Raw genomic sequence first — 72089 nt, forward strand, 5'->3', positions numbered from 1 at the left:
AAGAGTTAGAAGAATTTTCTTAGTAAAAACATAGTTGTAGACACCCATTTGTGTTTCCCTAAAACCAAACCCAGTGATGAGTACCTTTCACGTCGAATCATAATCGAAAGAAGTGAAAGTGCGGAAAGTTTAGTGATGCGGTTAGTTTTTAATTCTTTTCTTTTTCTTTCTGTTTTTGAAAACCTATTTTATTGAAACAGCCAATCTAGTTTAATTTGGTCCTTGGAAAGGGTCCAATAATTGTGTAGTTAGGTTGGGTTCGAAAAGAGCTTTCCAACGATATATTATAAGCCAATTTCGATGAATAATGAGGAAGTTATGGTCAAAATACTAAACTGGGCCCGGTTTGGTTTTTATATGCGGCCCTATGATCTAAAGGAGGGCCTATTATTGATTTATCATTCCTAATGCGATTAGGATTGATTATAGTCTTCTAATATCTTCAAGATGGTTCTTTTGAATCCTAATTTGATTAGCATTGATAAATTGACTTTTAAGAGGTTTATTTAGAATAAAAGAAGTGTTTTTAAGGAAATTACAGCTTTACCCCCTCGTACGCTTAAATTTTATCAAAATAAGAAAACGTGTGGAAAACCTGATTGCAGCGCCGTATGACACGTCTGTCGCCTGGTGACAGCTTTAGCGTCTGGCAATAGGGCGCGTGTTTGGCGACAACGTCGTGTTTTATTCTTTTCAAAACTCTGATTCGTTTTTTATCATATAAGACTGATTTTCTCTATAAATAGCCTCCTAAAACCTCCATTTTTAATCACCAACTCTCATCAAGAATTTCTTGATTCTCTCCCTCTTTCTAAACCAACCCTTTTACAAACACAGTTTCTCATACATTAGCACTAGACACACCTAGCCAAGTTCGAAGTTGTCTTCGCCCTAGACGTGAAAGGTTTGATTTCTGAGGGTTTGGTCCCAAATCTCTCTTTCAATTATTTTATTTAATTTTTTTGTTTATTATTTTCCTTGAAGTTACTAACATGTGTATTTTGTTATTAGAAAGAGATATAAGGCATCCAAGTAAGTATTTTAATTGCTTTATTGATATTATGATATAGAAATCATGTTTAGATTATTATTTTGACTCCTAGTATCATGTTAGGATGTTTTACTGCTTCCTAGTATCATGTTTAGGGTAACAAATAAAAATTCCTAATATTAAGTATGATTAAAAGAATGCTTCCTATTTTCTTTCCTAATGTTCATGTTAGTATCATGTTAGGGCTAAAGCTTTGATTTTTAATGTTTAGTGACATGCTAGGGTTTGTTATTAATCTTGTTAGTATCATGCCTAGAATCTTGCTATTGTTATGCTTTAACATGATTATAATTATTAATATTATGATTATGATTATTAACATGATTATTATGATTTTTATTGTTATAATTATCATTATTATTGTTATGATTATTATTATTATTATTTTGATGATAATTATGTTGCTTGATTATTATTATTGTTATTGCTTTATCACACCTTTTATGCATGTTTAAAGGGAATTGGTACTTGAAATCACGCTTAATAAGATAATTAATAATCTTGTTTAGGGTTATTTTGATTATGATTCAAATGATCGCCAATAATAGATTTGTTTGAGCATTAATATTCAACCAACATAGTTAAACAGGTTTAGGGTAAATCTATTGATTGCATGTTAGTCAGAAAGCGCATATGAATACGAGCAGAATAAAGTAGAGGCCTGTTATTAAGGTAGGTTCAATCTCTTTTAGGTTGGATTTGTACCTTCATCCCCGAACATCCAGTCATGCTTCCAGACCTATTGGAGTTACCGATCTCCTGGTTTGTTAAGGGGTGTTACCTTCACCCTGTGAACGGTTTACAAGTTCCTAAAACTTGTTGGCGACTCTTTTGCTCTAGCTTCTTTCCCTTTGGACGCCAGCGTACTTAAGTGTATGATCATAGTGGGGTTCAAGTTTGGGGTACTGCTTGAAATATTCCCTACAGTTTTTGGCAACTCTACTGGGGAGGATTTCTATTTTATTTCCTTAAATTTATTTCTGCAATGATTTAGAATGAGTGGATGAGACTCGAAAAGTTCTAAGTATTTCATGTGCGTAATTTTGATTAAAATTATTGTCATATGCATAAAAAGATCTCATTGGAAAGACCATCCGTAATGAGTTAAAACACAGGATTTTTACACGTAGGAAATTTGAGGAATGTCTTTCACAACTAGGATCGAAATAATGCTGCAAAAAACTGGAAATTTTGTCGAACACAGAAAGCTGCTGAGGCATGTAGGAACTAGCGTCTAGAAAACAGAGCATGTCGCCAATGATATGGCTCTGTCGCTAGGCGACAGAGCTATATTGTGGCGACGGACTCTATTGGCTGGCGCTGCGTTCTTCCAATACCGATCCAGAAATATAAGTTCTAATTTTGACTAATTCTAGCACTGTTTGCTCGATTCTACTTCCTGATTGAGTTTTTCTCACTTTTCTGAAACCCTTATATTTTCTACATATGGACATAACCCTCTGGGAATTCATGCTCCATCTACCTAATTGAACGCTCTGTGCAACAAAGGGTACATCCGAGAATATTGAATTCACCAAACCATGGAAGCGAGTTTTTAACTCGCGGGCCCCATCCACTCGCGCCAACCCTTCAAAAGGTAAGGCTTCCGCGCGGTGCACCCGGACTCATAACCATGGACCCTCTTTGACTAACCCATGTCCCGAACTTTAGAGAACTAGAGCCATGGTTAGGTTGCAAACTCATTGCATCATATTGTGCCTAGCTACTTGACTAATTGTGCATTCCTTGTTGTGCATACTCTATATGTTTTTCTTAACCGTATGTTTGACTTGTGTTTCAGCTTTAATCAACTGATTAATGACTAAAAGGACTTTTTCTAATTAATTAATTAATTAATTAATTTGAGTAATTAAAGTCTAATAAGTTAATCAGAATTGACTTAGTACAACTTTAGGCATGTCCCGTAGAGTTAAAACACTAAAAGCAGCCCCTGGTTAATGATCCATTAATGGCGCCACTATTTGGGTTGCAGCTCCACAATCTATTGTGCAACGCCGAGTGACAACTCTATCGTCTGCCGCTGCACTGCAGTGTGCGGCGACAGTCATGTTGCTTTGGCGACAGTTCAGCATTTTGCTCGAGTCATCACGACGAGTTTAATTCCACAGTTTGCTAATTAGTTCGATTATTTTGTTATTAACAGTACCCGTGTTAAGTCCTTATTTGAGTCTAGTCACATAGTCTAGCCACATGGTCTTACACAAGAGTCTTAACATGTCACCTACACTCACTAGTCACACTTTGTGTTTATGTCACCATGACCATGTCTTAGGTTCATGCATGAGTTGGTTTTTTTCCGTCATTTGAGTTGGGGTCCTCTTTATTCCTAAGTTCTTCTATATATCCCCATCTACATGATTCTTTCATATCACAACCTTCATTCTTCCTATCTTCTTCCATCCATGCATGATGAATAGAGTTTGAGTCAAATAATTAACAGTAAATATCCCTAATTTCCCTTTCCACAGTACTTGTTCAAGGAGAGAAGGGTGATTAATCAAGGACAACACCTTTATTCAAGTTCAACTTTTTAATAAACCAAAGAGTCGGAAACGGAAAGCTAAGAAGATAATGGCAAGTCAAAAAGAAGTCAATGAACTTAAGAAGCAAATGGCTGACGTGACTGAGGTGTTGAAGGCTTTAACCCTCCAAATCAATGACCCTGTGAAGCAACAACAAATGGAGATCATGCAAGAGAGCTTGAGCAAGATATCCAATGACTATAAATTTCAGGGCATTAGCTCGCAAGGGGTCTTGGTGGACAAGGGGCTTCTTCCGCAGAAGTTCAATGCCACTGACATCCCTAAGTTCAAGGCAACAGGATTTGAAACTATAATGAACATCAAAGGGATTGATAGGAAAGTATTTCATTCCTTGTTTTCTTTATCTCTTGAAGTCGTTTGTCAACAATGGTTCTTTTCTCTCGATAAAGAGAAAACTTCTACTTGGGATGTTATTGTAAGCGCTTTCATTGATAGATATAAGTGTAATATTCAAGTCAAAACCCGATTATAGACAACTTGAGATGTAAGACAAAAAGAGAATGAAGGCTTAATTACTTCTTTCTTTAATAAGTGGAGGGAAACTTCCGCTAAGATGATCGAGGTGCCCTCCAAAAAAGAATCTATGAGGATGTTTATCAAGAACCTCCAAGAGAAGTATTCGAAGCATTCAAAATATCAACATAATTTGAATACTTTCAAGGCCGTCTATGATATCGATATTGAAATCGAAGATGACCTCGCAAAGCAAAAAGCTACTAACAATAGTAACCACAGTGGCTGGAAAGGAAAGAAGAATGACAATCCTTCTTCTTCCGAAAATGCCCATTCTAGTAACAGTGTTAGTACCTTTGACCATAACGGTGTCTTAACTATGGATAATCAAGGATATAACAAAAACCCAAGAGAGAGTTCACACCCATTGGAATGACCTACAATGTTGCTTTCGATCGTCTCTATGATCGAGGATTAATCAAACCTATTGGCCCTACCGAGGATCTAACGCTAGAAAAGCGATCTTCAAGATGGGATCCCAATTCTTATTGCAAGTACCATCAAGGAAATAGACATAACACATATGAATGCTACAGGTTTCAAAATCTCATTTAAGATCTCATAGAAGCAAACAAGATCTCATTGCCTCTAATTAGCGAAAAGACTGGGTGATGATGAAGTAAACAACACAAGACAAGAGGCGAACTTCAACGACAAGATTTCGTGACCTCTCTATTTTCTTTTTCTTTTATTTATCCCTTCCCCAATAAGTCTAGAAAAGGCACTTTTTTTTATCTTTTCCCCTAGATTTATTTTGTAGGACCATTATTTTTTCCCTTTAATAAAAATGAGCATTTATTTTCTTACATATGATCATTGCATTACATTGCATTAAAATAAAAAAATAAAAAATAAAAAAAAAAACGCCGAATTAAGCACAAGGTATACCAATGATTTAAGGCACCACTTGTAGCCACATCATATCAACTTTAACCCTTCAAATATGCAATCCTTTTTTGGTAAACCACTTTGAGCCTCGTCTAATGATAGACCCTTCATTTTTCAACCCATATCTACCTAACTTTGGGATAGGATGGTGTGCAACTTATGCAATTTTAAATTTGATAAAAAGCTTAAGTGACTCCAAAAGATTAAAATAAGAAAAATAAATAAAAGTGTACAAAAGGGCAACTGTTCCAATGTCTTTGACATGAACATGTCTTTGATATGAAACGTCTCAGATTGCGTCTCTTATCGGGTGCTCGGTACCGTGCGTGAGAAACATGAATGCCAAGTGAGTGATAGACCGCATGATCGGGATTGCCCACACTTATAAAAATAAAAAATGTAAAAGAAAAAAAAGAGAGCAAAAATATAAAAAAAAACAAAGAGCTCAAAAGTGAGAAGCCTCAAGAATAAAAATATAAAGATTCAAAAGCAAGGTTGCACACCTTGGGGGCTTATATAGGGTCTTGAGCTTTTATCCCTTTCTTCTTCCACCTTTATCCTAACCACTTTACAACCCTTAAAAAGACCTTTTTGAGGTATACACACACTTGTGCGAAGTTCGGCTAGAGCTACGTTCAGCCTGATTCCTAACGGATATGTAGGCAACCTCACATCGAGGTGCGGCCGTAATAAAAATGCATTCATATTTACGTTCATAATTGATCATATAAAGGGGATCTCCTATGCTCATCCTTATTCACTTAGAGCTAGACTTGGGGGCTTGATCCTTGCATTATTAGCCTACCTAGCCTAAGAGTCACCACCATTTGACAATTTTCAATATATATTTTTCCACACACTTAGCCCTTGCGGCCTAACCCTAGTGTCACTTTCACACACTGCACGGATACATGACCAAATGATAATTCCCTTAGGAACCTTTTGTCATGAAATCTTAACACAATGCTGAAACATGCCTTGTCATATCAAGATCAATCATCATGATATTACATCACAAAGTATGAAGTACTTAGCCTCCGCGCCTAATTTACCTAAATACTTTCATTATCGAGTCAACTAGGATAGTCTAAGATGTTACAATCCTTGTACTATGAGAGACAACGTTAACGGATTAAACTCATTCAACATGCACCTTCAAAAACTTCGCTTCTTTCTTTTTTCGCGTCTTTCTTTTTCGGGAGAAAGTTGGTACTCTCAACAAAAATAACAGAAAATTTTTGCTTTTTTGCATTTTTCGAGTCACACGATCACATTACAATGCACACACGAGTCATGCACACATTGAGTCATGTCGTGTTATCACATTGAGTCAACACTATGCACACAAGAGTCACACGAAGTGAGTCATCATTAAGTCAAGTTTATACCTTGAGTCGTGTTTAGTCAATGAGTCAAGCAACACTAAGTCTTAGGTCAACCCTAATTACATGAGCAAAGTCCTATAGTCCAAAATGTAAATGCAGGTACACTAAGTCCCAGATGGACGGGTAAGCTTTACAGAAGGTTTGAAGCAAAAGGACGCAAGCAACTTAGCAAATCAACTAAATCCAGCTTGATTACAAAAATATCTGATTGTCAATCATCCTGACGGCGGTCATATTAATTGATTGGGTTCCTTGGTACGCCAGTTAGCCACTATAATCAAATTCTTATGATTAATAGTCGGCTTGATTACAATCGCAGTAAGTGATTGACCCGACGATAATCGTCTCACTTAGCTTAAGCGCCTAAGCATTGGCTCATTACAAGCACCAACGCATCGGTTCAAAAGCAAGCACTTATACAACAATTTTTCCAAGATTGGATTGTCATCCCTAATTGACAATATTTCCAAATATGGATTGTCGCGCATCTTCTTCAACGACAATTTTTCCAAGATTGGATTGTCATCTCTGGCAAAGTTTCCAAGCATGGATTGTCATGCTCCTTTTCTGTTTGGCAATTTTTCCAAGTTCCGATAGTCATATCTGGCAAGTTTTTCGAGATTGGATTGTCATACACAAGTTCCCTATGGAAAAATTTTCCAAAGGATTGTCGTAGGCCTCTACTCATCATAAATTTCGGCAAAGGTTCCTCAACATGGATTGTCATTCATTTCAGTAAGTGGAAAATTTTCTCGAAGTGGATTGTCGGTCGACTTTTTTTTGGCAAATGTTCCAAGACGCGGATTGTCAATTGTTGCAATATTTTCTTAAAAGGATTGTCGCATAGCATTGGCAAATTTTCAAGGTGGATTTCTTTCAAGAGTTATATTCCAAGATGTGGATTGTCAATCGTAGCAAAGTTCTTATGACAAATTGTTACGAAGCATTGTCAACTTTTCCCTAAATTGGATTTTGGCAAATTTTTTGAGATACGGATTGTCGCTTCATCGTGGCAACATTTCCAAGGATGGATTGTTACGAAGCATTGACAACTTTCCCTAAATCGGATTGTCATACATCATGCAAGAATTGTGTTGGCAACTATTCCCAAAGGAAAGAGGATTGTAATCACCCAAAGCATCAATAGAAAAATTCAAGTAGCATTAAGGATCAACAAGCAGTGGTCTTTCAAAGTCAATCACGGCAGAATTTGAGGCAGTTACAGGCGTAGCAGTCTTCAAGCGGTATTCTCTAGCTTGCGGAACATCGTCAAAACAAACAGCTGGATGGTGTTCCCTAGCTTGTGGAAGGTTGTCAACAACAGAAAATGCAACAAATCGGTTACCCTCAGAGACGTGTGCTTGACAGTGCAAGATACACGTTTCTTAACTCTTTTATCTGTTTTAACTAATGCAAGTTTGTAGGTATTGGCATTACAAGAATGATTTAGGATCGCAGAACATTATGAATCATTCTCCGTCCCTATCGATACTTTGACTTTTGTTTTCGAAACTTGCGTTTCTCCAAACTCAGTCAAAGTGGGGACTTCTGTAGACACCTATTCGTGTCTCTCCAAAACCAAACCCAGTGATGAGTACCTTTCACATCGAATCATAATCGAATGAAGTGAAAGTGTGGAAAGTCTAGTGTTGCGGTTAGTTTTTAATTCTTTTCTTTCTTTCTGTTTTTGAAAACCTATTTTATGAAAACAACCAATATAGTTTAGTTTGGTCCATGGCAAGGGTCCAATAATGGTTTAGTTGGGTTGGGTTCAAAAAGAGCTTTCCAAAGATATATTATAAGCCCAATTCCGATGAATAATGAGGAAGTTATGGCCAAATTACTGAACTGGGCCCGGTTTGATTGTTATATGCTGCCCAATGATCTAGAGGAGGGCCTATTATTGATTTATCATTCCTAATGCGATTAGGTTTGATTATAGTCGTCTAGAATCTTCTAGAAGGTTCTTTTGAATCCTAATTTGATTAGCATTGATAAATTGACTTTTAAGAGTTTTATTTAGAATAAATGAAGTGTTTAGGAAATTACAGTTTTACCCCCTCGTACGCTTAAATTTTATCAAAATAAGAAAACGCGTGGAAAAACTGATTGCAACGCCGTACGACACGTTTGTCTCCTGGCAACAACTCTGGCGTCTGGCGACAGGCGCGTGTTTAGCGACAGCGTCGTGTTTTATTCTTTTCGAAACTCTGATTCATTTTTTATCATATACGGCTGATTTTCTCTATAAATAGCCTCCTAAAACCTCCGTTTTCAATGTTTTTTTTTATCATATACGGCTGATTTTCTCTATACAGCTGATTTTCTCTATAAATTGCAAATTCCTAATATCAAGTATGATTAAAAGAATGCTTCCTATTTTCTTTCCAGTTCATGTTAGTATCATGTTAGGGCTAAAGCTTTGATTTTTAATGTTTAATGACATGCTAGGGTTTGTTATTAATCTTGTTAGTATCATGCCTAGGATCTTGCTATTGTTATGCTTTAACATGATTATGATTATTATTATTATGATTATGATTATTAACATGATTATTATGATTGTTATTGTTATAATGTTCATTATTATTGTTATGATTATTATTATTATTATTATTATTATTATTATTATTATTATTATTATTATTATTATTATTATTAATATTTTGATGATTATTATTATTGTTATTGCTTGATCACACCTTTTATGCATATTTAAAGGGAATTGGTACTAGTAATCACGCTTAATAAGATAATTAATAATCTTGTTTAGGGTTAATTTGATTATGATTCAAGTGATCGCCAATAATAGATTTGTTTGTGCATTAATATTCAACCAACATAGTTAAACAGGTTTAGGGTAAATATATTGATTGCATGTTAGTCAGAAAGCGCACATGAATACGAGCAGAATAAAGTAGAGGCCTATTATTAGGGCAGGTTCAATCTCTTTTATGTTGGATTTGTACCCTCATCCCCGAATTTTCTGTCATGGTTCCAAACCTATTGGAGTTAACGATCTCCTGGATCGTTAAGGGGTGTAACTTTCACCCTATGAACGGTTTACAAGTTCCTAAAACTTGTTGGTGACTCTTTTTCTCTAGCTTCTTTCCCTTTGGACGCCAGCGTACTTAAGTGTATGATCACAATGGGGTTCAAGTTTGGGGTAATGCTTGAAATATTCCCTACAATAGTCCATGATGCATGACGCAAAAGTCAACCTTGAGGATAGTTTCAGAGCAGGCCGAATGAGGACATGACCAAGGGACCCCTTAGCCAGTTCACCAGGGGGATCCAGGTGGGAATAACAGGTACCCGGAGCCCCCCTCTAAATTCTAGCTTGACCTTGAAATAGTCAAGCTGATCAACATGGTCCGGGTGAATTGGGGGGCGAGTCGGCCGCTGATCCCCTCGTCCAAGTTGAACGGGAGAGCAGTTGAAATTGTTCATCTTTTTGTTGAACTCCTTGTCTCCCATCTTTATGATGTAAAACCTATACTTCCAATCACGCCACTTGGACGGCTCATGCATGCACACCATGTACTCTGGCCGGGTGCTTAAAATAAACCACCCGTCCGAGTCGGCGTCCATCTTCACCATGTTGTGCATGGCGCAGAAGACTAAAGAGTTAGGGGTGAAGCCCATCCTTAGACAAGTCACCAAGTATCCAAAAATGTTGGCCCGGCTATTCGATGCAAGCTGGACCAAAGCAATCTAATATTCGTCAAGCAGCTCTTGGACCAATGGGTGAAGATGGAAGCAGAGGCCAACCTCAAGGGCCGCCCTATACACATTAAAGCCTCGTCGGATGATCCTAGGATCGTTTGAGGAAGCAAAAAACCAAGAGGTCCAAGGAGGACTTATCTGAAAGCCCTCCCCCAGCATGAGGAACTTCCTCCATTCCTCAAACCGCTCGTTGAGGTACTTACGGCTTCTTCCCCAATCATACAGCCGTAGGGGATGTTGAAATCATTTTCTTCTTCCTCTGTCTCGACGGCAGTATTTTTAGCCTGATGTTCTGCCGGCTGAGGTTCAGGGGCCCTCGCCGAACCAAATTCTTGGGACAAGACCTTGTCCAGCTCATCCACCTCAGCGGAACTCCCTCCAACCGAGCCCTGCCTTAGCTCGACTAGTCCTAAATCCTCGGGCACTAAAGGGGCCTTACCCTTATCCTTTTTCCCATCCCTAGAATTGTGATTTCCAGATGGAGCGGAACGGAGGGAGTCGGTTGGCTAGGCAATTACTATACCGGTCCTAGGTCTTGCCGACCTGAGAGCTTAAGAAAGGGGGGAGCAAGAGTTTGCCCGGCCACCACAGAAGGGCCTGGCTGATTTTTGTATTGTGTGCCAGCGGCCGTGGAGGTCTGTGGCCAACTTTGGAAAAATTGAATACGGTGGTGGTGCAATGATTGCTCGGGTCGATTTTGGTCAGATAGACCTGTGACAATTCAAGGAGGAGAGCGGGGCAAAGAAGTCATTAACTCTTCCGCTCCAAGGATCGAGTTAGCAAATAAAGCGCGGGATACATTTGGACCCCTCCTTGAAGTGGAGGTGCCTATTTAATTCTGGCATTCTTTAAAAGAGGTGGTCACTTCAACCACCGAGCATGCACTACCATCAATAGTAGTGGTGGTGTTTGTGTTTTTGTTTGAGGTGTTGGTCTCCAAGTCCGTGTTGTTCAGATCATAGAAGGCCAAAGGTTGAACAAGAGTGCCATCAGGATTTCTAGCAGCATGAAGGTCTTGCGTTTGCCTCGTACGCGCCATGTTCGGCTACAGGGACACAGAAGAATAGATGGGGGTAAGTTGGTACGCACTAGAAATGGACCCACTCCATAAAGACGTGGACTTGTCCCCGTCCACTCTAGATTCCTCAGTCCCAGGCGAACAAACGGCCTCATGAGGAGAAATGGACGAGGTCGAGTGTTAATCCAGGATGTTTGAAAAAATTAAGCAAAAAATGAAAAGAAAATTAAAGAAGAAAGGATGAGTATTCGGTTACCTTCGTCAAAGTAGAAGGTTGAAAAACTTGAAAGGTGCTTGGTAGATCTTGGATGAAGAAAGGCTAGAAAACTCAAAGTCTTGAACGGAAAACTCGAGCTGGTGGCGGAGCTCTTGAAGATTATGGGAAGAAGTAACTTTCTCTTTCTAGAAGCACTGACTTCTCTCTAGAAAGCAAGAAAATCCAAAGTAAAAAATGAAGGTTAGGCAAAATTTGGAGGGGTAAAATGGTAAAAAGTTGTTCCCGCCTAAAGAATGCCAAAAGTAAAAATTCATAGAATTTAACCTAGAAGTCAAACAGTTAAAAATTTCCTTTTGACGGAATCCGTGTAAATGTCATGCCATTTATGACGGAATTCGAATGGGCATCATAAACACCCGTAACTCTCTGCACTTACCTCGCAAGTAGAACCACCTCCTTGGAAAGTGGAACACGGTTGGATGTCAGGGAAAAGTCCCTTCGGCCGCTATTAACCATCTGGCAACGCTTTTTGAAAACGCCAAGACAAATTAATCAAGGCATTTATACCAATTTAAGGCCATTCGGACCACTTTGTCCTAACAAAATGACTCAGCCAAGCTCCTAAGGAGTGTCAGGCTATTAGGACAAGGCTTTCAGCCTAACAAGGCGGACGGATGATCGTTTCCGGCTCCTACTAACAATTCGAAATGCTTTAACTGCGCCCAAGGTACTCAAACGAGTGAAGATCAGAGAAGGCGGCCCAGTTGGGACGAGCCACCCCCTCTGAGGGGAAAATGTTTAGGGTAAAAAATACCCCAAGTACGTGGTCCAATCCCCTGATGACACGTGGCCTAATAAATGGGCGACATGTGTCATCATATGAAGATGACACGTGCTAAGAGCAAGAGAGCACCTGAAATCAAATATGTCATAAAGGCCTCCTTACATCAGGAGGCCCAAAATACCATAAATGCCGCAAAGTGGCGCCCCCAGAGGACACGTGTCATTCTCTAATTGCACGGCCAATCAAGGGCCCTAAACTCTAGGTCACTTACCCTAAGATGCACAAATCCCCACCCTTATAAATACTCCAATCATTGATGATGGAAGGGGTGGATGGTGATATATCATTCAATAGATAGAGCACAAAAAGCTCCAACTTCTCACTACTTTCTCTCTCTACATTTATTCCGTTTTCGGTCACTAACTTGATCGTCGGAGGCGGATCTCCGATCACCGGAGATTCGTGTTTTGTAGGTGTCCGAGTTCCGTTGCCATTCAGAGCATGACCAATATCCCGAGGGATTCCAAAAAAACCCCAAAACAGTTTCTATAGGGAGTATTGTATTGAGGTTATAGGGTTACTAATGCAGAGTATTATTTTTGGGTTAAGATTTGATTACTTTTGGGAACTAGTTTTATTGCCCTAAGAGTCGAGATATTTATGAATCGAATTGTTATGTTATTTGGGAACATGTGCCAATATTGAGATATTATAAATTAATTTGTAAATGGTTATTTGATTGATGTATGAGATCAAAAGGTTAAGAATTATTGTTTTGTTCTAGGTTTGAGGGTCAGCGTTATATACTTTAGTCCTTGGCATGTGTTAAGAGGATGATAATCATGAGTTAAGAATTAGGTACAATCTTTATTTATATTTATATATGGTCCCCTATAGTGGGAATTGGCCGGTATGTGGTCTGGTTTAAGGTGTTTTCTGGTTATTGAGAGTATTCAAGTTTTTATACTTGTTGGTTTGTTATTTTAATTACCAATGTCTAAGGCTAGGTATAAAACAAAGAGTGTGGCACACTTGGTTAGATGAGTTAATTGAGCAGAGTATCATATTATTATTTTTGAGGTGCGATTTTATCAAGGTTAGTTATGTGGAATGTTGTATTTAGTTTGATATTTTGGTGAATGTAGTTTCGAACTACATAGTTAGTGAGGTAATTATATTATTAACTATTATATTAATTCTTTGTATATTTGATAAGTGGTGATTACTCAGCTTTTTGCTGACGTGTGTGTTGTTTTGTTGTGCTATTTGTGTTTGTGGCCATGTCTTTTTCTTATGGTGGTCCTACGACGATCTATTTTGGAATTTGTCCTTAATGGTGAGCAGTCAAGTTTGTCTAAGAAGGTTGAGCAGGTGATCGTAGCTAAAGGAGCTCAAGTGTTTCGATTAGTTTGTTTATAACGGGTTTGTAAGGGTTTTTTTATAGCTCACCTAGTTTATTGAGTTGTAATTTCAGGGATATTGTAAGTCTTAACACTTGACAGGTTTTTGAGTGTGGCAATAACACCTCTGATTTAGATGTATGCTTCCGCAATTTTAATAAAGGTTGTTTATTTTTTTGTTAATTCTTATTTATTATTAGTTAGTAAATCGGGGGTGTTACATAAAATGAGTGAGTAATTCAGAAAATTCATCGACATGCTTAGGCAACTTTATCTTTCCCTTGCCTTCACCAATGTTATTTCTAACTACGTACACGCCAAAATTTTCAATGAAGTTTGTAGTGGAAAAAGGAGTTTAGATGTTATTAGATGGTGAATCTCACTCAGAATTGTAGTGCCATAATCATGAATAAAATGTCACTCAAGTTGAAAAATCCGGACAATTTTTTCATCCCTTGTGCTATTTATATGATGCAAATTGATAATGATTTGTGTAACCTAGGGGCTGTGTTAGCCTTATGCAATATTCGATTTATCAAAGTCTTGAAACACTACTAAAATTTATGTTTTTTGCGACCGCCTTTACTGGTCGCAAAAAATAGCAAAAACGGTCACAATTCATAATTGCGACCGTCAACGGTCGTAAAGGGGTGGTCGTTATTTCCTTGGTCGCAAAAAAAAATTACTACTACTATTTGACAGTCACAGATTTATTGCGACCGTTTTTGTTATTTTCAACGACCGCAAGGGAAACGGTCGCAAATATTAATAATTGCGACCGGTAAAATAAATGGTCGCAATTTCGGAAATTAGCGACCGCTTTTGGCCGTCTCTAAAAGTTGAAAAAAAAAAACAAAAAAAAAAGAAATTACGCACCACCCCTGCTCTTCACAGCCACGCCCCCCACCACTTCTCACACCCAACTCCACCCACTGCCCCTTCCCAGCCAACCACCTTTACCCACCACACTGCACACCTTAAAACACCACCCAATCACCAGAAAACCCCAGCCAGCCACCACGGAAACCCCAGCCACCATGAAAACCCCAACCACCACGAAAACTAGCAAAAATCAACCCAAAACAAAGATAAAATCAAACCCAAAAAAGCCAAAAAAATCCAAACAAATTCAAACGAAAAAAAAAAGACAAAATTCCAATGAATAAAACATGGAAATTCGAATTAAAACATGGAATTTCCAATTAATAAAAAAACAGAGAAAATTCAAAGTAATTAACCACAAAATTGAAAATAAAACCATTATCAAACCATAATCAACCAAAAAAAATCAAATTCGAAATAAAATTAACAAAAATCAACCTAAAAATCGAAACGAAAATAAAACATACATAGTAACATTAACAAAAATAACAAAAATTAAACCCAAACATTAACCAGAAAATGAATCCCAAAATGAACAAAAATTAACATTCGAATACTGAAATTCGAACAAAAAATCAAAAAAAAATTCGAATAAAAACTCACACAAACAAGTATAAACACGATAACATACCTTAAACCTCGAGTTGACTTCGAATTTCACCTTAAATTTGGTTTAATAAGGCCAAATTTGACCTTAAAAACCATCAACTTGCTTAGCCATAAGATTGTGACGGTGGAGATAGTGGTGGTGGGCTAAAGCTTGACGATGGAGGTCATGGTGGTGAAGGTTGGCGTCGGTTGAATATTTGGACGATTTTCGATCTATTTCCGGCAATAAAAGTCAATTAATAATGAAGGAGGAATGAAGGAGGAGAGGAGGAATGAAGGAGGAGAAGAGGAATGGCGAGAAGGAAAGAAGGAGCGAAGGAGGAGAGAGAAACAACTGTGAGAAGAGAGAGAGGAGAGAGAAAGAGAAAAGAGAGAATGAGCGGCTGCTGAATGAGTGTGAAGTAGTTATGGTTTGTGAATAAGGTATGCTTTTATACCGTAGTTTTTCAATTAAAAAAAAGGGTCTTTCACGACTGTTTTGCCGGTCGCAGATTATGATTATTTACGACCGTCTCTTTGACGGTCGCAGATTATGACATTTACGACCGTCTTTGCCGGTCGCAGATTATGATTCAGATTTTGACATTTACGACCGTCTCTTTGACGGTCGCAGATTTTGACATTTACGACCGTCTTTGACAGTCGCAAACAATTTATTTTAATTTGGAACTATTTTTAATTGTTCAAACAGCCTTGCGACCGTCTAAAAGGCTAAAAACGGTCGCAAATTTGCGACCGTTGTCAAAGCAGTCGTAATAATGCGACCGTTTTTCAGACGATCTTAAAAAAACGGTCGCAATTTAGCCGAATTTTAGTAGTAAAATAGGAGAACGTTCACCTACTAATATTACCCTTCAATTGGCCAATCGATCGATTAAATTTCATAGAGGATGCTTATTACTTTATTAGTATCAATTTTCCAAAAAAAAAAAAAGGGTTTTTGATGTTTTATATATTCCCTCTTTCTTTATACATAGAGATATCCGGTGCATTCTATCTAGCTAAGTACCCTTTTCTTTTGTCAAAAAAAAAAAAAAAAAAAAAAAAAAAAAAAAAAAAAAAACTAAGTACCCTTTCATCATTCAATTTTACTATGAGCTCCATATTTTTATTTTTATTAATTCCTCCGATTCTATTTAGTTGACGCGTTTAATTTAGGCACATATATTAAGGAGAGGAGAGAGAGTGAGAGAGAATGAAAAAGCAAGTGGGGTAGCTTATAAATTGCAAGGTAAAAATGTTACCCAAAAAGAAAACGTGTCAATTAAAAAAAAACTCCCTAAAATAGAATACGTGTCAACTAAAAAGAAACGGTGGTAGTATTTTATTTATTTTTTTTAATATTTGATGTATTATTTGTTTTGGGTTTTTTTTTTTTTAATATTGGTATGAAACTATAAACAAATTTAAGAAATTTTATGTGTTCGAGACTAATCTAGTGCAACAACCAAGGTATTTCTTGGGCCAGTGGGCCACACACTAATTTACTTATTATATTATTGTTTACGACACGCAAATCTATACTAATATATTAAAAGACGTTCATAAAAACGTCTATTTGCCACATAGATTCCTCATTGCGTCACGTCATATATACTCAATTCTTCAATGCACCATGTCACCAACTCGATTCCTCAAAACGCCATGTCACCCATGCAACCAACAATAACACTATATGATGGCTCAACAAAATTAAAAAAAAAATATGTGGATGTAAAGGTTCGAACAGTCAACCTTTAAGAAGAAAAATCATTGTTTAACCATCTAAATAAATGTCAAGTTATGTTATAACATTGCACACAAAATTATGTTATACTACAAAAGTATTAAAAACACATTCAACCTATTAAATGTCTTTTTGAAAAAATTAATTAATAGTTGTATAACTAAAATTAGTAGCAACCCGGGACATCGCCCAAGCTATACACTAGTTTTCTTTTAAAACAAGTAGTGTGAATATTGGATCTCTTAGAAAAACCCTGCATAATTCACTATTTAATACTATCACAATTTCCACCACATTACGGATGTTAAGAACATCAACTCCACTGATACATCATTGAACTGAAAGATACTTACTTCACATTTACTGACAATGAAAATCAAACTTTAAGAAGGCATAACATACCAACTTATTTGAGATCTATCAATTAACAAGCAATGGGAGCAAAGAGCTCAAATTATATAAGTAAGGCCTGTCGCAAATACGCAGTTTCAGGTACCTTCATTTAGATAGGAATTCTTATTACAAGATGCCTGATTATACCAGACTAACCATTCATAAATATCCGCAAAAGCATATGATCAGCGATATTGGGATGCTAATTCACCCTCCTTGACGATGTAGTTTTGAGGAGGGAAATCTTCTCCTTTAAAGTAGTTGTCCAGCATATCCTTTACACCAGCAGCATAGCGCAACTGCAGCATTTCAATTCAAGTGATAAGTTCATACTCATTGAGCCATAACGAAATCCTACGAACAAAAGTGTGTAGACTTGAGCAAAAATTTACACAGATTACCTGAGCATCAATAGTTGTGCCAGAAATATGAGGGGTCATGGCATGATTCGGCATGTATCTCCAAGGATGATCCTTTGGAGCTGGTTGTGGATACCAAACGTCTCCACTATACCCTGTGAAGTAATGTTACAACTTGTTTTAAGCTCCAATCCGAGAATCCTAATTTGAGTGCTTTATGTTTTAAAAATATAAATCCAACTCAATGTAAGAAATTGAGAATGGTAACGGTACACTAGTAACTTAGTAAGAGGTAAGAATTAGCATGATATGTATACAACAATCTAGAAACTATATATGTATATATGCTATAATACCCTTAATAAAATTCTGTCACTATAACAAGAATTTTAATCTCTAACAGTTTGTTTGGATTGATGGAAATGGAGGGAAGGGAAGGGAAATTGAGGGATAGATTATCTTTCATTTGGATAACAAATGTGGAAGGAAGGGAATTGGAGAGGAGAGAAATGAAAGGATTAAATTGTAAGAATTTGATCTCTCCAACAATGGAGAGATTTGGAAGGAAAACTCATATTTCTTCCCTCCCCTCCCTTTCTCTTCCCTCCCCTGCACCTCTCTCCCCTTCTTTTCTTTCCCATTTCTTTATCCAAACACACCCTAACTCTTCCTAACCTCCATTTAACATGCATGAAATAATTCAATCAACAAAAGTGGCATAGAGAACATCTTAGTTTTTTATTTAATTTTTTTTTATTCCGAAATATGATACATGAGTATATTAGGAACGTCTTCTCGCGAGACTAAAAGATCTTAGTTAGGGGGCAGGAATAAAGAAGATTTTAGTTAGGGATAATATGACTAGTTTACTTTGCACCTTAATTTTATAATGCAATATGTGAAACTTATAAGATTTCTCCATTTCGAAGAAAAAGTTCATTTTATACAACACATTGTATAAGTATCTTTTTTAAAAAAAAATAAATAAATAAATAAAAACCCAACTATATCGCAGAATATAATACGAAATTGGACTGAATGACATATATCTTGGGTGCATAGGACTGCACAACCTGAGTGGGTGCACTCAAACACCGGGAACAACATTGTTGGGTGTAAGGCATGAAATAAACAGCACTATTGGCTGCAAGGCGTGAATTTTTTTTCTAACATAATAGGTCAGGTCATGAACCAAGGGTGAAAAATGTCATGCCTTGAACCCAACAGCATAGCTTATGGTGTGGAGTGCACCCATCTAAGATTGGGTTGTCATCTGAGGTTATAGTTGGTGTCATTGAAGCTGATTAAGCTGTCAAAACTGCAATATAAGTTTAAACTTTAAAGGAACCTAAAATTGGAAGTTCATTGAATACAATAAATCAAAGAACAGAGAATTTTTACCAGCAACATGACCACTTGAGCAAGCATCAACAATAGCTTGGGTATCCATGAGTGCTCCACGAGCATTATTAACAATTAGCACTCCTTTCTTCATTTTTGAAATCATCTCCTTGTTAATCATTCCTCTGCACCATAGATAATTAATTTGCTAAACACATACTTAAAAATTACAAATTCAAGGAATAGGTGAAAGCCTAGTGCTAACTTTAAAAATATATAAATAAAAAAATCAATTTTGCCTACTTTCCCAATGACCTAGATCACAAATGAGCACATGATAATATGATATATTATAAGGTGAGATGTGCAGTTCAGATAAGAAACCACATACTTGGTCTTCTCGGTAAGAGGAGTATTCATGACAACCACATCGCATTTGCCAAGCATCTTTACAAGATCCTCCTCATACTTTGCTCCTGTCTGACTCTCCATTTCTGGGTCCATCCTGATACGATCATGATACAGAAGATTACAATTAAATGGCTTCAGTCTCTGAAGCAAAAGCTTTCCGATCCGTCCTGCACCAACAGTTCCAATAGTCTTGCCCTCAAGGTCATAAGCTCTGTAAGCAATACCCGCAACATTCCACTCCCCTTGGATAGCCTGATGATATCCTGGCAAGAAGTTCCTGACGAGAATGAGGATCCTCATTAACTCATCTTCAGCGACAGAGACAACATTGCTTCCAGTTACCTCTGCAACTGTAAGACCAGCAGCAGCTGTAGCCTCCAGGTCAATGTGATCAGACCCGATTCCAGCGGTGAGTAATAATTCCAAGTTCTTTGCTTTTTTGATCCTCTCAGCAGTAACATAGGCAGGGTGAAAAGGTGTTGTTATGAGAACATTGAGATCAGACATATGCTTTTCTAGTTCTGCAATCAAATGAAGGGTTACTATAATTTAATATAAAAAGTCTGGTGCCCATAATGGTATTGTGGTAAATGAAATAGTTGATATTCCTTATTGTAATACAGGGGATATCCAAACGATTGATACGCAAGTAATGTGCTAATCAGTAATCACTAGAGATGGAAAGAGTATTATATTACACAGCACATAAATATCAAAACATTCAATTAAATTGTAGTTTAAATTTCTAATTTAATCATATCAGATTAGGATAAGCTTTTCCACGTTAATTCGGCAGAAACATGATAATGTTGAGAAAGCGATGACCCATAAGCAACAGGCCTAAATAATCCAGGACCTACAAACAAATGCTAAATATAATATTGTGAATAGACGCAATAATGCAGAAAGAAGTTCAATACATCACTCTGTAGATATATGCATCAAGTCCATTACAAGTACATTTCCCTCTCTTTTTGTTAATTTCAGCCACCCTACTCCAATTTTTTTTACTTGCACTTTTGCACATGTAAATGGTCATAAAAATCTCAGTATATTTGCGCACATAATAACATCGAAGACCAAAGCTATGCTTTTCAGTCATAAGCAACTACAGAAAGCATATCACTCCTCTATTCCACTACTTGCTTCAAATGCCCAATTACCAACTAACAGTCCTCGAACTTCTTTATCTAGCAATTACTATATCAATTATCAAGCATTTTAGCTCTCCACTACAAAGAGCAACTTTTTGTCATATGAATAGAGCTTACCAGCTAATAGTCCTCAAAATTCTTTAATTTGCAATTAAGATTTCAATCATCAAGCATTTTAGGTCTCCACTACATACAACAACATACATTCATCTCCCTGTATGAATGAATAGAGCTTAAAATCGTTCCATGTTCCAAGGAAATAAACTGGTTTTCCATTCTCAGTTTGTACACCCTTCACTTCTAAAGCAAGACCAGAATGGGGAAAAAAGGATGAAAAAGTAGCTTTGCTTATGTCTAAAAGAAATTTAGTCTTCTAGAAAACCTACCAGAATTGGGTCCATCTTTGTCATCCGTAACAATGTACTCATGGCCCTGCGACTCCAGCCAGTCTCGTATCCCCAGGGAACCTTCCACACAACCCACAAAGTTGGGATTCATTGATGCATATTCATTTGCTTTGTAAAAGACACCTACAATTTTCTTGCTACTACCCGAAGAACCCTGTTTAACAAGTACGTGAGGAGTTAAAGATGTCAAACACAGTAAAATTTATAAGAGTAAGAGTAGTCGATAAGAAAATTTAATTTCAAATTACCAACTTACATCAATACTCAACTTATTATATACAATTTTTGCTACACAGTCTCATGTTCCAATTTAATACGAAATATCTAGTTCCCTTCATTTTATGTAACATAAATGCACTTGAAATTCCAAAACTCCAAGTGTTCACACCAATCGATGACAAACAAGGATCTAAATTCTAAACCCAGATAGCTAGCACTAGTGGCTGATTATAAACAAATTTTACCCAATACATTCCTGCCTAGCAAATTAAAAAAATACTTCGTAAACAATAAAAAAAAATTCATAGATTTCTTACAAAATATATTTTAAAACTTTTTATTTAGACTATGTAACAACATTGATAATTTCTTCATCATAGTACTCCATTTGTCCCATTTCAATTTACTCACAAGGAATGTTATAAAACTTAAAAATTTGACAACAAATTCAAGAAGTACACAATATTCCTGTTGTTTTCCTTAAGTAAAATGTTATTACATTACACTATTTATCTAATCAACTTTAACTAATGTTTGTGATTAATGTCTGTCTTGTGGTACTTGATAATTAAAGATACTATTGGTCTGCATCGGAACATGTGCAAGGAGAAAGGTTTCACTTGAAAAAAAAAATTAATTAAAAAAAAAAAATTTAAAAAAAACGGAGGGGTATACAATACTAGATTACTAGTGTTACTAGCCTCTGGTAATTAAAAATACAACCATTTTACCCAATTACCTATTTTTACACAACTTTTTTATACGTTTATATTTAAGGCAATAATTTCATAATATCTGATAAATCAATTGATATATCTTAGGGGTCAAGCCCCCTATTAGCCTTAAAGAAGATTCTCTCATGTGGTTAACGCCTTGGGTTTTTGCTTGAATGTGATGATCAGTTCTTTTTCATTTTAGATATTTAATAATTTATTAGTTTTGAAAACATGCTTGCTTGCAATTTGTCATACCTTAGTGTGAAGTATACTCGTTTAGTATACTTGCCACATCATCTAAGGTTGTTGGGAATTAGTTATTATCCTTGCCAGCTGTATTAAATGTTTTTCTCTTGTAATAAGCAGTGAGTAGTATAAATACACCACTGTACTCTATTTTTTACTCACTTTAGATTCATTTCTCCTCCTGTTGTAAACAAGAAGCTTCCCTCCATTAATGGATTTTACTTCTGGTGTTTAAGCTCCATGAATATCTTCCTTTATTTCTGTCTGTTTCTTATGTTAGCTTCCGATGTAATCTGATAAGAGCGAGAGTGCGTTCTCTGGGTTTCTGGAGCTTCGTTAATGGCGGATTTCTAGGTTGTCGCCATTGTTGCAGCAAGTTCATAATTCTGGTATTATTCCTATTCTGATTTTTTGGGCGTTTTCTGATTTCTTTAATTTCTGGGTTGTGCGTGAATTGTGCAATTGATTACTTGATTGATTGGTTCTGATTTGTTGAGCAATTGTGGTTGATTGATTGTACTTTTGTGCTGAATTTTGGAGTTTCTTTGTGCATTTTCTTGAATTCTTGATTGTTTCTTGAATAATTCTTCTGGGTTCAATAGTTCTAAAAATGGCTCAACAAGAAAGAGATGTAAGTCAAGATCCTGCTAGTCCGTATTACTTACATCCATCTGATTTCACTGGGTTAAAGCTTGTTTCGAGTGTGTTTGATGGGTCTAGTTATGGAAATTGGAAGAGGACACTGATCATTGGTTTGCCTGCTAAAAACAAAATGGGTTTTGTTGATGGTTCTTTACCCAAACCTAGTGCTGAATCTGCTACTTTTAAGGCATGGAATAGATGTAATAGCATGGTCATTGGTTGGATTATTGCTGTGTTGGACCCTCAAATTGCAGGCAGTATTCTGTTTGTTGATACTGCAAGGGAGATTTGGTTGGATTTAGAGGAGAGATTTGGTCATGCATCTTCAGCATAATTGTACTCATTACAGCAGGATATTTCAAACACTGAGCAAGAGGATTTATCTATCTAAGTTGAAGAAACATTGGGATGAACTGGATAACTTGTCTCCTTTGCCTACATGTGTATGTAGTTCTTGTACTTGTGCATTAACTCAGAAATACATCAAAGTCCAGCAAGATCAAAGGCTAATGGTTTTCTTGATGAAGTGGCCAACAACTATGCCAATGTTAGGTCAAATATCTTAATGATGCCCAGTTTACAAACTTTAGCTCAAGCTTACAGGTTGATTTTGCAAGAAGAAAGGCATAGAGCTCTGAGTGTTGGGAGTCAAAAACAATAAGAACCAGTTGCATTTGCTGCTAACTGAAGGAGGTTTGATGATAGGAATCAGTCTTACAACAAGGGTTCTTATGGCAGAGGATACCAGAACAATAGTCAGCACAATAAGAATGCTGGAGCTAAAAGAACAATTAATTACTACTGTGATGACAGGACACAATATGGAAAGGTGCTTTAAGTTGAATGGTTATCCACCTGGGTATAAAGCAAGTCAGCAGCAACCTCAGGGTTTCAAAAGATTTGCTCATTTTGCTGATTCTGTGAGTGAAGAGTCTAGCTTCATTTTTAGTCTGATCCAAGTGCAAGTTTAACAAAGGAGGAAATCAGTCAGTTTTTTTGAACAGACAGAAGATGGATTCCATGAATGCTACAGGAGATGGGAATGCTTTGTTTGCAGGTAATTATTGTCTCTTGTCTGCTTCTTATAGTAATGGCTGGATTGTTGATAGTGGGACCACTGATCATATGTGTCACAAATTGGATTATTTGCTGATTATAGAATTGTTCAGGATTTGAACAATCACATTACAATACCAGATGGGACAAAAGTAAAAGTGACACATATGGGAACTGTCAATTTGCCTAATGGTATTGTTTTGAGGAATGTGATGTATGTGCCATGTTTTGAGGTCAATCTTATATATGTGCATAAATTGTGTACGTTCTGTATGTGCCATGTTTTAAGTTCAATCTTATATATGTGCCATGTTTTGAGTTCAATCTTAAATATGTGCCATGTTTTGAGTTCAATCTTATATATGGTATTCACTAATGATAAGTGCATTATTCAGGGACAACACAATTTGACTCCTTCACTTGTTCTTGGTAGAGTGGGAAATGGTGACTCCTCCACTTGTTCTTGGTAGAGTGGGAAATGGTTTGTATTTTGCTGGTTAGACATCTGACAAGACTGCTGCTTCTCAGTTTCTAGATTGTCACAAAGTGCTTTAGATCAAGCCAAGTTGTTACACTTAAGGCTAGGGCATATACCTTTTAATAAGCTGAACCTTGTACAAGATAAAATAGATTGTAATAAGACGACATATGAGATCATTTGTAGTATCTAGCATAGGAAATCTTTTCCTCATAGTTTTTTTCATTCTGTCACCCCTTTTGAGTTACTTCATGTTGATGTTTAGGGACCCTATAGGTCTTTGACTCATGATAGATGTAATATGTTCTTGACAATAGTGGATGACTTTTCTAGATCTGTTTGGGTACATTTGATGAAGTGTAAAACAGATTCTGTTGCAATTTTGACAAATTTTGTGTTGTATATTGAGAATCAGTTTAAAAAGTGATTATAACTAATAATGCTAAAGAACTGGATGAGGGTGCTATACTTCAGTTGTATAAATCAAAAGGTATTCTGCATCAAACCAGTTGTAGTGATACACCTCAACTTGTTGAGAGGAAACACAAGTATCTTCTTAAAGTTGGGAGAGCTCTCTATTTTCAGTCTAGGCTTCCTGTGTCCTATTGGTGAGAGTGCATATAGTGTGCAACCTACTTGATAAGCAGGATGCCTTCTCGACCCTTGGGAAATAGCACACCTTATGAAAGGGTTTATGGAAAGAAACCTGAAACAGAACATCTTAGAGCTTCTGGGCGTTTATGTTTTGTTTCTACACCAAAACAACACAGAGCAAAATTGGATTTTAGAGCTGACGGTTGTGTGTTTATAGGGTATTCACCTACACAAAATGGTTATAAAGTCTTACACCTGGAAACCAGGAAGGTTTTTGGTTTTTGTATCTAGAGACATTGTATTTCATGAAAGACACTTCCCATTTCATATTTCACCTTCTCCTCAAACCACTCCAACTCCATTTTTCCTTCCTGCTCATACTCCTTGTCCAAACTCTTTCACCTTTGATACACTTCAGCTCCACAAAATATCCCAAACACTTCACCTCCATAAAATATCCCAAACATTTCACCTCCACAAATATCCCAAACACTTCCCCTTTAGACACCAATTTGACTGATTTGTCTACTCAGTCAAGTACATCTGTGTTGAGGCAGTCCACAAGACCTACTAAGTTACCTGCTTGGATGATAAACTATGTTTGTGGAAGTGCTATTACAGAAAAAAGCACTCATTGGTGCAATTTAGTGTCATACAGCAGTTTACCTACTGATCACAAGGCTTATAAAGCAGAAGTAGCTTCTCTGAAGGCACAAGTTTCTTAAAAAGAGGCGGTATAAAAGCTTTACAAGACAACAAGACTTAGGAAATAGTTGATCTACCCAAAGGAAAAAAGGCTATTGGCAGCAAATGGGTTTATAAAATCAAGCTGAAGAAAGATGGAACAACAGAAAGGTTTAAGGCAAGACTAGTAGCTAAGGGGTTCACCCAAAAGTATGGAATAGATTTCTAAGAGACTTTTTCACCAATAGTAAAGATGGCATCTGTGAGAAGTATAATTGCCTTAGCTTCTCACCATGGTTGGACTATTTTTCTGCTGGATGTTGCGAATGCCTTCCTACATGGCAATTTACATGAAGTTTATATAAGAATGCTTGAGGGAGTTCCTAATCTAGATAATAAAGAAAATCCTTGTATGGGTTAAAACAAGGCAGCAGTGGTTTGAGAAATTGGTTGCTGAATTAAAGTTCTTGGGCTATCAGCGGTTCGGTTTAAAAATGATTACTCTTTGTTCCCGAAGATTTCTCATGGTCATCTTACTATTCTTGCTGTCTATGTAGATGACATTGTTGTGGAACTGACATGAAGCAAGTTCAAGCATTGAAGTCTCATCTGCACTCAACCTTCAGTATCAAGGATCTTGGTGTTCTTACCTATTTCTTCGGTATGAAAATTGGTTATACAGGTGGGACTACCTTGTCACAGGCAAAATTTACTAGAGAAATATTTGGAAGATAGTGGTATTGTTGTTTTCAAGACAGTTGCTACACCTTTGCACTTAATCTTAAACTGCAGTGTGATGATGGTGAACTACTGCAAGACCCATCTTATTACAAGTGTATGGTAGGGAAGTTGAACTTCTTAACCCATACTAGACCTGATTTGGCTCAACATGGGTTAAGAAGTATCTAAGCCAATTCATGCAAGCTCCTAGGCTGCCTCACTTACATGCTCAGGGAATTATATTCAGAGGTGGTCTTCATCTGATTATGATAGGGCTGCCTGTATTGTATTGTATTGATACCAGAAGATCAGGGATTAAGCTGGAAGTCTAAAAAGCACCCTACAATGTCTAAAACTTCATAGTACAGGGCCATGGCCTCTGCTGCCTCAGAAGTGACTTGGTTGGTCAGAGTTCTAGGATTGGAATCAGAAATTTGCAGCCTGCTCTCCACATAGCCAAAAACCCAGTCTTTCATGAAAGGACTAAGCACATAGCCATTGATTGTCATTTTACAAGAGAGAAGGCCCTTGAGGGTCTCATTCAGCTAACATACTTGCCTACTCAGTGTTAGTTGGCTGGCATCATGACTAAAATTCTACCTTCTCCTCAGTTCAATATGATCAAGTCCAAGCCTGGTGTGTTCACACCAAGCTTGAGGGGGGATGTGAAGTATAGGAAATGAAATATACTTGCCACGTGTAGACACCTAAAAATGTCTCCCCGAAACCAAAGCTGATAATGAACAACCTTTCCCCGCCATTATTGGTCGGGTTGAGTATTTAATCTTGGAGTGCTTAAATCCATATTTCCATTTCATAAACCAACCCAATTCCTAGCTGATTCCCCCAAACCATAACTTATTTTCCTCTTTTCGTACCTTTAAACCCAAAATAATTCATTTGGTGTCCTTTAAAATCATTCATTTCATGTTCTTTTTATAAAAGCGTTTAGTCCAGTTTATTTTGGTCCATAATATGGGTCCAACGATTTAATAGTTTGATAGGGTTGAAAAGAGCTTTCCAACGATATATTATAAGCCCAACACCGAGTTATAACGAATAAGTTATGACCAAAATATTAAACTGAGCCTAAACCGAACCTAAGTCCACCTTACCTACGACCCAATGATCATGTGGAGGGTCCAAATGATTTAATCTCATTCCTAAACCAATTAGGATTAATTGGAAGCTTCTGTAAGTTTCTAAAATATCTTAATTATCCTTTTTTAAAAAATAAGATTAAAGAGTTTGAAATTAAATAAAACTCGTTTTTTTTTTTTAAGTCCTAATTCTATTCGAATTGAAAGACGTTCAAAGATAGATAGATATTATTTTCGTGCCTCATAGTTTTTATCCAAATCTTATATGATTGGATAGCTCTTGAATTTATCTTTCCAATGATATATTATAATATCAATTCTCAGCTATAACGAAAAAGATATAAATAAAATATCAAACTCTATCCAAAACTGACACCGTCCCACTATTTTGTCCATATCTTTTATTCTACAAAATATTTTAATCTGATTCTAATTGGGTTAGAAAGTAGACTTCAAGAGCTTTCCAACGATATGTTATTTATCTTATTCCGATTTCTGGATCAAAAGATATGATAAAAACAAAAACCGCAAAAACTGCAGTCTATCGAGTTTTATTCCGATTTAATTCGGATCTTATCTTAATTCTTCAATCTTTGTTTTTTCATTATAAATAGAGGCCATATCACCCCTTTTTTTCAATCATCAACAAGGTTGATCACAAAATAATTTTCTTCTCCCTCTTTAGCCTAAATACTAGTCACCCTATTCTCTCACAATACTTCCCTTAAGCACTCCAAGGAGTCCATACAACACCCGAGGTTTCGTCCTTAAACCAAGGCGTGAAAGGTATAATTGACTGTGGGTTTGGACCAAATCGAATCTTCATTTATTTAATTTAATTTTCATTTGATTTATATTTTTTATTGATTTTACGAACAATTTATTCATGATGTAGCAATTTTAAGGAACGTACGGAATGTGAGTAATTAATTAATTTAATTACTCTTATTTTATTTTAATATTGCTAGTCATGATTAGGGTTATTATTATTATTTTATTTGACTAACGTTATTATTGTTGAATTGCTTCCTATATTAATGTTGACTTTTATATTTTATTGATCACCATATTACATGTTTAAAGGGAATAAGTAATTGAAAATCATGCCTAATAAGATAATTTGGACAACCGGTTTAGGTTCCTTTTTAATCTTGTTATTAATTCAAGTGATCACAATATTTTAGAATTATGTGTTGCATTAATATTCAACCAATTTAGTGTAATAATAGATTGGAGCAAATTGAATATTTTGTTAGTATGCCTTTGAGATCGCAAGAATCACTTTTCACCATAAGAATAGAGTGGAAGTCAATACGGACGAATGTGACTCCATGACTCACTTCTTACCATCATCCCCGATCCTCCATTCGTGGTTCCGAACCATATGGAGTTAGTAATCTCATGGATTATGAATGGGGTGTAACATTCATGGGTCAATCGTTGTTGCCTTCGTTATCCCTTATTCGTGGTTGGTTGCCTTAAATGATTAGTGAACGGTTTACAAGTTCCTTAAAAACTTGTTGGCGGCTCCCTACTTTCTTTGTCCCTAATCGTTGTCCCTAATCGTAATGTCAATTCCCACTTCCTATGAGTGTCAAACATATTCACACATGCTTTAACGTAGACGCACTTCGAACGACGCCTACAACACGTTTGCTCAAGTGCAAGCTAAGGTTGTTAGGAATTAGTTATTACCTTTGCCAGCTATATTAAAAGTTTTTCAGTATTCTTGTTTTTCTCTTATAATAAACAGTGAGTAGTATAAATACACCACTGTACTCTATTTTTTACTCACTTCTTCTAGATTCATTTCTCCTCCTACTATAAACAAGAAGCTTCCCTCCATTAATGGAACTTACTTCTGGTGTTTAAGCTCCATTAATATCTTCCTTTATTTCTTTCTGATTCTTATTTTACCTTCCGATTTAATTTGATAACACTTAGTATTTAACTTGAGGTCACCGGTTCAAATCAATCACTGTTTCATTAGATTTATTTTAATAAATTGTCAAATAACAAACAATTATATTGTAATTGGGATAGAGTGATTAATCATTAGTAGCATACTAGTTTTAATGTCAGATTTATGTTTGACTCACGTTTAATAAGTAACATTGATATATTGTACTGGATAATCTGTACAATTTAATAGTGTGTTTGGATAAATAAAGGGGAAGGAAAAGAAGGGGATAGAGGAGAAGAGGAGGAGAGGGAAAGGGAGGGGAAGGAAGAATGGTGAGTTTTCCTTCCAAATCTCTCCCTTGTTGGAGGGATAAATTTCTTGCAATTTAATCCCTCCATTTCTCTCCCCTCTAATTCCTTTCCTTTCCTTCCTCATTTGTTATCCAAATGAAGGATATTTCATCTCTCCATTTTCCTTTCTTTTCTTTCCCTCCATTTCCTTCCATCCAAACACACCGTAAATGTCTTTCTCATACTCTGCAATTAAAGATATCACTTGACCTTTGAATTAGAAAAAAAAAAAAAAAAAAAAAAAAAAAAAAAAAAACATTGATTTGACACATAAAACATCACATGTTTATATTTAATTACCAAAATATATATGACAAGCTAATTGTCATGCCACATAAGCTTCCAAGCTAATTATGTTTGTACCTAGTTTGATCCCCAATGGCTACCTATTAGCTTACTATTTAAATTATCAATTTATTATATTTATCTTAATTACTAATTGACTTTTCTTTTTGGCAAGTTTTTTTCTTTGCCTAGCTAATTTGCTTGACTAAACTAATTATATATTTTTGCTCCAATAGTCAAGCTAGTAGCTAGAGACTATTTAAAATTGCAAATAGGTCCCTACCTTTAACTATTGGAGTTGCTCTTATCATCACATAAAAAGGTGCTTATTTATTCCACCTTACAAATGAAAAATTAAAAAAACAATAATAAAAATAAAATCCATTTCTATGCAGTAAATCTGCTCATTAACATAATCCATCTAAGAATAATTTATTTATTTAAAAAGAAATTATAAATTTCAGCTTGGCAGATTCCTTGTCGCAATTACAGACAAAAATAACCACTTCGTAAATCAATTTAAAAAAAATCATGGTTTATCCAAAATATCAAAGGTTAAGAATAAAGTAATAAAAGAAATAATTTGAAAAGGAAATTGTGAATGAATATAAAAGGGCGATGCTTGCTTACTTGAAGATTTCTGGAGAAAGATGAAGATGATCTTGCAGAATTAGCCGTGACAGATTTGACAGCAGATGTAATTGCACGCCTCATCGCCGTAATTATTACTTGATTGATTACTCCTGTTTTTTGTCTTTCAATTCAGTCTGAACGATAGTTTAAATAATAAATGATGATCAAAAATCGAATTGCCAATTCTTGTTGAAATCGCCACCTACGTCGGCTACGTGTCTGGTTTTGCTATTACTACCTCCTTTTTCTCCAACGTAATTGCTTATTTGACATTACTCTTATCCCTTTTTTTTTTGGATAATGTACTCCGTATTATCGAGTTTTACACTCTTCAATCAATCAATTTATCTTTATCATGTATTTTAATCATTTTTTTAACTAGGTTAGATCTCATGTCATGCATAATTTTTTAATTTTTATCACATAGTATCAATTTTATTTTTTTTTAAATCTCTAATCAAGCTACTTAATTTTTTTTTTTATCTTTTTTGAATACATATTATATTGCTTCCTTCTATTTTGAACCTTGATGGCAATTTATTTATATTTCAAATATGATAATTTTTCATTCACCAAGTTGAAAAATGTATATTCATGATTTTTTTTACTATAAATAATCATTATACATTAAAAAGTAATTACTAATATAGGAATTTATTTAAACAAAGATATGGTTAGATATTTATGTTTATAAATATATTATTCTACGATTTTTTCCCTAAATTTTGGAAGTTAACATTTTGCGTATATAATCTGCCAATTTTTAAAAGTTTTATTTTTTAAATTTAAAAAATATGCTAAGGACACACCAGAAGATGACACGTGTCATTGCTGGTGTGTCTTTTAGTATATTGTTATTGATTGAAAATGTCTTTTTCCCATTCACTTTTATTACTTTATTAATTCGAAATTTTATTTTCCTATATACTTTCATTACTTCACATTTCTCCACAAACAAAAGAAGACGGAAGGAGGATATATTAATGTATGTCCATTATGACATTGTAAACTTTTAGCATTATTACTTCTCTTTGTAATTCCCTTAGGCTGATTACATCCTTTTATAACTCTTCTCATAATGGTGACTTCTTATGTCGAGAATATCGACGCTTTTTTGTGTCCTAACTAATATACGAAGCGTCGAAAATAATGTATTTCGCACATTATCCCAAATGTGTGTAGTTTTTTTAGCGACGCTTTTACTTGTCCACAAACTCAAATTTATCGACGCTTTTTGTTGTCTTGCGTTTATTCGTGTCAGCCTATGGTATGGCGGGAAAATCTTTGAAATTTGAAAATGTGCGAATATGTAGACATTAAAAAGCGTCTAGAATTTTTTTTAAGCTTTTTTTTTCCTTTTATTAAATTATTACCATCATACATACATTATAGTTATTTAAATTTATCATAAATTAAAAATCAATAAAATAAAAATAAAAATAAACAAATATTCTATATAACTAGATTTAAAAAAAACAATAATTAATCAACACTAATAAGAGTACATAGTTAATTAACAAATTTATAAAAGAAAACATCAACACAATTATTAAAAAAAAAAAACGTCGCATATTATAGTAGCTTGTCCTTAAATAAATACATCACTAATATAAGGCTAAAAACCAAAATAGATAGATGATGGCCTTATAGAAGATATAGTCGCTTGTTGATGCTCAAGTGTCCCGACATATTCTCTTGTTGCACCTACATTGCCTTTTCCAATCTTCAAAAAAAAAAAAAAAAAAAAAGTATAAATTAGTACATTAGTCATTACCCAATATAGGCTCAAGATTCAACATGTTGTATATTATTTAAACATAGAATTGTAAGTTAAACATAGAAATATAAATTAACAAAAAAGCCAACAGGTCTTTCATCATGAGTTCTTGACTAAATCAGTATTGGGGACAAATCCAAAGCCTAACTGAACGAAGCATGGATCAAGTAATACAAAAGCTGGCATGGAATTCTGTTGGTATGTGTCTGTTGGGGTTGGGGATGGGTGCGTTGGGGTTCTGATCAGGCAAGCATGAATCTTTATGTATGTATGAACAAGATCCAACTGACATGAGAAGCATGGGGAATTTTCTGAGTGCTGCATCGGTAATCTGATGTCTGAGGACAGAATTATCTAGTCTTGAGTAGTTATGATTTATGTCTCATAATCTGCAGTTGATTGTGAGCTATGTTACTCAGAGTCTCAGACTCTTCATTTCACCATAAGTAGTACCCATGTCGGATCCACAACACAAGGATGTCAGTATTGGCACTTCACACTTCATTTTAAGCTATAATTTCTGATTTGTTCCTGTGAGCCTAATTCTTATTTGTGCCCTTTATAAGTGAAACTTGCATGTATTAGAGACTGCAAATTAGAATCTAATACTGATAAGGACAAAAACACGATACAAAGCAAACCCTAGAAGGCTAAAGGATCTGTCTCAGTAGTGAAAGGCTTGGAGAAACAAAGCAAATCCAGTACTAATGCTTCAAAAGATTTACTAGACCAATTGAATTCCCCTTTCCTTAAAAATCTGAGTACTAGGTTTAATAATCCCAACATAAAATTTGATTAATTTTCTATAATAGCCTGTAACATTGGCTATTTACTGTAACTTTTCCTGAACATCAATATATGGTTTGTGAGATCCAATGGCAACATGGAATACAATAACACATAATTTAAGAAAATTCTCAAAGATATAGGTTGTGAGATCAAATAACATTACCAAAAATTCATAATGTCCATTTTGGTTTATTTTTCAAGTAAAGAAAGTGCTACTCTTGCTAAAACAATTCATACGAATTGATCAATTATAACTCAAAACTACTCTGGAAATTCTTGATTCTTTATACACTAGCCAAGTGAGAAAAATGGACAAGTACTCGTGTTTGACACAATTACCCTGAGTCCCCGATTATGAATATCGTAGGTTGCAGGATGTGAGTCATGATTCTACTAGTATTGCTGCTAAAATAAAAGAACTCAAATTGCTTTTAAGATTGAACCATTTTTAAAGAACTTTCATCTTTCATTTAGCATTATTAAGGTCAAAAGGTTGTAACTTTATTCTACTTAAAAGGTTGCATCCGAAGTCCCAGCAGGGCAGACAAACAGCTTAGGCAGGGGAGCAGGACAGCAAGCAAGCAGCAGGGGAGCAGGGCAGACAAGCAGTATAAACGGGAGTATTCTAGAGTAGAGAACCTTAGGCAGATTATTATTACACACACACACACACACACACACACACACACACACACACACAAGCTTAGAAACTACCTATTCTACTTTAATTTATAGCAAGCAAGCAGCAGGGAAGCAAGGCAGACAAACAAGAGGTTGTTCAGATTAGGTATGTTATTCTACTTTAATTTATACAAAACCTCAACAACTAGCTTAGAAACTACCTATTCCTATAAACAAATCTGTAATTTAAAAGTTAAAATTTTTACAATCATACATTTTAAATTATTGTACCAAAATGGATGTTTTAGACAAATATTAATGTTCGTATATATACATATTAATAGTTCAATTCTCTTGCTCAACTAATTTTCTATAACCTTGATACAAAGCTAGCAACCTGACAATTCACTTCCTGCTAAGAATATAAGCCTCATAACTCATCAAAAAGTCATAAAAGTAATTCAGAAGGATATCATGAAATTGAAAGGTTTGCTTCTAAGGAAGGCCAAAAAGGTGGGGTCGTCAGGAAAATGCTACCATTTAAACTCTTAGGATTCAGGTTCAGAATTTCACACACACACACACAAGCTCTGACTTTCACACACACACACACACTCACAAGCTTTGACTTTCACACACAGAAACACACAAGCTCTGAATTTCACACACACACAAGCATTTTGAATACAGTTTTGATTTCAAATCTGATTTTCAGTTCTGAACTTCAGATCTGAATTCAGTTCTGGATTTCAGCTCTGATTTCAGCTCTGATTTCAGTTATAAAGAGATTACCTGATGCTTTTCCTTTCCTAAGAACTCAGATGCTTTGTTTAAAAGATACGGAGATGCATTCCCTTGACAAACTGCACCTACAATCTGAGAAAATTGTCCAACAAGCACTTTAAGAAGAAGATTGTTGTGTCCGACCCGGTCTTTCAGCTTTTCATTTTCTTGGGATAGTGTATCATTTTTTTTATGCAAAGCATTCACTTCTTCTTTAACACTATCCATCACAATATTCTCTTTTGAACTTTTCCATACCCTTCCTTCCTTAACACACCACGTACTCCAAAAATGTCCCCCTTTTTAACCCCTAATCTGTAACCCACAGGACGATCGGGAATCTCATTGCCATACATAGTTTGTTGAAATGCTTCATCTTCGAGCTCTTGTTCAGACATCTTAGGGTGCATCATCCTCAGCTCTTCAACCTTAGCTTTAACATCATCCTATACCAAATTATACCACAAAATTTGCACAAAATTATACCACAAAATTTGCACAAAATCATACCAGAAATCTGTCACAAAACCATACCACAAAATCTTCAGTTGTGCTAGGAAGAAAGCTTCCATCTTTACTCGTATGGGTTTTAATCCACAGCTCTAACAAGCTCATTTTCTGTCCATGTTCATCTTCCTATAAATAATAAAGCAACAAGAGCTTTAATATGAAAAGTCAACAATATCAACCGCATATAAAAAGACATGCTCTAAATACAATCCTAGGTAATTATAAAATGACATATATATTCCATACATAATCAGCTTGTAGGTTTGCAAAACTTTCAGATCCAGATGTATGAAACTGATTTTGGGAGGCTCGTGCTTTTTTTTCCGCATTCTGACATATCCTGCACTCACATTCAAAGAGTATGTATCTATTATATAATAATGAATAAGATATTAAATATTGCTTCATGCACAGTAAGCTAAGTATTGAACATACCTTCCCTTTATCCGAATCCCAATATTTCACCAACTTTACCCAATTACTACTAGTAATTCCATGTGGCACGTTATTGCAAATCTGATCTAATGTCTTCTGTTCTGGCTTGTAATATTGCTGTTTCAGAGAGTATTTGTATTGCATCCAACATTTATTGGCACGCTTGAGAGCCTGGTTGTCATATTCCGCACCAGGAGGAATCACAAAGTGTTCCTTCAGTAAATAAAATTAGTTATAAACATAAATCAATAAGTAATCTATAAATAATAAGAGACCGGCTAATTATGTATGTTTTGACAATAAAAAGGGATGGCTTAGGGACAAATATACTTACTCTTATATCTGTAATTATCTTCCCTTTGAAATGCTTGTCGATTGCATGCCAATCTTTTTCCCCAACTGGGCAACGGCTTTCCATCTTTGCAATCATACTAATGAATTTAACCAAAATATGTCCACCTTTCCTAATTGGCTGGCATATATCATTGAATTCAACATAGTATTGGACGCCATTATTACTCCAAACGTCAATTGGCAGAATTATACCACTTACTAATGTAGTATTACCATTGGCATCTGATTTAAATACAAAAAGTAAGGTAAAAGAAATAATCAGTTTAAAAAATTAAAGTACTAATTTAAATGGGAAATATTTACCTATGGTTAGAACCTCCTCCTTGTCGTCAAAATCTATGTCTAGAGGCCAATCCGGAAGTGCTCTTGGTCGTAAAGACTTAGATTGTTTCGGGATCTTTTCTGATTCTTTTCCACTTTTTTGTCATTCTTGATTAGTCTGTGGAGTTGTTGCTGAAGTTTTAACAGCACCAGTCTCAAGGTTCTGAATTCCTCGTCTCACAGGTTGCTCGAGAGGTTTATGAGAAGTAGAAAGGGAGTTCAATGATGAGTCTGGTCTACTTGATTGTGGAATATTAGGTGGGATATTAGGTGAGACTTTTGCTGGATATTTTTTCTGATAACCTGATGTAGCAGCTTTTTTGACTGAATTCGATGTTGAACCATGAGGGTTTTTCCAAATGGATCCTACACTATTAGGTGGTTGCTGGTCAGATTTTGTAGTGGTAATGGGTGGAGAAAGAGGTCCCCATTTTTCATCCTTAAGTACCTCAGTATGTGGTGACTTAGTAGATTGTTTTTTGGTGGGTTGTGAAACAACTTCAGTAGTAGATGAAGTATGTGCATTAGTTGTAATTGGTGACTGTGCTGACAGTGGATCATGTGACTTAGCTGTGGTAGAAAGTATTTCGCTTTCTCTCTTGCTTCGATAAGTCATCTTTTACCTGATGAAACCATAAGATAAGCTACATTAGTATGTCAACACTGATATAAAGACAAGACATAAACTGAAATACAAAATAAACTGATATAAAGATCTAAACTATATATCTAAACTGTACAGTTCTGAACTATAATCACAATATCACATTTAATTCAGAGCTGAAATACAGAATTTAATTCAGATCTGAATACCAGAACTGAATTCAGAGTCGAAATCAGAACTGAAAATGTAGTGAATATTTGATAATCAGAACTGAAAATGTAGTCAAAATCAGCCTTCCCACATGCAACTGATTAATATTTGATAATTATGTTAAATGAGGACTGCCCTTGATACCTGTCACATGTGAGGCTACTTTCACCTCAACCTCAGACCTTGCTACTAGCAGGGTCCTTGTTGGTGTTTAAATAAGGAAAGATGATTCATCCAAAAAGTAACTATTCCCCAACAGAGCAAACAAAAGTAGCGGCAAATTTGTTTATATTCATATGATGGATTTTTGTCAAAGTCCAATAACTAACTAATAAATTTGTTTTTGTGAAGCATCACACTGCATGTCTCTTTGGTATTGGAAAATTCTGACTGTATTTATTAAAAGTTAAATTGTAACATAGGGTGATGGGAAGTCTAATGGTGATTATTTTGAAGACTCTGAAAATGGAAACAAAGCAACGGCAAGCATGGCAACTACAACAGCAGAATATACAGACAAGCTTCCTCATATTGAAGTGCTAGGTATGAGCTTTTACTCATTATTATTTCTAGAATTGGTAAAAAAAATATAAAGTAGTTTTTACTATTTGAAGACAAATAGATAAACTTTTCTGTTTTTGGTTCTCTGGAGACTGCAGCACATTTTTACTATTAGCAATTTCTTGTATGTTAGAGAGAATCAATCAATCAAAGTCTTTATATTAGAAAGAATAATGACCATTATTGCTTTTCCTGCAGCTGCAGAAGAAGTATCTTCTGCTAGTCATGATACTGATCCTTGGCAATCTTCTGAATTTAAACTCCCAAAAAATCAGGTCTAAATTTAGTTATGGATTCAGTTCTGAATTCAAACAGCAAAAGCACTTAGTTCAATTACAGTTCTGAACTTCAGATCTGCAACTCAACTCAGAATTAATTTTGGGTTCATTACAAATAGCAACAACACTTAATGTGAAATAGAAGAGTCTTAAGATCGGTCAAGATGCAAAAGCCTTAACCTTGACCGGTAAAAGAGCAGAAAGGCAGTTATAATCACAATATCAGTGAAAAGTAAAGACAATATATAAAGACAAAACTGATATAAAGACAAGACTATATATGCACAGCTAAAATAAACATCTAAACTGAAATACAAAATAAGAACAACAAAAATCAATGCATTAGAGTTGAAATAACAAGAAATAAATTTGACCAAAAAGACAAAATCTGATGTTCAGAGCTGCAATTCAGAACTGAATTCAATTCTAGATTCAGTTTGGAATTCAGTTCTAGAGTTTAGTTCTGAATTCAGTTCTGAAATTCAGATCTGAATTCAGTTCTGGATTTCAGTTCTGATTTTGACTCTGAATTTAGTTCTGGTATTCAGATCTGAATTAACTTCTGTATTTCAACTCTGATTTCAGTTTTTATTCGACCAATAAGAAACCAAGACAATAATACTACTTAGTACCATAAAAACAGAAATTAATTTAACAAAATGCAAACTTTGATGAATTAGAATAACTAAATGAAATATAATAAATACATACCCATCCAAATTTATGAACTCAAATCTGTAATAAATTATAAAAGTTGTAAACAAATTATTCAGGTATATCAAACAAGTCCCTAGGCTTAGTTTTCACAACATGACACCACCCTTTTTGTATCTCATCCTCAATATAAAAAACTTGTTTTGCTTGAGATGAGAAAACAAATGGATCATCACGCAAAAATCGACCAGTGTGCATCAACTTTGAGAAATTGATACGAACACTTCCATTCGGATTTGTTTTGATACCCCTACGGATATCGACCCAATCACAACGAAACAATACAACCTTATAAGAACCATAATAATCTAATTCCAAAATTTCTTTGAGTTTTCCATAATATTCGTGACCCTCTGCTTCCGTCATGATTCCTGAATTCTGAGTTACTCGAAATCACTCACGATCCACAATATCAAATTTGTAACCATTGATAATAACACTTTTCATCCTTTTCCCGCGGTTACTCAAGCCACCGGCTAAGGCTTTTCTTAACTTTCCATCTACCGTGCTATCATCTAAATTATGGACCTATAATTCGAGAGTAATAAAGTTAGAATTAGAAAGTTGTATAATATGAAAATAAAAAGACCCTAAATGTAAAAGCATATGACCTGGCTTTGCAACCAATCTACAAATTCATCAATTATCCTCTGATTTTCAATAGATTCATCAGCTTGACTTCCTCCAATGTCATTCTCTTGCCTCTTTAGTTTTAGGAACTCACTATCGAGATTGTAAATTTTATGTTAGTAACAAATATATATTGGACGCTTTAACTAAACACATAATGCTACTTACTTGAGCACCGGGGTTAGTTCATCATAATGAAGTAAAACATAGCGATGAGCTTGCTTTAAACTTCTATCATCCAAACGGACATTTTCTTTCTTTCCAACAACACGACCACCAGAGTTATACAAATAGTTGTCAATGTTTGATACACCATCCTCATTCCTTCTAGGTCTATTGAACATAGTATCTACACTTTCTAAATATCTCGAAAAAAATGCAATTGTCTCCCACAAAAGGTAACCTTCCGCTATAGATCCTTCCGGTTGTGCTTTATTGCTTACATGAGATTTCAAAAAGGCCAAGTACCTTGAATAATAGTAACGATTTTGTATGTGAATGTGAAAGAATAGGAAAAATTATTATATAAAAATTAAATAATACAAATAAAAAGAATATTAATAAATAATAATAATAATAATAATAATAATAACAATAATAATAATAATAATAATAATAATAATAAGTACCTTTCAACAGGATACATCCATCTATAATGAACCGGTCCGCCTAGTCTGACCTCTTCCACTAAATAAATTAGTAGATGAACCATGATTGTAAAAAATGATGGTAAAAATTCTTTTTCAAACTTGCAAAGAGTCAACACGAGCTTTGATTGAATCGTATCTAATTCTCTTGTATCTATAGCAGTTGAACATATCTTTTTAAAAAAGTCAGACAACTCCTCAAGCAAGTCAATAACTCTTGTGGCATTCGACGCCCTTAAAGCAACTGGGAGGATATCTTGCATGAGAATATGATGGTCATGACTTTTCATATTAATAAGTTTCCGTTGCTTTAGATTCACTAGGTAGCGGGCTGCTACGGATAGGCGCTAGTGGTAAGTCGGGTTCCTTCTCTTCCCATCTTTCCTCACATATTTGCAAATTAGATCCATATCCATCAAGAATTTTAATCTTTTTCAAGACTTTCAAAAATCGTTCTTTCTCCTCGTTAGACATGATGTATGCAGCTGGCGAGATGTAACCTTGAGGGTTGATCCATAGATGAGGGTTTATATTCAAATTCTTTAGGGCTTCTCTGCCACTCTCATCATCCCTACTATTATCCATATCTAAAAGAGTTCCTAATAAAATATCGGACACATTCTTTTCAATGTGCATAACATCTAAATTATGTCTAAGAGGATTATGCTCCCAATAATCTAATTCAAAAAATGTACTTTTCTTTTTCCAAAGAACATAATCACCATCGGAATCGCAATCATCATCAAGTTCATTGGCAGCTTTTTTCCCTCTTTTTTTAGGAACTTTTTTTTTGTCTTCCCATATACATACTTTACCCCTTCTTGTTGCTTCAAAACTACGGTCCCGCTGGTACGAATCGGAGCAATACCATATTCTTCTTTCCCATCAAACAAATTAGCTTGTGAACGATATGGGTGATCAATAGGCAACCATTTTCGATACCCAGGGTAGATAATTTTGCCACCAAATCTATATGAATAAGTAGAATGAGTGCAAGAAGGACAAGCTTTGTAGCCTTTTGTACTCCAACCTGATATCATAGCATAAGCCGGAAAGTCATTAATAGTAGAGTGTAGGGCTGCTCGCAGTTTGAAGTTGCTTCCACTATAAGAATCAAAAGCATCAACACCTTCCCACAATAATTTCAATTCATGGATTAGTGGTTGCAAGTACACATCAATATCCATACCGGGACCAAATTTACCAGGAATAATTATAGAAAGAATAAAGGATGATGGTTTCATGCAAAGCCATGGTGGTAAATTGTAAGGAATGAAGACCACCGGCCATGTACTATAATTTGTGTTCATAAGACGATATGGATTAAAACCATCACTCGATAGGCCTAATCTAATACTGCGAGGATCAGCGGCAAACTCTGTATATTTTTCATCAAATTTTTTCCAGGCCTCGCCATCAGCAGGGTGTCTTAGAATCTTATCATCCTTACGATTAAAGTGCCATCTCATGTCCTCCGCAGTTTTAGATGACATGTAAAGCCTCTTTAATCTAGGGATAAGGGGAAAGTACCGCATTACTTTAGTTGCCTCGCCTTTCTTACATGCTTCTTTTCCTTTTTCATTTACATCACCCTCCTTTCCTTTCCCATTTTTCCACCTTGATGTATGGCATATATGACACTCACTTTTATTTGCGAATTCGCCCCAATATAACATGCAATCATTTGGACATGCATGGATTTTCTCATATCCTAACCCTAAATCATTTATTATCTTCATGCCTTCATAATAGGACGATGGAAACTCCTTAATAATGGGAAATGCCGTCAATTAGAAGTTCAAGTAATTTATTAAATGACTCTGCAGACTAATGGAACATACACTTTAGGTGAAACAAATGCAATAGAAATGAAAGTTTTGAAAAAGTAGTACACCCCTCGTACAGGCGATTTTCATAAGCTTCCATGAGGTTTTTATACTTTGTCTGTTCTTCATTTGAGAAAGTTGATTGATACTCATCATCTACCTCGCGATAAATGGTAAACCCTTCATCCATGTCATATGAATTGTCATCTTCAATACTTTGTTCATTAAATGATGGATCTTGAGTTTTGTCGGTTTGTCGTGTATTAACTCTAAAAGCTGCTCTTAGTAACCCGTCCATATCATCTCGACCTACTGCATTTACTTGATCATCACTTAGATCATAGGTCTTACTCCCTTCATCTTTACAATGAAATATCCAATTTCTATAGTTTTTATAAAAACCATAAAATAAAATATGGCCTCCAACTTCTTCTATAGAATTCGTTTTATTTAACTTGCACTTATTACATGGGCATTTAGTTTCCCATGTATTTGGTAAAAGAGTCTCTTTATTAGCAAGTTTCAAGAAGTTCATGCAACCTTTAGAATAACTAGGATCACCTCTTGGTAACTCAATCCAACTAGTATCCATTTCTACAAAGAAGTATATAATTAATTGCTAAGTAAAAACAATGACATTAAAAAAAAATCATGTTACAAGGATCATTAAACCAACATATAATAGGGACATCACTTTCACTAAGTAAATAGACATCCATCAAACTTATAATATCAAGAAGTTTATCCACTTAAAAATAATGTAAGTAATTCAAGCCTACAAACTTGTTGAGGGGTGAAAGAAGAAAATTAGAAAGAAACATGCAACAACAAATAAAAAGTTATATAAGTTTTTCAAGCAATTAGAAGATAGTATACATGAAACATCCAATTAGGGAAATCTAATCAAGCCTACACAATTGAAATAAGATATGACATACACTAATCAAGCCAACAATCTTCAAAACAAGAAAGGCATATCAAAACATATTCGAAAAATCCCAAACTAAAACCCTAGAAAACGCCATCAAATTCATCACAAAAACCCATAAAAAACTTTTAAAAAAATACAACAACAAGGAAATCTGAAATTTCAAAAAAATACCTCTTTTGAGTAGCCTGAAAGTCCTACAAGCTGAGAGTCACGCACTTTTTAGTACAGCTCCGTAGGAACTATTGGTTTCTAGGCAAATGAAATTGCTGGATTAGAATGTTAGATCATACATACAGGCTCCTTATGGCAATCCACCACCACATATAAAGACTCAAACTTCTTGGTCCAAAATAAGAGCTAAAATATGGGTAATGAAAGAGAACAAGGCTAGGGGAGGCAGTACCGCAGTAGTGCGTGAGCGATTTATAACAGTGTCACAAGTTTCATGCATTATCATTTATCAAGCTCTAAATTATACTATGTAAATGTATTTCAACTTAAATTGATCTTCACACCTGCTAATTATCACAACCTTCATTATGAACTCAACCCAAATCTTCAGCAATATACATATCATCTTAACCAACAAACAAACTTATACATTCTTAACAATAAGACTTGATTCATCATATCTTGTTTTACATTTGTTTTTCAGATTTCTCTGCACATTGCGTTGTGTTTCTAAACCTGGGTACGTTATTGCTTACACTGGCTTCCACATTCAGTGAGTCTTTGATATTTTACTATAGCAGTGCTATGGCTGTTGGGATCATCTTTGTGGTACTACTTGTTCTTTTCCATGTAATTATTGATTTTCTTGTATTTAACCTGTAGTTTGTAAAACTTCTTTCTGATTTCCGGTGTGTGTTTTACTGAAAGTTCTTGTGGCATATAAAAAAAAAATAGATATTTGTTCCAATAAATTCAATACAAGACTATAATAAAAGTAAATAAAGTTTAAAAGACATAAAATGGGATTTTAAGGAACTAGAACACCATAGCAAGCTTAAAAGGCATACATAAAGCACATAATCTCATATTCGGTCTAAGATTCTAAGGCAAAGAAAATATTACCACTGATGATCACTTGTGTGAAACAAATAAAAACAACCACAAATAAAGATATGATGCAAATCCAAATTTCTTACAAGCTGTACTCTTCAAAATAAATCTGAGTATTGGGGTTGTTGTCTAATGATTTGTATGGGAATGAGTATTTATATGGGAATGAGTATTGCTTCTAAGAGCAAAGCATGTGAAGACAAAATGCAATCATCAGCCACCAAATCATCATAGAAAATTCATATCAAAAACCCATAAAATTCAAAAAAAAAGAAAATTCATATAAAAAAACCCATAAAATTCAAAGCCTATAAAATTCATATCAAAAACCCATAAAATTCATATCAAAACCCCATAAAATTCATATCAAAAACCGGAAAATTCAAAGCCTGTAAAATTCATATCATAAACCCATAAAATTCCAAACTAAAACCCTAAAAAAACGCCATAAAAATCATAACAAAAACCAAAAAACTACTTTAAAATATAAAAAAAAAAAAAAAAAACATGGAAACCTTGGATTTGAAAACAGAATTCACGAAAAAAAAACAATATAAAAAGAAATTAAAATATCTAATTAAGGGCAAAAAATTACCTCGCAATAAGAGATCGATTCTTGTTCTACACTAACTCAAAATCGAAGACATGCAAAGAATAATTCCCAATTTTAACGAAATTTAGAGAATTGTGAGATATTAGGTACCAAAAACGATAGATATATACCGAGAAACAATATTGTATAGCAAATTGTAAGTTGATACCTGAAATTTATGAAATTGACGATCCAAAAACCCCTAAATTCCTTGAAGTTTAGCAAGCAAAACCCAAAAACTAACCAAAAAGGAATGATTTTTTTTGTCGGTGATGATGGAGTCCAGGTTTGGAGGAGAGCAGAATAGTGGATGGGTAGTTTAATAGGGAATTTAAGGGAATTTGGGAGCCTGATTCGAGTGAGGGTGAAAATACAACCCGCTAAGTTTTTCATTAGTTAAAATTTTCAAAATTACGGGCATCCATACTCACGTGCATAGCACGTGATTTTCCCGACGCTTTTAAGTGTCGAGTCAATCTTCAACCAGAAAAAGCGTCGAGAAAAGACGGTACCAAAATCCACACCAACAGCGTCGAACCAAATATATATATATATATGTGTGTGTGACGAGGGATGGAACTAGGTCATTGAAATTAATCCTCCCTCGATCAAGCAAAATTTATAAACACTTAACAAACCTATATACTAGTATAGAGGCAAGTCAAGGATCGAACCTAAAGGAACGGTAACGTTCAAGCGCTCTCAATTATGCCCCTTAGTTAGGTCGAAGACAAAGATAAAGAGAAAACACTAACAACTAACAAACAAAGAAACCAAACAAATAAAGCACTAGGAACGGGATCAACAAGCAATCATGACAATTGTAGCAACTCGGAAAATAATATGCAAATCAATGATTGTGGAGACTAATGGAAAGCTCAATAAAAAGAATCAACAAGCTATCTCCTAGAGGTCAAACTAGCGCCAACTACGAGAGACTCTAACTAGGAGCATCACTAATCAAGCTCAATCGACAATTGTAATTCCTAAATCAATGGTCCGTATCATTAGAAACTACAATGCAATCTAGCATAATTCTCAAGGCCTAATCGAATTACACACATGCAAACTTCCAATAATCGATTTAATCTCAACAATTAATTAACATAACTCCCAAATTAAGCACAATCAATCAATCATACAAGTTTCACTCAATTCCTAGCAAACAACTACTCTAACATCATCATCTAATCAACAAACAACTAAAGAAATAAAGAATCAACAATATATGAAGAACAATTACACTAATCAACAATCAAACATCAAAATCAAATCAAACAAACTTGAATATTAAACAAAACAATAAAATGAGATAGAGTTAAGAATGATCATTGATAATAGAGAAGATCTTCAACACAATTGTCACCCTTGAATCTTCAATCTCTCAATCACCATTGAAATTCCTCACTTTCTCTCTAAAAAATCTACTCCTAAACTAACACTAAAACTAGAGAGAGAAGCTCTCAACTAAGCTAAAAAATGATCAGAAATGTGAAATGAAGCTTATTCTAAACTTGCCCCAAAAATCGGGTTTCAAAGGTATTTATATAGGCACGAAAACAAAAACTGAGCAAACAAATACCTAGGAAGGCGTGCCCGCGCTGCAGGGGTGGCGCGCCCGCTCCTATGCCTTGCGCGCCCGCGCATCTCTGGGTTTCTTTGATCTTCTCGCTGCTTCGTGCGTTCGCTAAGGTTTTCGAATGAACGCACAATCATGATGATGATGAACACTAAGTGAGGCAGTCCCAAAAGCAAATGATTGTGGGTTCAACACCCCATATTCTTGAGAGCACGGCTTGAGGGCGAAAGAGCTAGAACTTGGAGAATCCACTTCCTTGCATCTTGAGCTTTCCTATTGCCATGAGCTTGCTCCAAAGGCTTCCTCCCCTTAGTAATTCACCAATATTAAGACCTAAACCTCGTACAATACCTACAACCACAAAAATAGAGCAAATAAAGGAGAAAAAACTAGAAAAACCATAGAAATGCACAAAAGCTACAAAATAAGAGAGGAAAGGTAAGACTAAGATCAAAAGCATAAAACTAAGCATTTATTAAGAATGAAAGCCATGAAAAGAAGGTAAAAACAACCTAAATGCTCATCAAATGGGTGCCATTCATGTCACCCATCAATATGTGTATATATATATATATACATATATATATATATATATATATATATATATATATATATATATATATATAGGAAATGAAATATACAATCAATATTCTCGTTACATGTTTATCTTTTATTCTTTCTTTTCCTTTATTTTATAACACGTTATCAGCAGCAACATTAGCCGATTGAACAAGTCCATATCCCATCAATTTGTATGAATTTTTACAAACTACTGGGTGCGTCCAACAATTTGTGCGGCTGCACTAATATTCCTCCTTTCTCCATTATTTCACTTTTCTTCTCTTTTAATAGTGCAGAAGTTGAAAGGCAACAACGATTGACTCATATAGGTTACACCCCATTCCTAATCCATGAAATTACTAACTCCATATGGTTTGAAACCACGAAATGAGGATCGGAGATGATGGTACGAAGTGAGTCATGCAGTCACATTTTCCCGTATTAGGCTCTACTCGATTCTTGTAGTGAAAGGTATTTCCTACGATCTCAAAAAACTACATACAAAGATTCAATTTGCTACAAACTATAATTACACTAAATTGGTTGAATATTAGTGCACATATAATTCTAAATATTTGTGATCAATTAATTAAACAATAAGATTTAAAAGGAACCTAAACCTGTTATCCAAATTATCTTATTAGTTGTGATACTTAATTACATATTCTCTTTAAACATGCAGCATGGTGATCAACAATAAACAATAAAATAACAAGAAATCAATTTAATCATAAAAGCGTTAGTAAAATCAAATCATAATAAACCTAATCAAGATACTAGCAATAAAGAATAAAAATAACAATAAGAGTAATTAAGTGAATTAATTACTCACGTTCCGCGTTTCCTTGAATTGCTACATCATGAATAAATTATTGGTAACTTCAATTAAAATTTAAATCAAATTTAAATTAAATTAAATAAAAAGTAGAGTTGATTTGATCCAAACCCTCAGTTAATTCTATCTTTCACACCTTGAGTTAAGTATAGAACTTTGGGTCAAGTATAAACTACTTAGAGTGCTTTAGAGAACGTATTATGAGAGGAGAAGGAAGCTAGTATTTATAACAACCCTAGATCCGAGTTGACCTGAGTATTTGAGACCCATACTTGAACATGAACCGACCTGGAGATGAACCGACCCAAACATAACCCATAAATTATTAACCTGAACTGAACTCGACCTGAACCGAAATTGACCCAAACCCGTTTTAACCCGTCAAAACTCGAATTTAACCCGACCTGTTCTTAATCCGACTGGTTACTAATTTGACTCGAAATTCAACTCGACCTATTGCAAACTTGACTTGAATAAACCTGACTTGGTATTGACCCTGTCCGAATTTTACCTGACCCAAAATTCAACCCCATCTGTTACTAACCCGACCCGAAATCAACAGAACTTGTTATTGAACCATCCTACATTTAACCCAAATTATTCCTGACCTAGTTTCAAATCACCTTGATTCAATTTAGACCACCTTATTATTATTGATCAAAACATTTTGTCCAGGGAGACCAAGTCGGTCCAGACCCGACTTGATTATTATAACCCGCGAATAATTTTGGGAATGACAAGACTTGAAAAGGATTGACCTTATTATAACCCAAATATTATTGACTTGAACCAAACCCTGACATGAACCGACTTGGAAATGACCCAACTTGATTATAACCCTTAAGTTATTGACTTGCTGATTAGAACGAACCCGAGAATGATCTGACTTGGAAATGACCCGACCTAATAATAACCGTAAATTATTGACTTGAATTGAACCCAACTTGAACCCGAGAATACCCGACTTGGAAATGACCGGACCAAATTATAACCCGCAAATTATTGACTTGAACCGAACTTGACTCAAACCTGAGAATGACCCGACCTGTTCTAACCCATAAATTATTGACTTGAACCGAATCCGACTCGAACTCGAGAATGACCCTAACCCGTTTACCCGTGAAAACCCGAATTATACCCGACTTAATATTCACCCGACCCAAATGTAACCCGACCTATTATTAACTCGACCTAAACACGAACCAAACCCAATAAGATGTAAAACCCGACGTGACTCGACTCAAGCATGACCTAACCTGAACTCGACCCGCATAGGTTACGACATTAACCCGAATTTACCTGACCCGAGTTAAACCGACCCTCTCTTATCCGAACCAAACCTAACCCATTTACTCGGACTGACATCTCTTCATGTCTACTTTCCAACCCCATTAGAATCAGGTTAAAGTATTATATAGATTTTACGATATGGCCGTTTTAGTGAAAGGGTGTTGGTTTTGGGCCGAGTTTAGTGTTTTACTTATATCTTCATTTTAAATCAGAATTGGGCTTATGATATATCTTTGAAAATATTATTTTAAGGCCTATCCAATTAAATAATATTGGATAAAACATATAGGGCCACCAGTTTAGCTCGGTTTTGTGATGTGGACACGAAAAGTGGAAAGTAAGTTATGGTTTAGGCAAGTGGGCTAAGAATTAGGTTGGTTTATGAAATGTATTGGATTAAATATGGATTTAAGCACTCAAAAAATTAAATACTCAACCCGAACAATAGTGGCGGTGAAAGGTTGTTCATCATTGGGTTTGGTTTGGGAGACATTTTTAGGTGTCTGTAGAAGCCCACACTTTAATTGAGTTTGTAGAATAACAGTTTTGAAATTGATAGTCAAAGTAGTCGATTGGGACGGAGAATGATTTAAGACGTTCTGCGATCCTAAATCACTCTATATACGTCGATACCTTCAGAAAAGCATTAGTTCCAAAGATAAAAGAGTGAAGAGATAAAGTGCGTATTGTTGGGGTTTGGTGAGTCCGACTCACCGCGGAAACAAACAAAAAAACTAGACCGCACTAGCAATAAATAAAACCATAAACATAATTAACTTAATGACAAGATTAAGATAATAAATATACCTTTGACGCGTGCTTCACCCGACCTCGAGGGGCTCTTACTTCGAAATCTAGCCTCGAAAATACGACGACCTCCAACGCAAGTCCACCCAAAACTCGAACACCGATTAGGTCCAATGCCTCGGAGTTATCAAGGCCCGACCAAAACCCGAGTAATTGAGTTCAAAGGTTTTCACAATGGTGTTGTCTTTTTCAACTCTTAAGTTCAAAGGTTTTCACAAATAGTGATGCCTTTTCCAACTCTTGCTCAAGTGCTTTTCCCAATACCCCAAGTTGGGTATTTATAGGGAAATGCATGAGTGTGAAAAGCTCTCCCATCAATGTGGGAGAATTTGATTTTCCCATTTTATTTTAAAGCTAAAATAAAATTAATAATCAAACTAGTAATAAATCAACAAGTGGTAAGCATACAAGGAGTAGTAGGTGAGGACCATTTGAAACTTGCCCCCCACTCTAGCTCCCATAACCGGCCACCTCTCACTCTTTCCCTCTAATTGGTTTCGGCCACATGGCAGCTTACTTGGGCACCCATGGCACCCTTGTGGGCTGCTATGGTGCGGTTGTGAGGCTTCGACCCATCTCTCCTTGCGCCCAAAACGTGGGCTGCTGGCTGCCATGGCCTATCAAGCCACGCACCAAGTGTGCGGGCTGCAAGCTACCATATGCTAGCACAGCCACGCACACTTGGTGCAGGCTGCTAGCTTTTGTCGCGCCCCTAGCATTCGGTTTTTTCGATGCTAAAGGTATTTTGGTCATTGTTGATTTATTCTTATTTTCACGTCTTGTCTTTTTACTATTTTCAACTCGACTTCCGATGCTCGGTTTTGACACTCCAAGCTCGAATTTCCGACGTCTAAATATTAATTACTCGGTCTACTTATTAATTAATTCCTAATTAATTCATCGCTTTGGCTCGTTAGTTGCTTGGGTGTGACCCGAAGGGTTCAATCAAGATTAAGCTATAATATTAATAATGCGTTAATATTATTGATCGGAAGCGGGCTCCACCCAGGCATTTTGATCACTTGACCTCACTGAAAAATTAGCTTTCTAATAATTCCGAATCCCCTATTTGAATAATACACTTGTTCGAAGGACATCATTCCTTTCACGTATTTGACACCATTGTTTCGGTGGAAAATATGTTTGGTAGCTTTCCTTGCCTTGAGAAATCAACCAGATGAAGACTGTTATGATATTTTTCCCCGCCTCGGGAATGTTGTTAGATGATGATTCCACGCGTTTAAAATGTTGTTAGATGATGATTTTTCCCGCCTTGAGAATGCTGTTAGATAATGATTTTTTCCCCGCCTTGGGAATGTTGTTAGATGATATAATTGCTGACTTCTTCGCCTTGAGAGGTGGAAACGACCGACAATTTTCTACACCTTGTGAAAAACTTGTCTACTTGAAGATAGCTTTCTCACTTCAGGAAAAAGCTATCGTGAGCTACTCTGCTTTGAGCAGCCTATTGAATGATGATCATTGAGTATTTGAAGAATATTGATGGTTCTCTTTTCCCCGAATGCGGGCCGTTGATGGTTTGCTTGTCCCCGAACGTGGGATGTAGATGGTTTGCTTATCCCCGAACGTGGACTGTAAATGGTTTGCTTATCCCCGAACATGACATGTACCTAAGACCTGCAAATGGGATTTTCCAAAAGACTCGCATAAATTATGATTGACTTGACCAATTGAATTGACCAAACTTGACTTGACATGACATGTGTATAACATGTGACTGTGTGTGTATATGTATAGTTTGAGTGTGCACAGACACAAACAACTGAAAATGCAAAAAATTTCATCATTTTTTGTCATGAGTGGAGGGTACCGACTTTCTCCCGAAAAAAGAAAGGCGTGAAAAATGAAGTAAGAGTTTACGAACTTCCCTTGATAAAAATTTTGAAAAAAGTTTTGAACTTCCCCAAAAGAAAATAGATGAAAAATAGAAGAAATTTTGTACTTTCACGCTAAGAAAAATTTGAAAAAGTTTTTTTTGAACTTTCACAAAAGAAAAGACATGAAAAAGGGAAAAAGTTTCGAGCTTCCTCACTGGGCAAAGTGAGATGAATCGCCTGGATTTTCTTCTTGTCAAATTTGATTGCTCGTCTTGAAAATATTGTATGCGTGATGAATATTCGTAGGCTAGGAGGCTAAGGACAATTACATCATGTGACACGATCAATGAATGCACTTAGGTCGTGGAGCTAAGCGTAGTAATGTATGTTGCTTAGGTCATGAAGTAAGCATCACATAGTGTATGAAGAACAGTCTTGATGAACGTTGCTTAGGTCTAGAAGCTAAGAACATATGAAGTGGTTGCTGAGTATTGCATAATGAGCGTTGTTTAGGTCAAGGCGATAAGCAAGTGTACCAACAAATCTTTGATGAATGTACCTAGGTCAGGAAGCTAAGTACATTTGCGATGCATGGAACAATGAAAATTGCTCAGGTCAGGAAGCTAACCACGTATACAATGTTTCTTTTGATGAATGTTGTCTTGAAAGATGATAAAGCATGCACGGTAAAGGAACAACATTTCACGATAAAGGGTTCCTAAGGGAAGGACGATATGGCTATGTATGTGTGAATGGAGTGTGTGAATGTGATACAAAGGCTAGATACAAAGGTTATGGTGATGGAAAGAAATGTGAGAAGAGTCGAGATGGTGAATCTTTAAGCTAGGTAGGTTAAATGATGTGGGTTCAAGCTCCCAAGTCTAGCTCTAGATGGATATGGATAAACATTGAATATTCTTTGACTCGATCATGCATGAATATGAATATGAATGCAGCCGCACCTCGATGTGAGGTTACCTATGAATCCGTTAGAAATCAGGCTGAACGTAGCTGTAGCTGAACTTTGCACAAGTGTATGTACACCTTAAAGAGATCTTTTGAGGATTGTAACGTGGTTAAGGCTGATGGTTTAAAGAAGAAAAAGGGTAAAAGGCTCAAAATCCGAGATAAGCCCCTAAGATGTGTAATTGTGTATTTGAATATTTTTGAATTTACAAGTTTATTTTCAACTTTTTTTTGCTTTGATTTTTTTTTTCTTTCTATTTCATTCTTTTGAATCAATGTGAGGAATCTCGGATCATGCCGTCCATCACTCACTTAGCATTCATGTTTCCCAGGCACGGTACCAAGCACTCGATGAGAGACGCAATTCGAGACATGTTTGATGAGTGACATTTATGTCACTCTTAGGGAGTAGTTTTAGAGTCATTTTCGGGCTTGGTTTCTCTTATTTTCCTTTTATTCTTTTATTTTCTCTTTAATAAAGTTTTTTTTTTTATTTTGGTATTTTGGAGAGTTTTAGTTTAATTTCTCATTTTAATTAGTTACAGTTTATTTCGTATTTTATTTGCTTTGGATTTGTTTTATTTCCTTCTTTATTTTCTTTAAAAGTATTCTAATTTACTTTTGTTTATTTTAATTAGTTTTGAGGCTTTTTTCGTATTTTAGTTGTTTGTGTTTTATTTAATTTTGTTAGTTTTAGTTTTATTTATCTCATGTTCTATTTTAGTTTATTTAGTTCTATCTTTTTATTTATTTTATTTTATTTGTCTCGGTTTCATCCTCAGGTTTGTCTGTGTGTAGGTTCAAGTTCAAAGTTCAAGTCAAGCTATCCAATTAGAACCGAATCTGGCAAACTCCCCCACTCCCTCACACAATTACTGGTACAACCCACAACCAAATCAGCCCACCAAAATAGAGCAGCCTCACGCAACTCTAGCCACCCAAACACACCACCTGCACCACAGTCAACCTCCAACCGCAACAAAAACCATCCCAGCAGCAGCGAGTCGAACTCAACTTGCAGCTCACAGCCCACCAATAACACACCTACCACTGAAATCACCATCAATCTCCACCACCACAAACCGCAGCAACCACCTTCGCACCTCTTCCTTGCAATTTCTAGCCAACCCAAATTAACAACATCCACAACCGTGTTCACGCAACCACCATTTTGGAACCCCCTGCTGCCACCATCACCGCACAACCATCCCACAGTCAGCCACATCAAAACACCATGCCTCTCGCAAGTAGTAGCGGATCCAGGATTTCCAATTAGGGGTAGCGCACTAGTGCGTAGTTGTTTAAGAAAATTAAAGGGATTCATATTGAAAAATTCCCACCAAAATGAATAGCAAATCAATAAAACGAGTGATTTTGTTGATGCAATGCAATGTTTTAGTACATTGTTGTGCTCCTTATTAATTGACAATGTGATTTTGGACTAGCATACATTTGACTGAGAATTTATTAAAAAAAATTGCTAAGATATATTATACTTATAAAAAATAACTACGATTAAAAAAAATTGCATAACGCTATGAAGTATACTAAGGAGTAGTAATTTTGTACTCGTACTTTTTTTTTGTTTAGACAATTTGTACCTAACTTATCATTATAGTTTATAAATTACTCCATACGTCATATATAATTTGGAAAATTGAAGTAAAATCTTTATATATAAGAGTAATAATGGGGAATTCTAAATTACTTTTAACCATATAAATGCTTCTAAAAAAAAACATATAAATGCTTTGCTTATACCTATACATAGTATAAGAAATAAAGTTAAAGGGGGAATCAATTTGGAACAAAGAATAAGGAGGATAGGTAAAGTCCTTAGAAAGGAAAAAAAAAACATAGGGAAGAGGGGTTCAAACCATGACCTTGCTGCACCAAAACCTTATCTGTCTCTCCTCTTACCATTGAAACAAGGAATGTCAACTAGTATAAGTTTCACTTTTAAAAATTTTATATCGAAATTCTGGGGGTAGCACATGCTACCCCTTGTTACTACGTGGATCCGCCACTGCTCACAAGTACCCGACATTAATTACTGTAGCAGCTTCGCACAAACAACACCCATAAAATCAGAGCAAATTGCAAATTCTCTAGGTTTGGGGAAACTGTTAAGAGTTCGATCGAAGTGCTAAAAAAGTCAAAAACATTCGAACTTTTCTAATTTGAAGAGGTGTGGTCGAACACACCCATGGTTCGACCGAAACAACCCATAGTTCGGCCACACCAACCCGAGGTTCGATCAAACCATTTCATGAGCTTTTCACGTGGTTGTTAATGAAGATCGAATGGTAGTGATTTGTTGATGCTGATTTTTGACGATGATATGCGGTGGTGATTCTTTGATGACGGTCTTTGATGAGAAGCAATGAAGGGGATCATTCCCCACTTTTAGAGCAGCCAATATCGAAGAGGGGAAGGGGTATGATATTTTGGTTTTTGGTGGGATTTGTTTTCTTTTTATTATTAATTTTTGTTTTCCTTTTTATTTATTTATTTTTTTCCTTTCATTTTCTTTCTTTCTTTCTTTTATTTTCCTTTCTTTTTTTTATTTTTTCTTAAGTTAATATAAATACCCATTTTCGGGGTATTTAGGAATAATCATCAATTATTCTATTTTCTTTTAATTAGTTTTAGGAGAGATTCTCTCTCTAGGTTTAGCCTAGGATTAGAGTAGTTTAGAGAGAGAAAGTGAGGGTTTCACCATTGTTAAGCTTGGATTTTGAAGAAGAAGATTGATCATCTTGTTTGTAGACTTTCATCTTCAATCAATGAGGATCTCTAACTCTCTCTCCTCTATTTTATTTGCTTTCTTTTGATTATTATTTTAGTTGTTAGTGTTTCTTGTTAATCATATTGATTCTTAATTATTTGTTAATTAATCTTGTTATTATCATGATTAGTCAGTAATTTCCCCATTAAGGGAATGGTTGTGGTGTAGTTGGATCTTGAGCATGTTCTAGGGTTTGGAATTGATTTATTTATGATTAAAGTCTTTATATGCTTGATATTCTTCAATTTACTTGCAAAATTCATGTTGTCAGTTGATTGGGAGTGAATTATTGTTAGAAGATGCGATAGCGGACATAGCAATATTCATTTGTATTGATTGTTATATGATAGCACCTCCTAGTATACGGTTCTATTGTGGAAGCATAGAGCCTATGTTAGGAGAAGCCAATGAACCCCGACAGGTGGCTAGATTGGACCTCTTATATCGATATTTGAGCATGTTTAGTTCATAATTAATTCAACTTCTATGCCTTTGTTTATGCTTGAGTGATTGCTATTCCTAGACCATTTCCCTTAGTGTTTTACTTCTAGTTTTAGTGCGTTTAGACTTAGTTTATGTCCCTTATTCCGGACTAACATAATTGTTGATTGCATTTGGTAGTGCTTATCTGTTCCCTATGGTTTGACCCTATGCTTGCCTTATACTCGTATTAGGTTTTTTAGGTTGTATAAATTGTATTTGATCTAGGGATAGACATTTGACGATGCATTTATTCCTTTGTCAGTTTTCATATCAAAGACATTAGAACACTTGCCCTTAGACATTGTTTTATTTTTTTTTTCTCTTTTGAACTTGCTTTTGAATATTACACAAATCATACACCTTCCCATCTTAAGGTTAAGTGAATGTGGGTTGAATAAATGAGACCAAATGTTAGACGAGGCTCAAAGTGGTTAATAATGAAGAAATGGAATATTGATGAGCATCATTTATGGCGCTCAATAGAGTAGCTTTTAATTTCTTTTTCTATATTTTCTTGCTTTATTTTAATATAATCTTTCTAGTTTTCTTTTATTTTCTTTCTTTATAACTCATTTTGGTTTTTCGTTCACTTTTATCTATTTTAGTTTAGTTTCTATTCATTTTGCTTTCTCTCTTACTTTTACTTGAATTTTTGTTAGTGAAGTTTCAAAGCTTTATTTGCTACGCTCTCACGGTTGCGCCCTCATTGATTCTAGGTCATTAACGTGCAAATATTTGAAGATCAAGGGCTACCCTCTTGCGGGCAACATCACAAAAGCCCTGACGATAGGGATGCACAAGAGCGCTAGGAGCAAAACTTCGCACAAGGATCTACAAGAGAGCAAGAGGAGTCATGCACGCCGCAACACCACGGTAAGGGTGTGTTCGCGCCGGCCCCTCTGTGCGTGCGCGCAGACCCTTTCGTGCGCACACACGGTCCTGTGGTGCGTGTGCACGACCCTGCTTCGAGCCTCTACAATCGTTTTACTATATATACCCCATGACTTTTCCTTTTTTAGGGGGATGACGATTTCATATGTACTTGAGACTTATTTCCAGATTTAGTAGAGAGAGAAAGTAGAGAGAGAAACTTAATATTACTTGTTTTGTACTTCAAATTACATCTTTGAGCTTGGATTTCATCTTCAATCAATGAAAATTTGTGATAATTTCCTTCTTTGAATTTACTTTTGCTTGTTCTTTCCTTTAATTCTTGAATTTTTTATTTGATTATTGATGTTTAGTTTGAGAATTTGTTGAATTAGATTTTCTCTTTGATTTAGCTTGAAATGATGATGTTTGTGATTCAAATTGCTTTGTTTTTCTATTCCATTATGATTTGTGAGTAGATTAATAGTTAGGGAGAAGGGGAAGCATGCTTGATTGATGATTTTAGCTAGTTGATGATTCTTGGTTGATTGGATTGTTGCAATTAAATTGGTTGACATATTTGTGCATGTGATTATTTTGATTAGGAATGATCAACCTAGATGATTAATCTAGATTGCATAGCAAATTTCAATGACATGAACCCTTGATTTGAGAATTGCTTTAATTGGTTGAATTTGATTGCTATTTTCCTTGATAGTCAACCCTGGCTTGACTTATAGGAGATAGCTTTTGAATTCTATTAATTGCAACTATTGTTTGTCCTTTGCATTGCTTGAATCAATTGAGTTATTCATCGATTAGCGTGACCATTGAGCTTGCATATGGAACCTTAATCCTTAGTGTTTAGCATATATATTTTCTTAGACTTGATTAGTTAATTGAAACCTTAGTTACAATTCAACTCACCTTTCATACTTCGAAGTAACTTGACCATAGGCTATAACATTCTCCCACTCATTCCTTTATGTTCAACCCTTGACTTACCTCTATACTCGTATTAGGTTTGTTTAGTTATTATAAATTTGTTTGGCTCTAGGGAAGATTAGACAACAACATACATTTTCCCTACGTCAAAATGGTGCCATTGTTGGGGAATGATATTGGTTCTTTGTTATAGTTGTTGAGTCTACTTCATTTTTAATTGAAAAATACAAAAAACATTTTTCTCTTTTTGGCTACATTTGTATCCGTTCTAATAATTTTTTTTTTTTTAGATTGTATGCGTAGAGCACGTGGTCGTTCACTAGTTCCACTTGATCCGAAAATTGAGAGGACAATTTCAAGGTAAGAGTTGCAAGACATTCTTTGAGTTCTAGCCCTTCAAGTGAAGAGGAACCACAACAAGAAGAACAAGCAAGGATGGGAGAAAATCCAAGGGTGGCATTGAAGGAATTGGGGATTCCGGGTGCATATAGGTTTTAAAGTGGGATTGCTCCACCTACAACAGCAGCAAATGACTTTGAAATAAGGCCGACAATGATCACTTTCATAGAGAGGCGACAATTTAGTGGGGCTAAACATGAAAGGCCGCTAAACCATCTCAAAGAGTTCAACAAGAATTGCAACACTATAAAAGTGAATAGAATTTCCCAAGAATTCATCCGCCTCGAGATTTTTTCCTTTTCTCTCATAGAGTGTGCCTTGGAATGGCTAGATAAGGAGGTCAACCCAATTCTCTAAGGACATGGGACGAAGTGACCAAGGAATTTCTATCCTGTTTCTACCCATAAAAGAAAACGGCGGAGGATAGAGCTTTAATTCAAGGTTTCAAGCAAAAGTCTAGTGAAAGCCTCTATAAAGCATGGGAGAGATACAAGGAGTATCAAAGAGAGTGTCATCATCGCGGAATTCCTACTTACCAAATTATTCAAATCTTCTATGGTGGCCTAAGTCCTCAAGGAAAGTCGTGCCTTGATGGAGGAGCCGAAGGTCCCATTATGAATAAAATGGAGGAGGAAGTGGTAGACATAACTGAAGACGTAATGAGGTACTATAGAGATTGGCAAGATGGTGAAAGGGAGTCAACTAGCAAGAGTAGTTCTTCGGTATTCTCAGTTGATCATCTTAATGCCATAAAAAACTTGTCCTCACAAATGACAAACTTGGGGAAGGAAATGTCCGATATAAAGGCAAAATTGGAGAGTGCTACCTCTAGAGTTTTGAATCTTCCCTCCCAATCTAAGGGGAGAGTGTAGGGAATAATTTCAAGCCTTTAAAAATCCCACTAGCTTGAACCCCACTGTGATCATACACTAAAGTACGGTGGCGTCCAAAAGGGAAGAAGATAGAGCAAAAGAGTCGCCAACAAGTTTTTAAGGAACTTGTAAACCGTTCACGAGGTGAAAGTTACACCCCTTAACGATCCAAGAGATCGCCAACTCCATAAGGTCATGAACCAAATAAGGGTTCGGGGATGAAGGTACAAATCCAACCTAAAAGAGATTGAACCAGCCCTAACAATAGGCCTCTACTTTATTCTGCTCGTATTCATGTGCGCTTTCTGACTAACATACAATCAATAGGATTAACCCTAAACCTGTTTATCTATGTTGGTTGAATATTAATGCACAAACAAACTATTATTGGATATCATTTGAATTATAATCACAATTAACCTAACAAGATTATTAATTATCTTATTAAGCGTGATTGCAAATACCAATTCCCTTTAACCTGCAATAAAGGTGATCAAGCAATAACAATATAAAATAATATGCATATCAAGCAACATAATAAATAATCATAATAATAATAAATAATCATAAACATTAGAAAGAACATAGGAAGCATCATACTTTAAATCATACTTGATATTAAAGATACCCTAGACATGATACTAGGAATCCAAATAACGACCTAAGCATGATATCTACATCATAAAATCAATTAAACCATTAAAGGTACTTACTTGGATGCCTCGTACCTCTTTCTAATTACAAAATACACACGTTAGTAACTTCAAGGAAAATAAATAATCAAAACAATTAAATTAAATAATTGAAATAGAGATTTGGGACCAAACCCTCAGAAATTAAAACCTTTCACGTCTAGGGCGAAGGCAACTTCGAATATGGCTAGGTGTTTCAAGATCTTGTGAATGCGGAATTTTGTATTAAAGAGCAAAGTTTAGGAAGAAAGCTAAAAGATTAATGATATCGAAAATTAGTGAATGAATGATGAAGATGAATGAAGATGATTGAAGATTAATAATTCATAAAGTAATTGTTGACGATTGATGATTGTAGATGATGAATGAAAACGGAGTTTATTAGAACTTAAGAATAAAAAGAATTGGTGAATGATAGATGTAGATGATTATTGAAAACGGAGTTTTTGATACAATATTTATAGAGAAAAACATCCAAAAAAGATAATTTATCAAAATAGAGTCTGAAGATCGACAAACTAACTTGGCGCCAGCCCTGGCTCATTGGCGCCAGGACCAGTGGCTAGCGCCAGGCGCCAATGGCTGGCGTCTGGCGCCAATCCTGGTTCCAGGCGCCAAGGCCTGGGGTTGGACGCCAAACCGGATTTTAACGCGTTTTCGAAAATCTGATAATTTTATTGTACTGGAAGATAAAATAATATAATTTCAGTCGAAAATGCTATTTGATCTAATTAAAACTCTGAAGAATCCTAACTGAATTAAGAATGATAAGACCTTCTAGAATGTTCTAGAAGACCAAAACCATTCCTAATTACAATGATAAATCATATTAGGCCCTCCCCCAGTTTAGTAAATTGGCCATAAATTCCTCAATATTCATCGGAATTGGGCTTATAATATATCGTTGGAAAGGTCTTTGCAAACCCCATCCAACTACACCACTATTGGACTCATATCATGGACCAACCAAACTGGATTGGCTGTTTTCTTAAAATAAAGTTTTTAAAATCGGAGAAGAGAAAAGAAATAAAACTTTCCGCAACACTAGACCTTTCCACACTTTCGTTTCATTCGATTATGATTCGACGTGAAAGGCACACATCACCGGGTTTTGTTTTGGGGAGACATAAATGGGTTTCTACAGAAGCCCCCACTTTGACTGAGTTTGGAGAAACGCAAGTTTCGAAAACGAAAGTCAAAGTATCGATAGGGACGGAGAATGATTCAGAACGTTCTGCGATCCTAAATCAATCTTATAACGCCGAAACCTGCAAAACTAGCATTAGTTAAACAGATAAAAGAGTTAAGAAACGCGTATCTTGTACCGTCGAGCACACGTCTCTGAAAGTAACCGATTGTTGCTGCTTTACTGTTGTTTTGATGACCTCCTGCAAGCCATAGAATGCCATCCCGCTTGAAAACCGCTACGCCTTGTAACTGCTTCCAAATTAGAAGGTTGCTTCGCCTGAAACTACCTTCTCCGCAATGATAATATTCCACGTCCAAGGGAATATCATCGAAAATTATTTCTCTTGAAATAATTCTCATCCGCATTATGATCATCTTCCATGCCTCAGGAACTATGATCGAAGACAATTTCGCCCGAAATTACCTTCAGTTGTTTGTGACAACTTTCCGCAAGTTAGGGAATGATGTCGAAGACATCTTCTCTTGAAGTCATCCTCATTTGATGCGATAATTTCCAAAAGAAAATACCAAAGATCCACGCCCGTCGATCTCTAAAAGTTCGCCTGAACTTGCCTTTTGCTATGCTTGTACGTCGGCGCTCTTTGCTCTTTAACCTATATGTCGATGCCTTTTGCTAATGAACCTGTATGTCGGTGCTTTTTGCTAATGAGCCAATGCTTAGGCGCTTTAAGCTTATTGAGACGATCTTTTCATCAGGTCGATCACTTCATGTAATCAAGCCGATTACCTAATCATGTCAAATTGCTTAGAGGGGCTAACTGGCGTACCAAGGAACCCAAAATATATTGCAGAAGGCTAGCACAACCCCAAAAGGTGGCTGGCTGCTTTGGCGTCGCTGAAAATCAATCAGCGCCAGACTTATGGCATTAGCGCCATGTGCTGAAATTGGCGTCCGGCGCCAAGCACAGAATGTGACGCCAATGCCTAGGGACTGGCGCCAGCACGGGAATCACTTTAAATTCCCGTTTTCAGTTCATTTCGTGCTCTGGTTTGTTGCGAACGCTGCTCGAAAGAAGTCGAAACTTCAATTGATCGTTGCTCATTCGTTTCTCAACCAAATTCGCTCAAATTTGTTGCAAATCAAAGCTCTTTTCATCCATATTCCCGATCTATGTAAGTTTTCCTCCAACTCACACCGGTTTTTATGAATTATTGGCATGTTCATTCACGAATTTCATGAAAATTCGAAACTTATGATGCTCAATTTGCTTTGTTTATCAAGTTTTATGCCATGAAATTGCTTGTTTATGTTTGTATATTGCCTTGGGAGTAATTTGAGACTTGTTTGACTCAATTTGGCGAAGAAATGAGCAATCCACCATTGTTGGACCTCTTAAGGTCGTGAAGAACAATGTGACTCGATCTTGATGTTTTTGCTAGCAATTCTTGTTCAATTTGTCACAATAATCACTATGGTGTTGCAAAAAATTGTTTGATTGCTTGAAAAAATGTTGTCATGCTCAATTTGAATTTGTGCTCTGTTTTAGTACTACGTGTTCTGTTTTTGCGAACATAGTATCATGCGTCTAGGCAAACCTTTAGATACTATAGAACCTTGATTTATGATTATTCTGCACAATGTAGCATGGCTAAACAACGAGGCTCAGGTTCACGGTCCCGAAACAGTAGACGGGAGCATGAGCCCGTGGAGGACGACACCACACCGTCCACTTCGCTTGGTCAGTTCCCAGAGTGGGATGAGCAGACCTTGTTCTTTGCCCCTGTCCACCACATTTCTGAGAGGGTGAGACGGGGAACCGAGCCTGGGAGGACACGACATCACGGCTCTGGCTGCGATGGCCTAGGCGATTTGTATAGGTTGCATATCGCTAGAGATCGAGAGACGAGACTCCTATGGGAGTCTTGCGGATTGGTTGCCCTATTTGAGACCTCCGAGGCTATGGTTGCCTCCAGCAGGGGTCACCACGTAGTACGCGCTCTGGTGGAGTTCTTCTGGGACACCACCAACACTTTTCATTTTCCATGGGGTGAGATGATGGTCACTCCTACAGACTTCAGTCTCATCACAGGACTGGAGTTCTCTTCTGTGTCGCTGCCATTTGACGGCGGTATCGACGTCTTTTCTCCAGAGGTCGAGGAACTGCTGGGGCCGATTGCTGTTCGGGCCCGAGCTGAGGTCGAGACGACTCAGTTCAGTGCTAGAGGGATCCGCCGCTCGACGCTGGCAGCGGCTCTTGATGATGATGCGACCACCCGAGAGCAGCGGGTGCGCATTTTTGTGCTAATGTTGTTGTCAGGGAAATTCTCCCCTGACAGGGGTAGTAGGTCATTGCTTTACTACCTCCCTGTTGTTCGCGATCTCCGGCGGATCGGGACTTATGACTGGGCCAGCTTGGCCTATACTGACTTCGTTCGCGCACTAGGACTCGTGTCGCCACCGGTCTTTTAGGACGAATGTTGCTTTGTCTGCTTTTTGGAAAGTCGTAGAGGTAAACATTATTCCCTATAAAGTTTATCCCTATATGTTTATTTAGCATTTACTCATGCTTTAGCTTTTTTGTAGATCTAGTTCTATGAATACTTTCCTTCCATTGCGCCGGCGAGACCATCGCCGAGGGGGTATCCGGTGAGCGCCTCTTGGGGCGGCCACCATGTGGACCTGTCTACTGTACGTGTCCGGAGTCGGATCAACTCGGTACGATTTTTGGTGCTTATCTTGCTCTTCTGCGACGTTTTAGACATGTTCTTACCCGATTGGTATTTCTATAGGGACCTGAGGTAGTATACCGGCCCTGGGGCGGTTGGACAGTCCCTGGATTAGCTGCACAATACTCTGCTGAGCGCCGTTACTTTCTGGGGACCTACGGAGCGGTTGCGTACTTAGGAGAGAGAGTTGCTAGACAGCACTCTTCCGATGCCTTTGTCGTTCCTGCTCCTCCACCACGCCACATGTTCGACGAGAGAGAGTTGTCGAGCATGGCTGAGAAGCCTGTTTCTCTTTGGCGGTCCCATGTGATCTTTTGGCGGAGTTATGTTGAGGAGCTGCTTCCTTTGTTAGCTCCAGCCCCCGTGCCGGCCGAGGATGTGAGGGTAAGATTCTTAACTTTTTGTTTTTCGCTGAGTAGCCCCCAAATAATACCTTACTGATTTCTTTCTGTTTCATCAGGATGGTCCCACTGAGTTTGTGCCACCCCGTATGTCCATCCACTACCAGGGGATGTACGGGCCGATCGAGGAGATGATTTCTCCGGCTCCTGAGGGCGAGCGCTTCGTGGAGCGGTCGATTCCTCGTCACCAGACCAGAGTAAGTCTAGCACTAATTCAGAATCTTGTATTCAGTTATCGTGCATTTTTACTGACTTAACTTTCCTTGACAGTTCTCACGCGAGGTGGTTTCGGCTATGGCACGATGCATTGATGCCTTCCGGAGCCAACTCGTCCGGATGAGGAACGCGGCTACCTGTCGTCGAGACGACGCTGTCCGAGAGGTAACTTTTCTTTACTTATTGTTTCTGCGCTATGCTTCAGTTTTCACCTTGTTTTTGATTTAATTCTTTTTTGCAGGGTAAGCCGATTGCTTCTCACACCCGTACGAGGCATGAGGGGCGGAGAGAGCCAGCGAGGTCTAGCTCGGGACGTCGTCGCACTTCGTCAGGAGGTAGAGGTGGTCGTTCCGAGGCTGCTCGAGCCGACGTTGCTGAGGGCTCAGGGTCTTCTTCTGAGGATGCTCCTGCTGCACCGTTAGGAGAGGCTACCTCGGCTTTTAGAGGTGGTGGGATGTACGAGGTTGGCTCGTCATCGCAGCAGCCTCCGCGGTCTCAGCCTCAGGTAGACCTTGGCTGGAGCGGTCCTGTTTTGAGTTTCCCTCCTCCTACGGAGACTGGAGTTGGTGCTGAGGCCGGAGCTGGTGGAGAGGTGACTCCTCGGACGGCGCAGTTTTATGGCATGATGGGCCTACGTCCTCCGGCGCCGTAGTTTATTTCTGTATATGTATTTTATTTTGACTTTTTATAGAAATTTGCCTTTGACTTGTTATTTAGACACTTTGTTCTGTATTATCTATTATTATGTTAATGTATGTTAGTGTGTGCAGATGTGATAACAATTTGCGCAAAAAATTCCGTCATTTTTATTATTGATGGAGGGTATTATCCGACTCTCTCCCCCAAAAAGAAAAATAAAAAGGAAAAATAAAACGGAGAGAAAGGTTGATTTTTAATATAAAATCCAAAAAAGGAAAAAAAATAATTAAAAATAATTGCTAAATTTAATTAAATTAAGAAAAGGATAGAAAAATATTTAGAAGAAATTAAAACGGGGCCATAAAGTCATTAACCGACTCTAAATCAAAATCAGAACGCAAACTGAGTACGCGCGACTGTCCTGCTGACTTGGCGCCAGCTGGCGCCAGCCTGTGGCGCGTGGCGCCAGGCACTATTGCTAGCGTGTGGCGCCAAAAGCTGTTGTGTGACGCCAATATCGGGGTTTTGACGCCAATCGACGTTGCCTCCGTATTTTATCCAGATTGAAATTTCTTGCGATTTGTGCATAAATAGCCCTCTGCTCAGCCGATTCTTCACATAATTCCAGCGAAAAAATATTCTTCTCTTTAAAAAATAATAATCATGTCTTTAGCCACTAAAACCTTCACCCAATATTCTCATGAATGGTGTCGATCTCTCAATGCTAGAGAAAGAAAAGAATTGAATTTATTTCACTTGGGGGGAATATATGGCATTAAAGGGGTAGATCTAGACATAGACTTCATACATACCGCTTTAGAATATTGGAACATTGACACACATTGTTTTAGAATAGGGTATGATGAAATTAGCCCTTTGCCAGAGGAATTTGGTGCTATTTTAGGCTTCCCTGCAATAGACTTGGTAGTAATCCCTAGAGTAGATGCATATTACTATAAGGATTTTGAGCGCTTCTTTAACTTGAAGGAAAGGGATTTATCAAAGATAGTGAATGGAAACGTGGTGAACTTAAAAGAATTCGCATTCTATTATTTTGATAAACCGCTTTCTGAATCTTTTCACATATATAGAAGAAGGGCGTTCTTATTCTGCATGCTTAATCAATATTGTCTTAGTAGTGGTAAAATTAATGAGGGTCAATCAATTATAACCACAGTACTTGAACAAATTGAATCAGGGAGAAATCCAATGCCTTTTAATAGTTGGAGAGACTATGATTAGTCTAGATGAGTTGAAAAGGGACCCAAAAGCACCTCTTCGCGGTTCTCCAATTTTTATTACAGGTAGAAAAATAATATTTTTAATTACAGAAATCAAAAAATATATTTTTGTATTGTAATATTAATTTATTTGCATTGAATTTTTTTTCTTCAGATGTGGCTAATGGAGAGGCTAGGATTAATTAGCCCTCCGGACGACATTGAAAGTTATACGCCCACTTGCTTTGTGAGAAGAAAGAAGCGCATCCCTAAAATTGGGCGCCATGGGTGGAAGAAAGTCTTTGAATCACGTGACTTTACTATCAAGTGGGTCATCCGATGGTTGAAAATAAAAAGGATGGTTGGTGTTAACAAGCAACCTTTCTGCCGTCTTCCAAGCTTGTCTCACATGACATATTATTACCTCTGCAGAGTAAAGAGACAATATGGCTTGCTTCAAAATATTCCTTCCGGGGATCTTCGTCCTCCCTATGAGTCCCATATCTCAAGAAGTAGATAAATTTGACACTTACTGGAGCGCTAGACCTTTATGGGAAGTGATTACCCAAAAGGTTCCCCCTTCTTTACCTAATGATGTAAAGAAGTGGTTGCTGAAGAAGTCTTCAATTGATCAGGGTAGAACCGATGTGAAGAATCGTCTAGGTGACAGGGTGACACCGGCCAAGGAACTCTTAGGTGCAAGAATTGAGTTCAAGACACCTATAATGCCTAAGAAGAAGAATACTACTAAAGACAAGGGGAAAAGAAAAGTTATAGACATGAAGGCTTGGGTGGAAAAGAAGCATGGGGTGCTAGCTTAAGGAGAAACAATCTATTCTAAGATTGAATGTAGGTCCTCTAAAGGATGCCTACTAGCTAAAGTAATGGATGAAGAGGAGGAGGCAGAAAAGAATTGGAAAAGAGGAAAGAAGGAGAAGAAAGACTAGAACATTGCTTAGCTTTAGATTTATTAGATTCTTAGTTTTTATTTAAAGTTAATTTATTTCAGCCTTATTTAAATTCCATTAACAATACAATTTTATTTCATTAATGAAATTTCAGCTTTCAATTAAATTGTTACTTTAAATTTATTTTATTAAAGCAATGAAAACCGAAAAAAGAAAATTAATTTTCGGAAACCTTTCGAGTACGGAAGTCGAAAATTTTCCGAAAAACACCGAAATTCGCCCAGATTTTATGACTGAATTGGCGTTAGTAATTGCAAATTGGCGCCAGATATTGAGGTCTGGCGCCAGGCGCCAATTCCATCGTCTGGCGCTAATGGCTTTTGGCTGGCGCCAGACTGTATTCTGTGACGCCGGTTGCTTTTTCGACTTTTGTTGACTTTTTTTTGATTCTGGAACGCGGAGATGTCGAAAAATAAAGTGGCCGCACCCGTAATGGGTTGCCTACGTATCCTTTCTTAAGGAATCAGGCCAAACGTAGCTCTCTTGAGTGTCCTACTCAAGTAATTATGGGTAGTATTTTTTTTAGTTGGTCAAGATTGGTCATGTTTGAGAATTCATTGCCATCCATGTCAGTTAATTTTGCTGCACCACCTGATAGGATTGTTTTGACAATGTAGGGGCCAGACCAATTAGGTCTAAACTTTCCCCTTGGATCTAAAACATTTTTTCTAAGCGCTTTTAATACCAAATCTCCTACTTTGATATTTCTTGTCTTGACCTTCTTATTAAAATGTCTAGCCATATGAGTTTGATAGCACTGAGTGTGATGTAGGGCTTCTAGTCGTTTTTCATCGAGTAGGATCAATTCTTCATATCGTGCCCTAGTCCATTCGACTTCATCGAGTTTACTCTCTAGCGCAATACGTAGAGATGGTATTTCTAGTTCGACAGGTTGTACGACATCCATTCCATATACCAAAGAAAATGGTGTATTTCCTGTTGACGTACGGATTGACGTGCGATAACCCCATAATGCAAAGTGAAGCTTGTCAGGCCATTCCTTATAATTTTCAGTCATTTTCTCAATGATAGTCTTTAAATTCTTATTAGCTGCCTCGACTGCTCTGTTTGCTTGAGGTCTATAAGGGGACGAATGATGATGTTGGATACCATATTTATGTAACAATTCTTCACATTCGGCTTGAAAGTGAGTTCCATTGTCACTTATCATTTCATGTGGGACTCCATATCGACAAATGATATTTATCTCGATAAAGAGTGCTACATGTTTTGCGGTGAGTTTAGCATATGATTGTGCTTCAACCCACTTCGTAAAGTAATCAATTGCTACTAGAATAAATTCATGGCCTCCTGTCCCTGGAGGAGCGATCTTGCCAATTATGTCAATTCCCTATGTAGAGAATGGCCATGGTGATGTGTAGGTGTAGAGCAAAGATGGAGGAACGTGCTGTAAATTGGCATAAATTTGACACTTAGGGCATCATTTTACATATTGATGGCAGTCCCTATTCATGGTAGTCCAATAATACCCTTCTCGCATTATTTTCTGGACTAACATTTTGCCATTTATATGAGTTCCACAGATTCCTTTGTGGACCATTCTCATTATTCTTTGTGCATCCACCTTCCCTACACATAGGAGGGCTCGACCTTTAGGTACCATTTTATGTAGCTCGTTGTCTATGAGTACATATTGAGAAGCCAAAAGTCTCAAGACTTGCTTAGCTCTTTTGTCAGCATGAGGAGGGTATTCTCCATTGGTGACATAGTTGAGAATGTCTGTGTACCATGGTTCTTTTTCTTGTTCTTCATCTTCGTCTTGGACTGGGTCGTCGTCTTCTATAGCCTGTATATATGCCGGTTTGTGCCTTTTTAGATATTTAGAGGCATTTGCTCGATATCCGTGGGAATCCTAACCATTGAGGCTAATCTTGCCAAGGCATCAGCAAATTGATTTTCTTCTCTAGGTAGGTATGTGTATTCTACCTTCTCTAATTGATCGGTAAGAGTTTCAAGATAAGTTTGGTAAGGGGCTAGGCTTTCGCTCCTTACTTTCCACCTTTTAGATCTTTGATTGATGATTAGAGAGGAATCTCCGAATATCCTTAACTTCTTTACTCCCAATGCCAGGGTTGTTTCAAGGCCTACCACACATGCTTCATATTCAGCAGCATTGTTGGTAACGTCGAAATCAAGCTTTATTGAGATTGGGACATGTTCTTCTTTAGGTGATACTAGTAGCACTCCGACACCACATCCCTTTTGGTTTGAGGCTCCGTCAAAATACAAGGTCCAAGTATCATCTTCGGTGACCATCAAATCTTCATCTGGAAATTCATTGTCCTGTATTGGTGTCGAGTCTTCTATTGGAAAATCTGCCAGAAAGTCTGACACCACGGATCCTTTAATAGCTTTTTGTGGCATAAACCGCACATCGAACTGGGCTAAGTTGACTATCCATCTTGAAATACGTCCATTGAGCGTTGATTTCTCGAACAAGTATTTGAGTGGATCTAATCGAGATACTACGAAAACGGTATGCACCAACATGTAATGTCTCAACTTAGTCGTGGCCCACACCAAAGCGAGGCACAATTTCTCGAGTGGTGTATAGCGTGTTTTGTATTCGAGCATCTTCTTACTTAAGTAATAGATTGCATTCTCTTTGTTTTCTACCTCTTGTGCTAACATGGCTCCCATTGTCTCTTTGATAACCGTCAAATATAACCTAAGAGGTATTTCGGGAAGTGCTGGTGCTAATACGGGAGGATTTGCGAGATAGGCTTTGATCCGGTCAAAGGCTTTTTGACACTTATCATCCCATATTACTGGTACATTCTTCTTGAGATTTTTGAAGATTGGTTCGCATATCGTTGTTAGTTTTGATATGAACCTACTTATGTATTGCAACCGGCCAATGAATCCTCGAATCTGTTTCTCGGTCGGGCGGTGGCATTGACATGATTGCTTTGATCTTGGTTGGATCTATCTCTATTCCTCTAGATCTTATGACGTATCCCAAGAGCTTGCCTGATGTGACTCCAAAAGCACATTTTGATGGATTTAACCTCATATTGTATTTTCTTAGTTTTTCGAAAAATTTACTTAAGGCTACTTGATGGCCTGGACGGACCTTTGATTTCACAATCATGTCGTCGACATATACTTCGACTTCTTTGTGCATCATGTCATGGAGCAAGGCAGTTGCTGCACGTTGGTAAGTAGCACCTGCGTTTTTCAACCCAAATGGCATTACCGTGTAACAGTAAATGCCCCATGGTGTGATAAAGTTATCTTCTCCATGTCTTCTTCCGCCATGAGAATCTGATTGTACCCTGCGTATCCGTCCATGAATGAGAGAAGCGCGTGATTTACTGTGTTGTCTACCAGAATATCGATGTGTGGCAAAGGGAAGTCGTCCTTTGGACTTGCCTTATTTAGATCTCGATAGTCGACACACATCCTTACCCTTCCACCTTTCTTTGGAACTGGGACGACGTTGGCGACCCATTCGGGGTATTTGGATACCTTGATGAAACCTGCAGTTATTTGTTTTTGAACTTCTTCTTTTATCTTAAGTGCTACGTCGGGTTTCATTCGATGTAACTTTTGTTTTACAGGTTTCATTCCTGGAATTAATGGTATAGTGTGTTGAGCTATTTCTCTGTTAATGCCTGGCATATCTTCATATGACCAAACAAATACATCGATAAATTCTTTAAGCAAGTTAATTAAATCGGTTCTTTCTTGTTTATTCAATGTTAGTCCGATTTTAACTTCTCTTTTATGAGTTGAATCATTTGAGATGTCAACTGTTTCAGTCTCTTCAATTACTGGTGTTTTCTTTTCAAGTGTTTCCATTGCTTTAATAAATTCTTTATCTTTTTCATCGTTAGCTAAGCAATTTTCGTCATCTTAAGGGAAGAACACGAGAAGTAAGGAGAATGAGAGATATTATTATACTCTGAGATCATTACATCGAAGAGTGATATGTCCTCAGGGACTGGATCACTAACTATCCTAGGAGAAGAAATAGGAAGGGAGGGCGTTATAGCTAAAGACTTAGAAGATTCTAAAGGGAAAGGCTCTGACTCAGACTCTGACCCTGACTCTGACGATTCTTCAAACATCGGCCCTTGTCCTGTCGTGATTGATATCTTCCTTCTATTCGAAGTAGTCACCTTGATAGTCTTGCGCCACCCTTGCAATAATCCTTCAGCTGGAGTAATTAGCTTTGAGGGGTCGAAGTTTTCGCTTTGTAGGACCGTTTGAATGAGTGAGGAGTTGTCTTCCTCATAAACTGGTTCATTCTTTTCTTGCCCAATCAGTAATCCCATGACGTTAAAGTCAAAGCATGGAGGTGCTTTCTCCTTATGGACGGGAGTTGGGATTTCGTCAGTGAAATAGCAATCCAAGAAAATCTCGAATCCTGGTTGTCGTATACCATTTACAACAAATGGTTCGGGAAATTCATGGCATGGATAGTCCTCTCCTTCTTTTATAAACTGACCATTAAGCGTAAGAGGGTACTCATCCATTGGAATTGCTTTCTTTTAAATGCGAGCGTCCCTACGTGCTTTCAATTTGTCCTGGGCTCGCTTAAGATCTTTCCGAGTCGGTTCGAAACCAAGTCCGAAAGTATCTAGTTTAGGGAGGCCAGGTGACTCTATCGATTTTTTTATCTCCTTCTTCTTTCCTAAGGTCATCCTAGGGAAGTGTCCTTGTTTCTTTAGCATAGTGTTGATAATCATGTTGGAATGGGGGTCGTGGCAAAGAGATGTCCTTTCATACTCTTGGATTAAGGAGACTTCTTCGTTAAAGCCCCATAGGTCTTCATCATCTTCGTCGTGCTCCACGTTGATGATTGGATTCTCTATTGACTTGATCCTCATTGGCGAAGCATCAATAGTGATGGGGATTCCTCCAACTATAGCTTTCACTTGTTGGTGGAGAGATGAAGGGACGACCTTTAGGTCATGGAGCCAAGGGCGTCCTAACAACAAATTGAATGAGGCTTTGATGTTTACCACTTGAAAAGTAGTAGCATGTTCTATTGCTCCTGCCGTCACATTTAGGGTTATTTTGCCAAGAGCTTGACGTCGAGTATTATCGTAAGCTCTTATTCCTTGTGTGGACGGAGTTAAATCCTCATCCTTTATGCCAAGCATCCTCGCAGTCCTAAGTGGACAGACGTTAATAGCCGATCCATTGTCTACAAGAGTCATGGGAACATTCATTCTTTTGCAGACTACTGTGAGGTTTAACGCTTTGTAGTGCTTGTCATCTTCCGGGGATAAATCTTTATCAGAGAAGGTGATTAGATTAATTGGACTAGGGAGATCACTCGTGAGGAAGTTAGCTAGTCCCTCAGGAGTGGTGTCAGAATCTATCCCGATTTTATCCAAGGCATTCATCACAGCCAACCTATGTTCTCGAGATGTTGCCAGAAGTTTCCATACATTCATCTCCACTTTTGTCTTCTTGAATTGTTTAACGATGTCATTGTCTTCGATGATAGGTATGGGAACTTGTTGTACGGTAGGCATGGGTTGTGTTGAAACAGGAGGTTGTATTCTCCCGCATCTTGTGAGGACGTCTATTGATGAATCTTCTTCAGCCCAAATGTTGTCCATGGTGTATGATATGGAAGGTGAAGGTTCTAATATGTCTTTTAGATAGACATATTCTTCATCACTATCCCATACTCCATTAACATTTATATCCTCTTCTTGTTGAACTTGGACTAATTCTTTTCTATCAATCATTTTCTGCACCAAATCCTTG

General features: G+C 36.7%; 1 protein-coding gene and 1 long non-coding RNA gene across 4 annotated transcripts; both read right to left on the reverse strand.

Moving 5' to 3' along the window:
* Positions 1-16973: 16973 nt before the first annotated feature.
* On the reverse strand, positions 16974-30753 carry LOC110734533 (formate dehydrogenase, mitochondrial-like). The gene is made up of 6 exons (XM_021914704.1): positions 30452-30753; positions 20808-20982; positions 19248-19788; positions 18917-19041; positions 17558-17670; positions 16974-17455 (listed from the first exon to the last, which is right to left on the reverse strand). Exons 1-6 carry the CDS (start codon positions 30533-30535, stop codon positions 17342-17344), a joined length of 1152 nt encoding a protein of 383 aa, XP_021770396.1. The 5' UTR covers positions 30536-30753; the 3' UTR covers positions 16974-17341.
* A 1166-nt stretch (positions 30754-31919) lies between these two features.
* On the reverse strand, positions 31920-44549 carry LOC110734540. Of its 3 annotated transcripts, none has more exons than XR_002513864.1 (9): positions 44103-44549; positions 42617-42694; positions 36027-36667; positions 35704-35945; positions 35370-35582; positions 35181-35274; positions 34959-35060; positions 34434-34870; positions 31920-32177 (listed from the first exon to the last, which is right to left on the reverse strand). It is a non-coding gene; the product is annotated as an uncharacterized LOC110734540 (long non-coding RNA). The 3 variants fall into 3 exon arrangements; XR_002513866.1 differs by having other exon boundaries at positions 44269-44548; XR_002513863.1 differs by having other exon boundaries at positions 42617-44547.
* Positions 44550-72089: the final 27540 nt, after the last annotated feature.

Source organism: Chenopodium quinoa, unplaced genomic scaffold (assembly GCF_001683475.1).
Source record: "Chenopodium quinoa cultivar QQ74 unplaced genomic scaffold, ASM168347v1, whole genome shotgun sequence".
In the NCBI taxonomy this organism is placed as follows: domain Eukaryota; kingdom Viridiplantae; phylum Streptophyta; class Magnoliopsida; order Caryophyllales; family Amaranthaceae; genus Chenopodium; species Chenopodium quinoa.

Coding starts and splice junctions, on each gene's coding strand:
- LOC110734533 (XM_021914704.1), bottom strand. CDS start 30,535: ATGAGGCGTGCAATTACATCTGCTGTCAAATCTGTCACGGCTAATTCT. Junction 20,983..30,451: donor CTTTCTCCAGAAATCTTCAA/GTAAGCAAGCAT, acceptor CTTGTTAAACAG/GGTTCTTCGGGTAGTAGCAA. Junction 17,456..17,557: donor GCACAACTATTGATGCTCAG/GTAATCTGTGTA, acceptor GAAATGCTGCAG/TTGCGCTATGCTGCTGGTGT.